Source organism: Aricia agestis, chromosome 6 (assembly GCF_905147365.1).
Source record: "Aricia agestis chromosome 6, ilAriAges1.1, whole genome shotgun sequence".
Taxonomy (NCBI): Eukaryota; Metazoa; Arthropoda; class Insecta; order Lepidoptera; family Lycaenidae; genus Aricia; species Aricia agestis.
The window spans coordinates 13487565-13547353 of record NC_056411.1 but is presented as its reverse complement, the minus strand read 5'-3'; the positions used below and the strand labels follow the sequence as shown (position 1 = coordinate 13547353).

The 59789-nt window shown below is 36.1% G+C and overlaps 2 protein-coding genes across 2 annotated transcripts; both read right to left on the bottom strand.

The window, feature by feature from the left end:
* Positions 1-1932: 1932 nt before the first annotated feature.
* LOC121728208 (elongation of very long chain fatty acids protein AAEL008004-like) lies at positions 1933-11852 on the bottom strand. Its single transcript, XM_042116345.1, has 6 exons — positions 11792-11852; positions 11443-11633; positions 10391-10531; positions 9452-9557; positions 5759-5892; positions 1933-2097 (listed from the first exon to the last, which is right to left on the bottom strand). Exons 1-6 carry the CDS (start codon positions 11850-11852, stop codon positions 1933-1935), a joined length of 798 nt encoding a protein of 265 aa, XP_041972279.1.
* Positions 11853-32618: 20766 nt separating this feature from the next.
* LOC121727918 (elongation of very long chain fatty acids protein AAEL008004-like) lies at positions 32619-59343 on the bottom strand. Its single transcript, XM_042115976.1, has 7 exons — positions 59279-59343; positions 50653-50727; positions 48710-48900; positions 44473-44613; positions 39993-40098; positions 37783-37916; positions 32619-32796 (listed from the first exon to the last, which is right to left on the bottom strand). The coding sequence occupies exons 2-7, from the start codon at positions 50711-50713 to the stop codon at positions 32629-32631; spliced, it is 801 nt and encodes a 266-aa protein (XP_041971910.1). The 5' UTR covers positions 50714-50727; positions 59279-59343; the 3' UTR covers positions 32619-32628.
* Between the last annotated feature and the right edge of the window lie 446 nt (positions 59344-59789).

Sequence of the window (59789 nt, the reverse complement as noted above, 5' to 3'; positions counted from 1 at the left end):
GTTGCCGGCCGGAAACACCAAGTGTGAACCAATCAGTGAGGCCCATTCACTGCAGGACTGCTGTGAATGGGCCCTTTTAGATTGATTTGAAAGGGATGACACTACGATGTTGCCACTTTTTAATTTCTTCACTTTCTTGACATTCTTGTAACATACATATTTTATATAAAAGGACTTAAAAACTAACACTGTCACAATATGCCGGCGACGTGACTCGTTTCGTTCCGGAGTCTCCCCCGGAACCTCCGATAGATTACATCCATCGGCCAGCCGGCCGATGGATGTAGTCTATATATATATATATAGCCGGAAGATGCGCAAACGAGAAAATCTCGAGATATCTCACTCTCGTGTGTAGTTATATTGTCCCTAGATTTTGACGACAGATCTACACGAGAAAAATATATGTCATGTTAGGGTCAATAGATATGAAGAGAAAAGCCATCAAACATCGCGAAAACGTGTAGACAAAATTTTCTCGTTGGCCTATGCTACAGGGGCATAACTTCGGCGCCTCGAAAGTCGACAGAACGTCGACATAAAAGAGACAGTTCTATTTTTAAACGTCGAATCGTATCGCTGTCTCTTTCTTCGCCTGAGCTATGACGAAAATTCGATTTTTTCCAGATTGTTCGAAAAAATAATTGAAAATGTAAATAATCGAGGTATTTATTGCAATCATGACATGTGGTAAGAGATTCCATGTGTTTTGTTTACTTTCGAGTCATAATTGGTACATTTTCGAAACACGCACGACGTCATTTTCAATTTATTTAGGTAAGACAAGACGCGGCACGTTCGTGACTGCGCTCGATGCAGACTAAATAACAGACGGCCCAATTGGGCCGTATTTGAATCTTCACAACACGCGCGGTAGTAACATATCTGCTTTGAGTTTTTCATCATTGGATAAAAATAGTGTTACAACTTTTTTTATCCATTAGCGCCCTCTACTTCTTGTATTTTAAGTCCGATGACATCACTCCAATGACAAAAAATGTAGTTCGCAATGCCTTCTACATTTTTTATTTAAAAACTTTTTCCTGAAACCAATAGTTTCCGAGAAAAAAGCATTTTAATTTTTTTATGCATTTTTTAAATTTCTCAAAAACAGCAATTAGCGCGACCTTTTTAATTTTTATGTGACCTATTGACATGACCCCCTAACGATTCATCACGTCAAATAACGGTAGGTTCGGAGGGCACTCAATTTTTCATTACACATTGACTGTAATATCAATAATCAGTTTGTAATAATTAGCGTTTGTTATTGAGATAAGAATAAAGTAAATTCACTTATATCTTGTGAAAAAGTCAGTTATGTTAGTTTCCAAAGTTCACATTTGTGAAACGAATATTAAATCAGACTAAATACTATAATTATGATGGCTTCATAGATTGAAAATTTAACATAGCTGTTAAATGTTTTTCACATAAACATAAAAATACATTAGTAAAATACCTTAGTTAGTTTGTTTGTTTGAACGCGCTAATCTCAGGAACTACTGGTCCGATTTGAAAAATTCTTCAGTGTTAGATTGCCATGCCCATTGCCCATTTATCCAGGAAGGCTATAGGCTATATTTTATCACGCTAAGACTAACAAGAGCGAAGAAATAAAGGAAAATATGGAAAAACGGAGGGAAATTATTTGAAATTGCTTAGTATCCTACGAACTACTGGAGCAATTTTTATGTTATTTGGCAAACATGAAGAATATACCACGTAAAGGGACAAAGGCTATTTTTTGCGGAAAAATGTACGGTGGCGTGAAAATCCTAAATTACGCAAGCGGAACATCTATATATAATAAAATCGTAGGAAAGTCAATTCTGTACATTGAATATTTTTGTAAGTAGGTACAATAAATAATACTTAAGTACTTGAGATGTGACCAACATAAATAAAACAAGTGGGTAAGAAATCTATGTTTTATTGTTTCTTTTTCTTAATGTACTCTTTTATATAAAAGTCTACGAAAAGTGCGGTCATAAATAAATTTTGTGGTAACAAAAGCACTACCACCCATTTGGGGTACTCGCACGATGGCTGGAACAAAACATGGCTGAAGTGCAGTAGTATCGCCACAAATTGGGCCTGAAAATATTAAATTAATCATATTAAATTAATTACACGCCAGTAGCCATATACTTAGGCATTTGTTCGACTTTACATTTCTTAAAGGCACGCAGAATATATACAGTAGTCTCTGCAGAATTTTTAGGGTTCCGTACCCAAAGGGTAAAAACGGGAACAACGGAACCCTATTACTGAGACTTCGGGTCTGTCCGTCTGTCTGTCTGTCTGCCGTATCTCAAAAACCGCTATATTTAGAGTTCTGAAATTTTCACAGATTTTGTATTTCTATTGCCGAGCTATAACAACAAATTACTTAGTAAAAATAAAATAAAATTTATATTTGGGGCACCCATACAACAAACGTGATTTTTTAGGCCTTTTTTGCCCGTATTCAGTAATAGCAATAGGCTGCTCACAAGGTCCTTAATTATAATATTTGCACTTTAATAATTAATAATAAAGAAATTAAAATAAAAAAAATATTTAAGGGGGGCTCCCATACAAAAAAACATAATTTAATACCAATTTTCATTCTATAACGGTACGGAACCCTTAATTCGCGAGTCCGACTCGCACTTGGCTGATTTTTAAATGCATGACAGCTACTAACAAGTTGGACCACGCTAGGCGTGTTCTGTGTTATTTTCCCCTTTTAAAGTTATCTCCAATCACGCATTTGTGCGTACAGCATACTGAGTGTGTCAGATTCAGGCGCTCTAGTATGAAATAAGTAGATACCTATTATAGGTAGGTAGTCCATGTTCATTATGTACAGTGTGTAACAAAAATAAGTGATAATACTTTATGATGTGTACGTGTTCCTTGTAGAGAGTTTACTGTGAAAGTAGCAGCGCTGAACGACCAAAATTTTTTCAGTTTTGTATGGGGAAACTCGTGTCGCTCGGGCCCTTGCCCATACAAAAGTGAAAAAAAAAATCGTCTTTCAGAGCTACTTTCACAGTGAACTCTCTACAAGGAACACGTACACACCCTAAATTATTATCACTTATTTTTGTTACACATAGTATATTGTATTTATAAACTGTGTTTGTGGCTGTGTCATAGTAAGTAGGATAACTCCGGCCCAATCCGCGATATAATTACCTAGTCTTAGGGTTGTCAATTTTAGGCGGCGCTCAGTGGTCCGAAATCGCTAAATAGTGGACATTCGCAAAAAAGTTCGATTTTGGTGTGGAAAAAAATACCATCCGATAGATTTTAAGAGGAGTAACAATAAATCCTTATTAAGTTTTTTATAAAAATGTATATTTAAGGTGAAAAAAAATAATTACGAAAATGTTGTATGGGAAAGAATCTATAAATAGAGTTTTTGCAAAAACTACTAAGTCATTCTGGTTCATTTTTGAAACAAGTAAAGTTCTAGTGGTATATAAGGTTTAGAAAAAAAAATACGAAAATTTACGTGCAGCCTTTTGCAGTAGAGGGGTTCAAAATTTTGAAATAATTTTACTAACTTTTTAGGTGTGGAAAAAATACTATTCGAAAGATGTCCTAAAGAGTAACAATAAATCCTTTATAAGTTTTGTACAAAAATGATGTTTTAAGCCAAAAAAAAAATTACGAAAATTGTATGGGTATAATAGATATAAAACGAGTCCTTAAAAAGCAACAATACTTATATGTATTTACAAACATGGATAGCAAAAACAAAATGAAACTAAAATGAACTACTGACTAAACTATTGTAATTATAATAACATAAAAATTATTCGATGCAAATTAACTCGAATGGTTACACATTCGAGTTAATTTGCATCGAGCGGGCAGATGGGACTTCATCCTACTAATATTATAAAGGCGAAAGTTTGTTTGGATGTATGGCTGTATAGATGTATGGATGTGTGGATGTGTGGATGTGTGGATGTGTGGATGTGTGGATGTATGGATGTTTGTTACTCTTTCACGCAAAAACTACTGAACGGATTTTAATGAAACTTTACAATATCATAGCTTATACATCAGAATAACACATAGGCTACAATTTTAACCGACTTTCAAAATGGGGGAGGTGTTATGTTTGTTTTCTAATGTTCAACGATTACTCCGCCGTTTGTTAACCGATTTTCAAAATTTTTCTTTTGGTATATAGGGTAATATCCCAATTTGGTATTATATTCACAAAAGTGGTGATCTGATGAAGGATCCATAAGTAATCGAGGGAACTCCTCAAAATTTATAGGGAAACATGTGGTGACTTCGGTTTCGTGAGAAGTATTCCAAGCATATGCTACCACTAAGTAAGATTTTGCACCGACTAGGTATACCTGGTATACCGTGGTTCGGAAGGTGCTGAGAGAACTCCTGATTCTTTATAGATACAAGTTTGGAAGTTTCGGCGTTGTTTTAAGAACGAAAAGCATTTGCTACTATGCAAATTACATTCATCATCAACATCATTATCATCATCACTACCATATTATACCATGTTATTGGTAATTTTCATAGTCTTCTAGATCGAGACTCGAGTTTGTCAAGCGATTAAAAAAAATCTATAAGTACCTACCTAATATTATAAACCTGAAGAGTAAGTATGTTTGCTTGAACGCGTTAATCTCAGGAACTACAGGTCCGATTTAAAAACTTATTTCAGTGTTAGATAGCTCATTTATCGAGTAAGGCTATATTATATTATCACGCTAAGACTAATACGACCGAAGAAACTCAGAAAAATGTGGGAAAAACGGGGAAATATTAGAAATTATTGTTTTTTCCACACTTTCCTCTATTTCTTCGCTCCTATTAGTATTAGCGTAATAAAATATAGCCTATAGCCTTCCTCGATAAATGGGCCATCTAACACTGAAAGAATTTTTCAAATCGGACCAGTAGTTCCTGAGATTAGCGCGTTCAAACAAACAAACAAACTCTTCCCAATTATAATATTATAGTATAGATATAATAATATATAATATAATATACAGATAAAGGTACCTACATCACTACAGAAAACAGTTTCTTGTCAAAATGGCAATTAGTTGAGTAATTAGGTAGGGCCCCTAAGCAGTACTTATTAGCCCAGGGCCCACAAATTCAAGATCCGCCCCTGAGGTTAGTCCGATTTGAAAAATTGTTTCAGTGTTAGATAGCCCATTTATTGAGGAATATATTAGTCTTAGGGCCTGTTTCACCACTTCCTGATAAGGCTATCCACCAATTAACTTGACAGATCAAGTATGGAGAATCTGTCAAAAAAGTTGTGAATAGCCTATTAGGCAGTAGGCACTTTATCAGAAAGTGGTGAAACAGGCCCTTAGCGTGATAAATATTTTATCACGCTAAAGCCGGCGCCAGACATGGGCTTCAAAGTTTGAGCAAACTTTGCACAAATAGAAAAATGCCAGCAATAACTTTGCAAAAATAGGCAAATGTCAGTGCCACACTTGGCGAATTTGCGTATTTGATCACATGTCTGGCGCCTGCATAAGACTAATAGGAGAATGTGGAAAAAACGGGGGAAATTATTTGAAAGGGCTTATCTCGCGAACTACTGTAGCAATTTTGATGTTATTTGGCACAGATAAGAAATAGACCACGTGAAGGATCAGGCTATCTATTTTAATATTTTTTTCAGTGGCTATATATTTTATACCCGTGAAACGCCGGGGCGGGTCGCTAGTAGGTAAATTATAAAAAAACTAAGGTACCTAAGGTAACTTACAATCTGCAGCTGCGTGATGTACTTCTTCCACCAGACCCGCACCCAGTCGGGCCGCACGAGGGCAACGAGGTAGTAGCTGTACATCACCGTATGGACCATGGAGTTTATTATACCTAACATTGCTCCATGACCACCTGTAAATAGGAAATTAAATATTTTATTAACATTATTATTTATTTTATTAGTGATGACCCATGGTATAATTATGGTCGTGATGATGATGATTAATCAAATTTATATATTGGCTTATGCCTTCAGTGGTTTAAACATCGCCAAACCTCCCAAATATGTATCTATAAGGAATCAGGAGTTCTGTTCAGCATCTTCGTAACCATGGTATAATATGGTACAAAGTCATAATTTTTGGTGGCATATGATCAAAATACATCATATAAAACTAAAATAACCATATGTTCCCATTTGAATTTCAAAGAGTCCCCTCGATTCCTCATGGTTCCCATCATCAGACCACCACTTTTATGAATATGGTACCAATTCGAAATAATACCCTATACAACAAAAGAAAAATTTTGAAAATCGGTTCATAAACGGCGGTGTATTCGTTGAACATACATAAAAAAATATCCACAGCCGAACTTACAACCTTCTCCTTTTTGGAAGTCGGTTAAAATTTTTATGCATCTTTGGATTTTTCTATGGAGAAAATTTTGAGATATCGTATTTTCGCCAGTACGGAACCACGGAAATATTATAAATAAGGTTGTATCTGTGTTTAAGAATGTAATTATTCAGGGCTTTATTCGCAAGACAAAAAGAGATCTAAAGGCTCCCCGCTCCCGAGTTTTTGAATTTAAGCTATTCATGATCCCCCCGGTCATGAATAGCTTTAATTCAAAAACTCGACCAAATCCGACTGGTCACTGGTGCGTTAGCCGCCATATTGTTTTGAAGGTCAAATCTTTTTAGGGTTCCGTAGTCAACAAGGAACCCTTATAGTTTCGGTCTTTTCGTCCGTCCAACCAACAAAGCTGTAATTTGGCATGAGTGCATATATTAATGATACCGACATAATGGTACTTACATAAAATCTAAAAAAATATTTTTTTTATGGTACCTCCCCTACAAATCAAGCGGGGATGAATTTTTTTCGCGTCCACCCCATCGTGTGGGATGTCGTTGGATAGGTTTTTTTAAAATATTATGAGTGTTCAAAGATCATTTTCCGATTTAGGGATCCATTTATGAAATATTAAGTAATAAAGTGGAAAACAATCGTTAGAGTCCAGTGTCCCCCTCCCCCCCTTCTACCAGCTAAACGGTCGTTTCTGGAAATGTGAAAAAATTCACGGGAGAAGGAAATAATATTTCCTACTCCCGTGAATTTTTTCATTCAGCATAATATGCTGAATTCAAAAGGAAAACTGTCACGGCTAAGAAGACTTCATAAGTTATTGAGGAATAGTCGATCAACTAAAAAATATATTCGGCGAGGTATAAAGGAACTTTTCGTCCAAATTCCTTTGAACGTTACTAAGATTATGTTGTTAGTAGTGTAAAACAGTACATTCATTGACCATACAAAAATTATCAAAAACTAGCGGTACTACGGAACCCTATAAATTGCGCGTGGCCCGACAGGCACTTGGTCGGTTTTTTATTAGTACATACTCTATCTATTCATTCTAGTTCAAAGAATTAGAACTTTCGGATACACCTGTGACCTGCCTGCCTAGCATGTAACGCCAACGAGATATCTCACTCTCCAGATAATTAAAAACTACTCGTCTCATAATGTCAAAATCTCGACATTATCTCGACAAAACTTTATAAAAATGTGTTATTTCGATGATAGATCTACGCGACAAAAAAATCTTTGTCATGCTAGGGTTAATAGAGATGAAGAGACAAACCATCAAACATCGAGAAAACATATAGAGTGATATATCTCGTTGGCGTATGCTAGGCAGGCTGCTCATGTTCCTAATTAAATAATTATTCAAGTATTTGCCAAAAATTGTACGTACGCCCATATCTATTTCTGGCTCTATACAGGGTGTAACAAAAACAAGTGATAATACTTTAGGGTGTGTACGTGTTCCCTGTAGAGATTTCACTGTGAAAGTAGCAGCGCTGAAAGACCAAATTTTTTTTTCACTTTTGTATGGGCAAGGGCCCAAGCGTCCCCATACAAAAGTGAAAAAAAATTTTGGTCTTTCAGCGCTGCTACTTTCACAGTGAAATCTCTACAGGGAACACGTACACACCCTAAAGTATTATCACTTGTTTTTGTTGCACCCTGTATATAGGCTGGCATCGTCGAGTAGTGGAATGCTAGGTCATGCAAGTTCAACAGTGATTTAATGTGAATTATTTTAAACACAAAATCCGGGTTCACGGTAGTGCCCCCGCCAACTTAACGCGAGCCAAGCGAAGCGCATTATAGGGCACTACCTACCTTTTCTCGAAACGTTTCGTCGTATTTTTGAACCCTCGTAACTTTGGTTTATAACACGGTCAAATTAACTAGACGCACGGTTTGATGACGTCATTACGGAGCTCGCATGTTAATTGCATTCCAGCGATGCGTCAAGTTAATATGACCGTGTTGTACTTTAGATACTATCACTCATATGTCACTGACTCATCGATCATCAAAATTGTTAGGGTACTTCCTGAAGACTTAGAAAGCTGTGGTATGTAACATAATTTTAACTTACTAGTTAACTTTCTGTACTCAGAAAGAACAAAAAAAAAATCAAACCCAACCTAACCTATCCCTGATATACAGAGGGTGGATGTTAGTATGAGATACCCCCGTTTCTTGTGCTAGATACAAAATTAAAAATAATATAAAATACTTCTTGTGACAAATTAAAAAATACGTGTTAGCCATGAGAGACCACAGACTCACATAAAACCGGCGTGAAACAGCGCTTGCGCTGTGTTTCGTCTAGTGAGTGAGTTTAGCAGAGGCCCAACTGCACCCTACTCTCTTCTGCTTATTCCCTTAGCCCATTCTTTCATAAAAAACCGGCCAAGTGCGTGTCGGGCCACGCGCAATATAGGGTCCCGTAGCACCGGCGCTAGTTTTTTAAAAATTGTGTATGGTCAATGAATGTAAATTTATAACGTGTTTTACACTACTAACAATATCATCTCAGTTACTTCCTTTATACTTCGCCGAATACATTTTTTTTATTTGATCGACTGTTACTCAATAAACTTTTAAATTCAGCATATTTTCTACTCCCGTGAATTTTTTCACATTTCCAGAAGCAACCGATTAGCTGGTAGAAATAATACTGGACTCTAACAACGATATTTTCCACTTTAAAACTTAATATTTCACAAACGGATACCTAAATCGGAAAATGATCTATGAATACTCATAATATAAAAAAAAAACTATCCAACGACACCCCACACGATGGGTTGGACGCGAAAAAAAATTCATTTTTTTATTGAATCTTAAATACTGTCAGACAATTATTACAGCCAGTCTGTCATCATTTGACTTTATTAATTAAAATTATTCTTTTAGCGCTGCTACGTTCACAGTCAAATCTAGGTAATAGCAGAGACCAGAATATTTATTACTCTATGGTAATAGACGTATACAATCATGGGACTAATACACACCCTAAAGTATTATCACTTCGTTCGGTTACATTCTGTATATAGCTACATTACTAGCAATTAGCAATTAGATAATATTAAATTATTTATATCCACCTGGTACGTATTTAAGGCCCATGTAGCCTAAGACCACCATGGCCATGTGATGGTAAACGTGCAAGAACGACGCATGGCTGAATTTCTTCCTCAGTATGAAGAATATCTAAAACATAAACACGCATATTATTATACACACCCTAAAGTTTTATTATATATTATATATTATTATATGAATTTGTAGAATATTGTGACATTTTAATTATTAGTTATATTTGACATCTGATATTGTGATTTAAATTAATTTGCTTCTAGATTTTTTGTTATAATAATTGACATGCAGAAAACTTTTAATAATAATTATTTTTTTATGTAAACTCAATACTGTATGGAATTCAATAAAGCTTTATTTATTTATTTATTTAAAGTTTTATTAGTTAGTTAGTAGTTACATCCTGTAAACAGGTAACGTAAGTAAAATAGTAAGAGCCTGTTTCACCACTTCCTGATAAAGTGCCGGATAGGCTATCCACAACTTTTTTGACAGATTCTCCATACTCTGTCTGTCAAGTTAAATGGTGGATAGCCTATCCGGCACTTACCTGGAAGTGGTGGAACAGGCCCTTAATCTTATATGTCTTGCCACGGATATTTTACTTCGCCAAACTCTACACGATGTCGGCGAATGCCCTTGATCGATTTGCCTGCTACATAGTCGACAGCTTCGCAATAATTATATTATATTATTTTTATTTATTTATTTAACTCAGGCATCTTGGCCCATATTATAAATACCTTATAGACTAACATACATACGATTATACTAAAAACTATCACTAACACTAAAACACTAAACACGTATTGTCTGCGACGTGGGGCGCGACGTGTTCGGAAGTCGTTCTCGGAACCTCCTGTAAACGACTCCAATCGGCCAGAACTCCTCCTTCTCGAAGGTCGGTTATTATAATATACTTATATTATGCAATAATGGCTAAATACCGTGTCAACCAAATCCAACACTTTGACCGTGGCGTAAAGCCACGTATAGTATAAAACTGGATCGTCTCCCTCGTTGTCCTCGTAGTTGACTCCCTGGCACCATAGATTGTAGTGGCCGTTTAGATATGTCGTGCTTAAACCCTGAAATAAAAGGAAATTGCTGGAAGGAGGTCAATTTAGGATTGCACGCAGGAGAGTCACTCTAGATTTTTGGTACGAATAGTAGTAAGTAGAAACAGCACCAATGTCGAAATAAAAGACTAACGAGATCCTGCCACATGAACGCCCGCAATCCGAGTGCCGACAGTGGCGGCCGCCCTAGGGGGTGGCGAAGAAGGCAATCGCTTCTGGCCTCGCAAGGTGTTTTTTTAGAATACAAAGGGCCTAAGCATTGGGTAAGGCCGCCACTGCCTTGCGATGGTTGGTAGCTTTAATGGTCTCCCTCCCGAACAAAAAAATCATCATCATCATCATCATCAGCCTATTGCCGTCCACTGCTGAACGTAGGCCTCCCCCAATGAGCGCCAACCATCCCGATCTTGGGCAGCCCTCATCCATCCGCTGCCAGCCACTTTCTTCAAATCGTCGGTCCACCGTGCTGCGGGACGTCCTACACTACGTTTGCCTAAGCGTGGTCTCCACTCTAACACTTGTCTGTTTCATCTACCGTCTTCCCGTCTGCAGACATGACCAGCCCACTTCCACTTCAGCGTGCTAATTCTATGAGCGATGTTGTTGTTGATTAAAAACCCTGGACTTAAGGGATAGTGGGATCGACGATTCAAAGATATTTCGGAGCTTCCCAAATGCAGCCCAGCCTAAGCGTAAGAATACGCTTAGGCTGGGCTGCATTTGCTATATATTCTGCTATTCGCCTCCTTCTCAAAGTTGTGCTGTCCTAGTTGAATTGTATGGCCAAGATATACGTATTCTTGCACAACTTCGAGACTAGCGCCATTAACGACGACAGGTCTCGGGAGAACATGTTTATTAAACATGACTGTTAATTAAACATAAAACAAAAAAATATTATGTTGTTAATAAATACTCACTCCGACCATCGTGACTGCTGAAATAATAATTTGTGCTATGTTGTACACGATCATTGGTTTCTTGACGTCGAAGGGCGGCCTATCGGCCATGTACTCTGGGCCCCATAATGTGACAAACTTGTAATATACAAAGAGACCGACTATAACGCAGAACGGGGAGTAGACTAGAAGGTAATTTCTTGTGACTGGATCTTAAAAATAATTTTTAATTTGGATTTAGGACGTCATCATATCCAAATGTGAAAATAAAATATGCCTTGCTAATTGCAGTACTGATTTTACACATTTGAAAATTCAAAATGTTCAATATTAAACGTACCTACACATTAGTCTAAACTCTAAAACTTACGTGCTAAATCTTCGTTGACATATTTATAGGTTTCCATAATATTTCTTATAAGTGACCCCATTTCCAATCTATAGGTAAGTAAGGTAGACCGTACTAGGTTGTTAGTCTACAATCAATAAGATTGTATTGTGTATTGTGGCCTACAGTTTTGTAGTTATTTAAAAAAATCATCCATTTACGAAGTAAATGCATTTATAAACATTACATAAATTAAAGACTCGTTCACAAGCGGCTTTATTACGCGAAGCATTTAAAGAAAAGCAAAAGTATAGGTAGACAAAAAACTATAATTAAAGAATTAATAATAATAATAATAATAATAAAGCCTCTTTATTATCCTTAACTATAACACGGAATTATATTTAAGTTACTTTAGTTCATTAATTATTAACCGACTTCCAAAAAGGAAGAGGTTATATGTTCGTCTGTTTATATGTTTATATACAGGTTCTTCGGGTGAACACCGTTATCCTTAAAACCATCAAATAAGCCCGTCAAAATGAACAACTTTTTCTATGAGAACAATGCTGGGAACTCAAAAAAATCCGTCGTCATATCCATACAAATTGCCGATCCGGTAGATATTATGTAGACTGCATTTTTTTTGAGTTCCCAGCATTGTTCTCAAAAGTTGTTCATTTTGACGGGTTCATTTGATGGTTTTAAGGATAACGGTGTTCACCCTAACAACCTGTATTTTTTTGTATGTTCAACGATCACTTCGCCGTTTGTGGACCGATTTTCAAGATTTTTTCGCTATTATATATCCTTTATCCGGGTTTTATCCAAATTAATTGGTACCATGTTCTTAAGAGCGCACCTGACCCTAACTTCACTACATACTTAAACCTAGATCTCAAAATCTGTAAGGTCTAGAAAACTGATTTTTTGACACAAGTAACTTCAGTTCATGAAGATTTAATGCTCAAGACGAAAACACGATTACTGAAAAAATGCTCGATAGTTTCTTTTTTACAAAAAAACCTTGTTTTAGACACATTTTTGCTTGGATCTTCGAAGTTTGCTGTCTTTTTAACCCCCGACAAAAAAGAGGGGTGTTATAAGTTTGACGTGTATGTCTGTCGGTCTGTCTGTGGCATCGTAGCATCCAAACGGGTGGACCGATTTTGATCTAGTTTTTTTTGTTTGAAAGCTGACTTACTTGAGAGTGTTCTTAGCTATAGTTCATCATCATCAGCCTGCTCCGTGCTGAAAAATCGCGGTTCATCTGGTTCGTGAAGGGCCTATTAGCAACTTGCAGTCGTTTGGTGGGCTTTATTGCATTCTAGGTCGTGACATTTATGAATATTTACACATTAATGGAAAGTTGACCTGGTGCTGCAGCATCACCTGGTAATCAATAGGATACCCAACTCCTCACCAACTTAGAGCAATGGTTTCGTGTTTGGGCTCATTTTAATTGCGACAACTAGTAAGACGTAGATGACCAATAAATTTTTGCATGCTGCTGCTGCTGCAGCATCACCTGGATTCTATAGGAGCCGAGCTCCATATGAACCCAAAGTGGAGGTTTCATGTTTGGACTCATATTGACGCGTGACGGCCTCATCCAAAAGGACATTCCTAGATGGTATTATTCATTGGGATATAATATGATCCTGTTGATAGGAATTATTCTGCACTATAACCAACACAAGTTTAAAAAGCATGAAATAAAATTAAATTAAGTAATTTAATTAAAAAAACCCCCGCCAAACAACTTTAAAAAGTAATGAAATAATATATTTTACTGACTTTAAGTTTAAATAATTCCTAAGTGTAAAGTGATATTTTAGTCCATAATTGTTGTCACAGTGTGTCGGGGGACCGCCAACAGTGTCTTTTGCATTTTGTATCGCCATGTCACTGATTGTCTTGATACTATAATGTTTTGTGAAATCAAACATCTACATTAGCGGTCCCCCGACACACCTTGACAACAATTATGGACTAAAATATCACTTTACACTTAGGAATTATTTAAACTTAAAGTCAGTAAAATATATTATTTTATTACTTTTTAAAGTTGTTTGGCGGGGATATTCTTTAATTGCTTAATTTATCTTTAATATTTTTTTATATCTAAAAAGGCATTGATAAAACCTAAATTTGCTCAAAACACTTTTTTCATAATCATATAGTTCGTCTTTTATTCAAGTAAAACTAACTTGGCGATGATTCCGCGCCGTCCTTTTTCACGAGAGAAGGATGATGTTTGATTTTTTGAGTCAGGAGCGCTCTTAAAAAGGTGACTTGACGATGGGATCCATAAGTAATTCTGGGAATTCCTCGCTATTTATACCAAAAACACATTTATCTGAATGATATTGTGATTTAGATTCATAATCTGAAGTAAGTATATCAAATGGAAGCTTATAGTGATTTTGGATAAATAATGAAGTATTTCAAGTAAATCTTACAAAAAAATGAGATTTTGCACCAACATATACCCTGGTTCGAAGGTGGTGAACTCCGGCCTCCTTATATATACATGTTTGGGGGTTTCAACTTTCAACGTTGTTTTAAGAATTGAAGGTATATTATACTAATGGTACATTAGATTAATCATCATCATCGTCTCTACCCTTGCAACATCACATAATATTACACGAACCATTTGGAGCCACTTTTGACCACCACATAATTTAAAAACTATATTTTAACATAAACGTGTAAAATTTGGCTCATATAATGAGACTTGCAAGACAAATACCTATATGCTCTAAATTTCATAAACACATCTCAAACGGTTATTTAGATAATCACGTCCGAAAATCTTCGATCACTAATATACTATTAGTGATCGAAGTGATCGAAGTATATTAGTGATCGAAGCCGAAAATCGACATTATTATCACTGACTGACCTAACCACTATACTTTCGTAGTGGTTATCTACGCACTACGCAGCCTTGTAGTCGTGTAGATAACTAAAAAGAGTAAAATTATTATTTTTTTACAAAAATTTGAACGTGACTTCCAAGGTTTTACAATATTCTATAATGATCTAAAAAGTACAAAATAATTCTTATTCTTTATTAGTGCCTTTTTCAAAATTCGACTAAACCTCAACTTATTCTGTGCTCAATTTTCATTATTTTGAAGTCGGTACCGGCTAAGTTCTATATCTCAGTTCTAGGCTGGTACCGACTTCAAACGAATGAAAATTGAGTACAGAATAAGTTGAGGACCTTGGAAGTCGGGTTCAATTTTTAAATATTTAAATTATTTCAAACAGAGAATTAACTTACGTAATTCTCCGTTTGAAATAATTCATGTATAATAAAAAGAATAATAAAAAACCGGGCAAGTGCGTGTCGGGGCACACGCAATATTATAGGCTTCCGTAGTACCGCTAGTTTTTAATATTTTTACCTAATGGTCAATGATAGTACATTTATAACTTGTTTTACACTACTAAAAACATCATAATATTAGTTACGTTCAAAGGAATTTGAACGAAAAGTTCCTTTATAGTTTGCCGAATACATTTTTTTTAATTTATGGACTACTAGCTGTTGCCCGCGACTTCGTCCGCGTGGACTTCAGTTTATAGCGCGCGATGTCAACAAAATTGGTGTCAAAAGCTTTTATAAAAAAACCCTGGTACCCCTTAAATCAATACAGCTGTGCAGTGTGCACACAATAAGTATTTCATTTTTTTATATTAAACTTTATATTTTATGCCAAATTTTAAAGCTTATTTAGCCCTCCAATTACACAACTTTACCCATAAACTATTTATCATTGATAGATTTAAGGTTACGTCACTGCACAGATAAAGTACTGAGTTATTTAATACCGTAGAATAGATATAACAATCGAAAAAAATCGAAACTTAAAAAGATGATACCACGTCTTATAGAAAGACTTTTGAGCAAGCGTCAGCGCGATGTAGAAGACGCACGGCGCCATCTATTATGAATTGTTGGAACTAACTTAATTTGAACAAATTTACGCATTTTCACCCCCTTACAACCCTTTTTTCTAGTAAAAAAGTAGCCTATGTCCTTTCTCAGGCTTTAGACTATCTGTATACAAAATTTCATTACAATCGGTTCGGAAGTTTTGGCGTTTGGCGTGAAAGCGAGACTGACAGACAGACAGACAGACAGACAGACAGACAGACAGAGATACTTTTGGCGTTTGGCGTGAAAGCGAGACTGACAGACAGACAGACAGACAGAGATACTTTCGCATTTATAATATTAGTATAGATTATGTGCACACTGCATAGCTGTTTTTGGGTATTTTGATTAATTAAGGGCCGCGCTACACCGGAAGCACTTACCAGGGTTTTAAAAAGTTTTTAAATTTGACACGAATTTTGTTGACACCGCTCGCTATAAACTAAAGTCCACGCGGACGAAGTCGCGGGCAACAGCTAGTATTATACATAAAATATGTTTAAGATTTTTGAAATTTTATTTTAATACACATCCAAGACCCAGGAACATTGAAAACTTTTTGTTCCGCCTGCGGGACTCGAACCCAGGACCCCCGGGATGAGCGCTGGCCACGCGCAATGTGAATTCATTTTCATCGATATTTTCATGGAAATAAGATATTTTCCCACATCAAAATGTAGCCTATGTCCTTTCTCAGACTCTAGAATAACTGTATACAAAATTTCATTGCAATCGGTTCAGTAGTTTTGGCGTGAAAGCAAGACAGACAGACAGACAGACAGAGATACTTTCGCATTTATAATATTAGTATGGATAGTATGGATTAGAAATGCAGTAGGAGTTCTACATAAGATAAGATAGATTGATTATTATTATACCAAGTGATAATATTATTAAACATAATATTCTAACGTATTAAAAACTATAAACAAAAACATACTAACTAATAAGTATGATTAGTTCTATGTTACAATAAAGTAAAAAATAAAACGCCATCTGTTGAATCGTATTAGAACTAAAATGTTCATTCCATCGATATATTTCTGGATTTTTTATAATATTATACATAAAATATGTTTAAGATTTTTGAAATTTTATTTTAATACACATCCAAGACCCAGGAACATTGAAAACTTTTTGTTCCGCCTGCGGGACTCGAACCCAGGACCCCCGGGATGAGCGCTGGCCACGCGCAATGCGAATTCATTTTCATCGATATTTTCATGGAAATAAGATATTTTCCCACATCAAAATGTAGCCTATGTCCTTTCTCAGACTCTAGAATAACTGTGTACAAAATTTCATTGCAATCGGTTCAGTAGTTTTGGCGTGAAAGCGAGACAGACAGACAGAGATACTTTCGCATTTATAATATTAGTATGGATAGTATGGATTAGAAATGCAGTAGGAGTTCTACATAAGATAAGATAGATTGATTATTATTATACCAAGTGATAATATTATTAAACATAATATTCTAACGTATTAAAAACTATAAACAAAAACATACTAACTAATAAGTATGATTAGTTCTATGTTACAATAAAGTAAAAAATAAAACGCCATCTGTTGAATCGTATTAGAACTAAAATGTTCATTCCATCGATATATTTCTGGATTTTTTATAATATTATACATAAAATATGTTTAAGATTTTTGAAATTTTATATTTTATATTTAGCCTATGTCCTTTCTCAGACTCTAGAATAACTGTATACAAAATTTCATTGCAATCGGTTCAGTAGTTTTGGCGTGAAAGCAAGACAGACAGACAGACAGACAGACAGAGATACTTTCGCATTTATAATATTAGTATGGATTAGGTATACTCAATAATTTATGAAGCCTTCTTAGCCATGATAATTTTCCTTTTAAATTCAGCATATTTCCTACTTCCGTGAATTTTTTTCACATTTCCAGAAGCACCCGTTTAGCTGGTAGAAGGGGGGGATACTGGACTCTCGAATCCTTATGGTTTCAGTCTGTCCGTCCGTTTGTCTGTCTGTCTGTCTGTCCGTCTGTCTGTCCGCGGTTTTGCTCAGAGACTGTAAGACCTACAAAGCTGTAATTTGGCATGAATGTACATTATTAATGGTGCCGACAAAACATTAAATCTTTAAAAAAATTTTTTTATGGTACCTCCCCTACACATCAAGCAGGGTGATTTTTTTTAGCGTCCACCCCATCGTGTGGGGTGTAGTTGGATGACATAATATGCTCAACTTTACTAAGTTTTTAATACATAGCGTCAAAAATCCGAAGCTTCTGTTCAAAGCATAAAGTTAATATACCTATATAAACTTTATGGTTCAAAGGAGGCCAAGTTCCAGCAGGCCGCACGCATCCGTGCACTACTTATCTGGGGGCACGGCCGTGCCCCAGCCAAGCTTTTTAGCAAAGGCACGGCCGTACCATACTTTTCACGAAGCGGTTCGCAGCTATTTCACACTCCCTTTATCTTCGATGTTAATAAAGCTAGGGATTTAGAATTTCGGCTACTAAGAGCAAGTATTAAAAACTAGCTTAACCTCAAAATTACATGAAATTTAGATAAGTAGTTTAATAGTTACGGATGGTCAAAGTTACTACAGTATGTCTCTCACTGACTGACAGATCATCAAAATTCTAAGGTACTTCTAGCAGACTTAGAACCTTGAAATTTGGTATCTGGATGGTCTATATTCACAATGAAAGGAAAAATTATGAAACCGGCCAAGTGCGAGTCGGACTGGCGTACAGAGGGTTCCGTACCGTAAATTTGTATGGGGACTCCCTTAAATAATAAGTTTATTTAATTTTTATTATTAATTATTAAAGTTATTTTACAAATAAGTTTTTTCTGAAGTTTTCAAACACCTTACTATTACCATTATGGATATAGTCTATAGAGCAAAAAATTGAAAAAAATCGTGTTTGTTGTACGAGGCCCCCCATTATTAATTTATTTTATTTTAATTGGACTATTAGCTTTTATAACGACACCAGAAATACATAATTTGTGAAAATTGCAACTATCTAGCTATTGCGGTTCTCGAGATCCAGCCTGGTGACATACGGATGTACGACGGACAGACAGCGAAGACTTATTAATAATAGGGTCCCGTTTTCATCCTTTGGGCAGGGAAACCTAAACTCTGAAAAATAATATAATAATATTAATTTAAAGAAAATATTATAGAAAAGAACATAAATAAAAGAAAATATTTTTATGTTTGTAACTTTGCAAGAACAGTGTGAGTTTCGACTGCATAATATTTGTTTTACATATTAAAATTTGATTTAAATATAAATGTAATCAGTACTGCAATATACACTCCTTACTCGCTCGATATATGGGAGTTTTAACTTTAAAGTTATCACATCAAATAAGGTGCGCTCCTTTCCTGCGAGGACGTCGAGATGTTTACATCAGTGCTGCTATGTATTCAACGGTAATGCTGAAAATGACCACCTTCAAGTATAGGTCAATTATATTAAGAGTCAATTATATTAAATGAATATAATAATCGACTTAGAACTCAGAAGTATAAAATTTACGTTACGTTGTCCACCTATAGAACTAACTTTATATAGAACTAACTAACTAACTAACTATAGAACTAACTAACTAAAATTGGTGTGTGCGGGACGCCTGAAATGGCGACACGGGTTTTGTTTTACTCCTGATAATAATTTCATTTTTCGTAGATATTTTGATTAAGTCGGTGTAAATTCTATCTATAGTGCACAATTAACTGTAAACCTAATTAGTGTTTGTGATATTATGTACTAACAGTGTTTAAAAGTGACTAAATAAGTAAAAACAATTCACGAAACAATTTAAAAACTGTAATTATGAGTGCAAAAATGAAATCGTTGGACTGAACGCGTAAGTCCTATCATTTGCATGGCGCTTCCGACCTTTTCGCCGAGCGATTGCATGGTGTGAGCCCGACCGCGGGTGTCCTTGGCCAAACTTTAAATAAATCTATCGCTTCAAGCGCTTCATAAATTACATATGAAAGTAGACGAATACTAATAAATCTGATTGCGCTTACCGGGTTGCTGCGAGGAATTTATTCGCATGTTTACATTGAGATATTATAAGTACACAATTTTAACACGTATGCCGCATAGCAACACACTAAGACTTTAGAAGACTTTTATAAGACTTTTAATATAATAGTATATATAACTTTCTCTTATTAAAAATTAGTTACAAGGGCAAGATGGTTCTAAGTAAGTGCTCAATTTGTAACATCACACAAAAATCACCTGGCCTGGAATGTGGCAGATGTCATAAGTATGTGCATGCAACTAAACACACCGGCAAAATTAGAGGAACATAACAAAATTTTCAATTTTTTTTTAATTGTTCACTGATTTTTATATATTTATTTATTTATTTACTAATTGATTATTAAAAAATAAATTTATTATAAATTTAGGGCATAAAAACGTGAAAAATAGAAAAAAATCAGCAAAAATAAAAAAAATTAAGAAAATCTTATAAATTTCAGTAGTAAGTTTTTAAGATAAATTCTTCATTTTTATTAAAGAAATGCCATGTTAAAAGCGTGTAATGCTGGTGTAATGCCTTCTATGGATCTCAAGAGGGCCTGGATACGCCATTCCATGCTTGTATTTTAATTGTCAATCATTTCCTGTGGGATATTCTCCTACTCCTCCAGTAGCGCCAACTCGAGCTCCTGGACTCATTTTGGAGCTGGAGTTTTAACTCGTACCGTTCACCCATTGATGTGCCACACGTCTTCAATCGGATCCACATCCGTAGACCACGCTGGCCTCTCCACCTGGGCTACGCCAGCATCGTTTAGGTAATAATGCCCGATTTTATTACTCTATGGACGCACATAAAATTAAAATTACTACCTAAAACTGTGTAAAAGGCACACCATGCAGTTCCAGGATGTCGGTGCTATAGCTCTGTACTGTCAAAGTACCATCATCTATAATCATCAGCTCCATGCGGGCTCCAAATCATATGCAACTCCAAACCATTACGAAGCCTGCATCATAGGCCACTGTTTCCGGTAAGTTTGATGGCCTGTAGCTTTCCTTATGATTTATCCACATTCTTTATCGCCTGTCAATACAATGTACACAGAATTTGCTCCCATCACTGTACAGCACAAGATTTCACTCACTTGTCTAATTTTGATGTTCACGCGCAAATCTTAGCCTGGCTCTTCGGTGTCCTGTCTCAAGTTTTGGTGCCCTTGCTGGCACTTTTGAGTTTAATTTAATTTATTTGAGTCTTCTTCTTACTGTACAATCACTTACACGTTCATCTTGGACCTGTTCCGACAGGTTTCGTGTCTGCATAGCAGTTTGAGGTCGATTTCTTAAGTTTTGTTTCCTTACAAAATGGTCATTCTGAACCATTGTCACCCGATATCTGCCTTGTTCTCGTCTCCAAACGTAAGATCCAGTCTCTCTGAAGCGTTGAAAGTTACGATGAACCACGGAAGCCGACATACCTGGCCTGACTGACCGAACGGTAGGTGTGACCTTTCTCTATCGTGGTTACAGCTCTAGCTGTCGCAGATGCTGAGAAATCACTAATTTTGTATCTAAGCAATGTGTTCTTCCAAAAACCAAACAATCAAATGAGCTGAGCATACCTTGCACCCCGCTAAAACGCCATTCTTATCAGGAACACTTACAACGTCAATAATCGAAAAACACTTATTAGGGTATAATTGCTATAAAAACCTGTCAACTTGCCAGTTTTGTTCAATATTTTATTTCTTGAATGAGCTTAGAAGCTATAAAAAAGGCTTTCAGACAGCCCGGCCCAGTTGAGTTCAAGTTTTGGCCCTTTTTACCAATGTTCCGCTAATTTTGCCAGTGTGTGTACTACTTGCACAAAACTCAGCAACAAACAGCTAGCCGCTCTGCGTACTTCCGATGGCCTTGAGTGGAGCTGTGAAGGATGCATTAAGAATGCCTCGAAACGGTCGTCCTTCTATCTACCACAGGACTCTGAAGATGAGGAAGAAAAGGAAGAAGAGCGTATGGTTACCGTAGAATCGAAACAACTAGTTAAGGATGTAGTCAAGGATGTTACTCGTGAAATGCGAAAAATATTAAAAGACGAGCTAGAGGGCCTTACCTCTTCAGTAGAATTTATGAATAGCCAAATAGCTGAACTGGAAAATACTGTTAAAGAACAAGCCAATACAATAAAACTGTTACTGAATAAAAACACCGAACTACACACTAAAAATAAGAACCTGGAGCTTCGTATAAGCACTATGGAACAACAAGTTCGAGAATTCGACCAGATATTACTAGGGTCTACACTAGAAATAGCAGGTATACCAGAAACTCCCAACGAGAATGTCAAAAATATTACCAAAGAAGTAGCTAAAAAATTAAACGTTGAATGCCAGCAGATGATAAGCGCCCGTAGAATACCACGCCGACGTGAAGATCAGCCTGGACTTATAGTCGTTGAATTACAGTGTAAAGGCAACCGAGAAGAATGGGTAGCGATTGCTAGAAACACGGAAATCCTGGTCCAGGATATAATACTAGAACCTTCCGGTAAAGCCAGGAACCGCATTTATGTGAGACCTGCTCTGACTCCACACACGAAGGCACTACTTTATAAAGCAAAACAAAGCCTATCTGGTTCCCATAAGTACATCTGGTGTAAAGAAGGGAAAATATACGTAAAAAAGAACGAAGAATCTAAGAACTCGGTAATAATCCGATCAGAAATAGATATAGAAGCAATTCTCAAACTTGATAATTCTACTAGTAAAGATAACCTGAAGTAAATATTTATTATAATTATATTTTTATTATTCTTAATATTTTAATATTTATTATTCAAAATGACAGTGAATAATAATAATCATTTTGAAATATTTAACTGTAATTCTGTCAATTCTTTTGTTAAGCGAATAAATGAAGAAAATGTAAACATATTCTGCATGCATGTTAACATACGGTCCATGATAAAAAATTTCACAAAACTACTCTGTTTAATAGATGCTACAACACTAATATTTGATGTATAGAATTATATTAACTGAAGCAGGAATAACGAACGATGTATGTAATCTTTTCCAAATACCGGGCTATACAATGCACATGCAGTTACGACAAAATAGGAAAGGAGGAGGCATAATTGTGTATATTAAAAATGCTATTAAATTTTCCTACCTATCACATAAAACAAGTTCGTTCGAAAATGTCACAGGTATAATAAAAACAAATGATAGCAAATCTGTTACTTTGTGTGCAGTGTATAGAACGCCTTCAAATAATAAAAATGTATTTGTGACCGAACTGTCACGCCTTATAAGCAAATATGATTCCACTGACATGATAATAATTGGTGATATGAATATTGACTTAAAGTTACACTCTACTCATTCAGAATTATGTCTGAAAACGGTTTTGAGTCAGTTATACTCGACTCAAAACCGTTTTCAGACACAGATGATGTCTGAAAACGGTTTTGAGTCGGGTATAACTGACTTCACCAGAATCGAAATGAAGAATAATCAAGTAACTAAATCTTGTATTGATCACATTTTTTCTCGTTTTCACACACCAACCGTGTATACTGGCACAATAGATACAGTTCTAGCAGATCATCGTGTTACACTTATAGCATGCTGTAGTCCAGACAATGATAAACTATTCTCTAAGAAAACAAAGACATATTGTCATGACACTGAAATTCTACTAAAAGAACTAAATAATACAGATTGGTCTCTCACCAATAGCATGACCTGCCCAAATGATATTTATGATTTTATAAAAACAAATTTTCGTAACGCGATGGACGTATCATGTGAAATAAAGTATAAAAATAAAAATATTAAACTTAAACTTCCGTGGATAAATAACAATATTATAAAAGTTTGTAAAGAAAGAGATAAATTATTCAGGCAATGGAAAAATGATTCAACAAATCTATACTTAAGATTACAATATAATAAAATACGAAATAAAGTACATAAAATACTAGAATACCATAAAGATAAATATTATAATAACTACATAAAAAGTAACTACAATAATCCTAGAAAATTATGGCAACTTGTAAATACAATACGTGGTAGAACTACACAATCCATCGATCAAACCATAAACAAAGCTTTTACTAATCACAACCTGTCTTCAAAAAACATAGCAAATAAGTTCGCAAATGAATTCCAAAATTGTGTAAATAAAATAATAAATCGCTGTAACACTCCACTACTAAACGAAAATAAATATTTCAATAAAGCTGATAAAAGTATATACATTAAAAAGGCAACCTCTGATGTAGTTAAACAAATCATTAAAAATCTCAAAATACATAAAGCTCCCGGTCATGATAAAATCAAGGTGTTGGATATAAAAAGGATAGGTAATAATATATCAGCCCCAATTGCTAACCTTATTAACACTTGCCTTAAAACCGGTAAATACCCCAATGAGCTCAAAAAAGGCTCCGTACGTCCTGTATATAAAAAAGGAAAACACGATGAATTCTCAAATTATCGACCAATAACCCTTCTTTCTTCCATAAATAAAATTGTTGAGAAGTTTCTCTGCGACCAAATTCATTCATACTACAAAAAACATGGCATTATAACAAAACAACAATTCGGCTTCCATCCTAATAAAAATACAACTTCCCTTCTATCCCAATTCACCGATCATATTATTAATTTAGCTTTAAATTCTAAAAAACACGTTTTTGCACTTTTTATAGACTTCTCCCGGGCATTCGACACCCTTAACCACAGTAAACTAGTCAAAAAATTAAAAAATACGGGCATACGAGGCCCACTACTAGATTGGTGTAAGGACTACTTGCAAGGAAGAACTTATCATGTAAACATTAACGACGTTATCAGTGACGAAGTGACAGCTGAAGAAGGCACAGCTCAAGGCTCAGTTATGGGACCACTTCATTTTATTGCCTATGTCAATGACATGCTTAATGTTCTAAAATACTGTCTAGCTTTCCAATTTGCAGACGACACCTGTCTTATGATTTCGGACTCTGACCCTACCTCCGCAAAAGCCAAATTACAAGAAGATCTCAACAACATTAGCAAATGGTGTCATGATAACGGACTTGTTATAAACCCCGACAAAACAAAATTGGTACAAATTTGTTCACCCTACAACACTAAAAAATATCCTGCCGAAAAAAAGTTAGTCAGCCATGATCATCAATGCCTCCATAAAAACAACAGCACCTGTAACTGACCTGAAATAGAAATAGTTAATAAACATACTTACCTGGGCCTCATCATAGATAATAAATTCTCTTGGCTGCCTCAAACAATACGAATATGCGACCGGCTTAAAGCGTTTCTATCTAATATTTACATAATTAAAAACAAAATACCATTTAAAATCAGACTGATGTTGTACAATGCTCTCGCTGACTCCATTATTAGTTACGGTTTATCCAGCTACGGTAGAACCTACAAAACTTACCTTAATAAAATTCAAAATCTCCAAACTCGAATTCTGAAAAATATTGTGCCAACTGATATCAAAGAAAAATATAACAAAAATGAAAAAGAATTGTATAAATTTTGTAAAGTTCTTCCGATCACAACCAAAGTCAAATATTCTATCTTAAAAGAACACTTCTTTGATGACGACCTCCAGAAACATAACATTACACACAATTTCCAGACAAGACAAAAAACTAAAAACCAACTGAACATATCAAGGGCAAATAATGTTTATGGAGAGAGAACAACCGAATATATAGTACCGCGCCTAATTAACAATCTGGACCCAATAATTGTAAGCAAAATCACAGAAAAAAATATTAAATACAAGCTAAAAACATTATATTTAAACAAATTCCTAAATGAATAGGACTGACATCAAGATTTATTTTCTTGTTAATAAGTAAGTAATTGCAATTCCACCAATTTTTTGTTGAATATTTAAGTAAGTATAATTAATAAGTTTATTATGTTGTTTTGTTAGGTTTGATAAAAAATATTAATTTCTTTAATGAGTATAAAATAATTGTAATGACAATGTACTTAATTCTTATTATTATTGTAATACACTCCGGACAAACCTTCGTGGTTTATGGAGAGTATATCTCAAACGTCGGCCGTGTTCGTCGGCGTAATTTTTAGCGCATTCGCTGCAAAACCTAGTTATTGCGAATGTCCAAATCATGTCATGCCATGGCAGCGACAACTGTTTACGACTTGACATTTAACCCAATTGCAATTTGTTGGTGGCGTTGCAATGAACAAACCAGTGGGAGAGCCATGCTTCGGCACGAATGGGTCGGCTCGACCGGAGAAATACCACGCTCTCACAGAAAACCGGCGTGAAACAGCGCTTGCGCTGTGTTTCACCGAGTGAGTGAGTTTATCGGAGGCCCAATCCCCTACCCTATTCCCTTCCCTACCTTCCCCTATTCCCTTCCCTTCCCTACCTTCCCCTTTTCCCTTCCCTTCCCATCCCTACCCTCCCCTGTTACCCTATTCCCTTTTAAAAGGCCGGCATCGCACCTGCATCTCTTCTGATGCTACGAGTGTCCATGGGTGATGGAAGTTGCTTTCCATCATGTGACCCGTTTGCTCGTTTGCCCTCTTATTTCATAAAAAAAAAACAATTAAATTTTTAAATTTTTCCAAGTGATCCATATCCATATTTTCCAAAATAAAATAAATTATTTGTGCGGCTGTTAGACAATTTAGGCTTATGTATTTATGTTTAGCTTTTATTATTTTAATCATGTATAAACAATTAAGACGTTGTTTACGACTTGACCAGCAACTTGTTATGGCGTTGCCGTGACATCTTTTGGACATGCGCAATAAAAGGTTTGTCCAAAAATACGCCGACGAACACGGCCGTCTTGTATGATTTATGAAAATAAAGGAATAAATATTAAAAAAAAAAACTAAGCCTCAAAGAAAAAATATAAAGGAAATAGAGAATGGTGCTAAGCTAAGCACAGAAAAGTTATGACGTGACCAAAGAAAAGAAAAAAAACCTTCAAAAAAGAAATGAAATCCGATCAAAAACATGAAATATAAAAGGAGCCAAGCAAAATACTGCAAAGCTATTCAATACTTTTGTCGTAAAAAGTTTTCAGATCACATTCAAGCCAAGCCTTTAACTTATTTTGTAATTTAAATCAACATTCAGTAAATGTATCAATAGATTTATTTATTTTATAATTATTATAGTAGCTTGGCAATGAGCACCAAAGAATTAATCAGCGACTATTTGGATTTATTGGGTATCATCGGCCACATGCGTCGTTACATACTAAAATACTTTACGCTTGCCGTCTGTGTAAGTATGAACTCCTCCAAATATGCAGTTTTATATTTGTTTCTCTTGTGCTCATTGCCAAGCCACTATAATAATTATAAAATAAAGAAAATCTATTGATACATTTACTGAATGTTGATTTAAATTACAAAATAAGTTGAAGGCTTGGCTTGAATGTGATCTGAAAACTTTTTACGACAAAAGTATTGAATAGCTTTGCAGTATTTTGCTTGGCTCCTTTTACATTTTTTTTATTTACCATTTAAAACAATACACATTACAATTTTTTAAAAATAATATATCATCGATAAACCACGAAGGTTTATTTAGATGATACTTATTACAAGTTAGCACCAAATAATTTATAAGTAATTTAAGTAACAGTAATTAAGAAGTAATGTACAATATAACAATTGTACTTGTATAAGAAATTGGCAGTTACTTATAGTTTGTTAACAGAGTATAGATACTATTTGTAGTTAATTATCTAGTTTAGGTACCGTAGGAGCTAAGATATTATATTATCATTATCAATATGTTTATTAACAAAGTGCTTTCTTAATTGAGCCTTGATGTTGCTTGGTTTTAAAGAATCTCGCAGCGCAGGAGGTAAGTTATTGATAAGTCGAGGCACTATAGGTACTGCGTGGTTCGCTTGCCGTAGACATTATTCGCACCGATCGTAAACAACCGATTCTGGGAAATAGCTCGGGTATGTACGGTGATCTATTTTTCTCTTTAGAGATTCATTAAAAAAGTTGTCTTTAAGAAGCAAATATTGCACTTGTTTGTATACTGGGATTATTTGACAGTAGTTAAACAGTTTATATTCGTTGTTACTAAATTTTTGCTTAATACTAGACGGGACGATAGTTTTTAAAATTTTTAATTGTAATTTGTAAATATTATCTAAGTAAGTCTTGTATGTCCGCCCGTAATTGGTGAGGCCATATTGAATATACGATTCAGCCAATGCAAAATAAAGCATTCTCTTAATTTTAAAAGGGATTTTATTTTTGAGAATTGTTAAATTTGCAAGGAATTGTCGGAGTTTATTGCAAACACGATCAATTTGTCGGTTCCAGTTAAATCTTGTATCTATTACTAGACCAAGATATGTTTGTTCTTGAACTATCTCAACAGGGGGACATTTACACACTGTACTAGTTGAGTGTAGGCAGTCATGATCATGAAATATTAGATTTCCGGTATCATGGGAATACTTGTTATATGGGGATTTAATCAAAAGTAGTTTTGTTTTGGTCCCCCATTGATGACTAAGCCGGCATCGTGGCACCATCTGAGAAGAGCGTTAAAATCCTGTTGCAGAAGTTTTTTTGCTGTTTGGGGGTTGTCTAATGCAATAACGAGGCAGGTATCGTCTGCGAATTGGTAGCAGGTGCAGTGTTTGATACAACTGCCCATATTATTAACGTAGGTCAGGAAATACAATGGCCCCAAAACAGAACCCTGCGCTGTGCCATCCGTCACTTTTATTGGGTCGCTATAGGTGTTATCAATTTTTACAGAGTAGGTGCGGTTTTGTAGGTAGTTTTTGCACCATTGTACGACAAGCTTTTTGTGTGACAGTGTGTCAAAGGCACGTGTAAAATCAATAAAAAGCACAAAAACTTGTCTTTTATTATTCAGGTGACCGTTTACTTCATCAGTAAATTTAGGCAAAAGTTCGGAGGTACTCTTACCGGCTTGAAAACCAAATTGATTTTCATTTATTACCTCATGATTTTTATAAAATGAATGTATTTGGTCACATATGTGTTTCTCTACAATTGTATCAATAGTAGATAACAGTGTGATGGGGCGATAGTTGGTATAAGCGTTACGTTTACCCTTCTTATGAGTGGGTCTCACGCTGCCTACTTTCAGATCATCAGGGTATAGGCCGGTTTTAACGCTACAATTGATTAGGTCTGCGATACTAGATGATACACTTTGACCCGCAACCCTTATGTCGGAAATTTTGATGTTATCTGGACCTGGCGCTTTATTTATATTTAATTTAGTTATGATTTTATGAACACTTTGGGAGGTAGCTTTTTTGTAGAAGAAGAATACTCGAGTTAACGGGTTGAGGCTCGTGGCTTGAGCTATACAATTGTGTCGTACAGTTCGGAATTATATCTTTAACGGACTTTTCAAAGCAGTTTGCAAAATTATTAGCTAAATCTTTAGTTGTAAGCCCTTGAGCGTCGAATGCGTTGTGTATAGCAGAATCAATAGATAGCTTCACTCGTCCTAGCATTTGGTTAATGATATGGTAAATCTTTTTAGAATTTTTAAAGTTTTGATTAATGTACCTAATGTAGTATTTATTCTTTTTAAACTCTAATACTTTATTTACTTTATTTCTACTTATGTTATAGTCCAGTCTAAGTTTGGCATTACCAGTATCGTTTTTCCATTTTGAAAATACAATTTCATGTTTTTGGTGGGATATAATTAACACGAACCGTTTCGACGCACTTTTGACCCCCCTGTAGCTCAGTGTGTATTGCGAGTGCAAACATAAAATCGACGGTCCCTACGTACGTACGACGGCTTATTCCACTTTTCCCCGTTGAGAATCCCCGTCAACGGGGATTAGTGAACTTTTTGTTCACTAATCCCCGTTAACGAAAATTTTTCTTGTAATGGGGATTTATGAACTAAAAAAGTTCATTAATCCCCATTACTTTAAAATAAAATACTATTATAAGAATCAGGTACCTTTTATTTATTATTGGATAAGAACTTACTTATTGGTTATTTTTATAATCAAATTAAATTAAATTTAAGCCCGATTACAATACTTAAAAAAATACTTAATTTACAAAATACAGAAATCAGAGTCACAAACGTTGCTATCAACTTTTATATTACTTTGACTATTTTTAAAACATTCAGAGCTCCTCTGAGCCTGAGCAACCGGTTCATCACCAGATAGATGATACTGTATATCTTCTCACAGCGCTTGACTGCAAAATAAAATTTAAGGTATTTGTTATATAATATGGGCATCTGATGCCCGAAATGAAAATGATTTGATTTGATTTCAAAAGAAGCTGTGAAAGCTGTGAAGAAGAAAGTGGAATGAGTCCGTACGACGTACGACGGTCATGCGCAAAATAGCAATTTTTTTTTATTGCATCATGCACTTCCATATAATGAGACGCATATTCCTACATTTTTTTTCTATCACAATTAAGTAATTCCAAAGATAAAAAGACGTAAATAATGACAATTAGGAACTTGTATTAGATTTTATGTCATGTCGTACATGTCCGTCTCTACCTCTAAGGTAGAGAATTATTTATAGACTTATGTTATAATTTACGTTCAGTTATTATGAGATTTTTGTTCGTTTTTAGTGGGACTAGTGCCACACATTCAATCAAATTTAAAACAATATGAATATATTTTAAGTATCATAAATAATCAGCGACAAGAAATAATAGCTGGAACCACTGACCTCCATTATTATACAAGTACTTGTATAATGGAGGTCAGTGGCTGGAACGGAGGCTGAGGCTTCTTTTCATGATGAACAACCATCAGGTCCTTACCGGTATGGATATAGAGCAAAAAATCGCGTTTTTTGTTCGAGGACCCACACAGTAATCATTAATTTTATTTTGATTTTAATATACTTCTTGAAGCGGCAACAAAAAAACGTAATTTGTAAAAAATTCTACTATTGCGGTTCTTAAGATGAGCCTCGGTGATAGACGGACGGACCACATATAGAAAGCGAAGTCTGATAGGTTCCTGTTTTCAATTATTAAGCACGGAAACCTAAAAGCTTTAAATTAAAATATTATATTACTTTATTTAAAAAAAATCTGTTTGGAGCTTTGCAAGAACATTGAGTATGAGTTTCGACTGCATATTTGTTTTGCGAACAAAAGGCGTTAAGTAAATTGTTTATGTATTTAATGAAATGTTATTTATTTTATATAAAACAGTTAATAAATAATGTAACATTAATTAAAAACTATAAAAAACACTCCTTGTTCACTCGATAGACGGACTAACGACGGTAAAATAAGCCCTTTCAAATTATAGTCTTCCCCGTTTTTTTCATTTTCCTCTGCTTCCTTGCTAGTATTTATATTAGCGTGATAATTTATAGCCTATAACCTTTCTCGATAAATGAGCTATCTAACACTGAAAAAAATTTCTAAATCGGACCAGTAGTTCCTGCGATTAGGGCGTTCAAACAAACAAACTCTGCAGCTCAATAATAGAATAGATAAGGTGTTCAGTGTTCTGTATTTAACTTGGTAGTCGCAAATTGGAATGAAACACTATTTTGTTCCTGTGAGGAACGTGTAAGATGATTATATCGATGCAGCTCATGTATTCAACGGTAATGCTCAAAATTACGACCTTCGTAAATTCTCAAGAGTCAGTAAAAGCTGAATATAATAATCGACTCAGAATGATATTTTACCTTCCAGACTTGTCCACTGTAGAAGTTATAACGAAGCCTCAAAGAATTTATTCATGTAAGATGCAATAAAAGTCTAAGGTCGTCAATGGTCACCAATGGTCGTCAATGGTCAATTGGTCATGGAAGGGAAATTGGAAAAGAAATTGACCTTGCTCAAGACGTATCCGAAAAGACCAAGAAGAAGAAAAAGGCAACTTCAACATAATGATGTTTTTGTTTTACCCTTTAGTGAAAACAGAATTAATGAATACATTGATACTGAAATGTGTAGACTTTTGAAAACTATTAATCACATTATATTAGAATTTTTCATTATGGACATAGGTCCATAATAAAAGGACATGTCATCAATAACTATATAGAGTTATTGATGACATGTCCTTTTATTCGTTCATTATAAAATAGAAAAAACTTCTTTAATTAGCAGCGCATAAAAAGATATGTCTGTTTTTTTAGTTTTTTCTTACTGAAGAGCCAGAATTTCTATTACTCATACATTATAAACTTATAAATTATGACAATAAGAATCATTTTATAATATATAAAGTGCTGAATGAATTTAGGAAAATCGGTCCACAAACAGCGAAATAATCATCAAAAACATCTGCTTCGATGCAAAATATCACGAAAAGTACAAATAATTGGGTCATAATGTGATGACCCATGGAATAATTATGGTTATGATGATGATGATCAATCAAATTCAAAAGTTCTGTTCGGTACCTTCGGATCTAGGGTATAACCTGGTGCAAAGTCTTACTTTTTTGTAGCATTTACCTTGAATTCTTCAGAAAAAATCGAAATCACTATATGTTTCCATACAAATTTCAAGGAATGCCCTCGATTCCTCATGGATCCCATCATTACTACTTTTGAGAACATGGTACCAAACTCGGATTCAACCTTGAACAACAACAAAAGAATCATGAAAATCGGTCCACAAACGGCGAAGTTATGGTTGAACATACAAAAAAATATATTAACAGACGAACATAATATTATAACCTCCACCTTTTTGGAAGTCGTTTAAAAATATAGGTAGAGTCCTAATGTCGTTGAAACTAAGGTCGAATTTCGACCATTGGGCGATCTCTAGTTTTATATAAAAATTTAAAAAATACTTAAAATAAAAGAAACGACTGTACAAAAAATATTTATTACAAGAGTTAATACATAAATATTTAAATTATCTTAAGCTACATGTCACTTCTTCTTCTTCTTGAGGATGTACTCCTTGACGTAGAAGTCGGAGAAGAGGAAGAGGATGAAGATGTTGTGGGGCAGGAAGACCAGCGACACCCACTTGGGGTACTCGCACGACGGCTCGAAGATCACGTGCCCGAAGTGCAGGATCAGCAGCACGAACTGCAGCTGAAACGGTAACACGGTTATACAGGGTTACCTCGTAAGTCGACCTAGATCCTTTAAGGGGCTATAGTTAAGATAATTTCTGACTGATTTGACTATGAAACACCCTATCCTAAATCCAATGGTTTTCGAGATAATCTAATTTTAAGTATTTTTCATAAACAGTCTATTTTTTGCCTTTTGTTGTATCTCCTTTTTTTATTCTGAGGCTCTGGTATGTTTGTTTATACGTTTTATTTTAGAAAATGAATTGCTCTATCCATAACAATAAAAAAAATACAATTTCAGAATAAAATGAGTCGTAAAAGATGGTGAAAAGTGAAAAATCAAACAAAAATAAAACCTAAGATGTGTCTTTCTTTAAGCGATACTTAAAAAAAATCTATGGAAGTCTGTTTGCAGATAAGCTTAAAAACATCTCCATTTTGTCAGCTATCCAAAAAGGTATAACATTATAGGGTAACATCAAAACCTCATAAAAAAAACTTTGTTAAAAGGCCCACAGGTAGCAAAAATTCCGGTCTTTTGTTAAGTATCCTTGTTTGAAATAGGATACGTGCGAGCGAGATGAGATACGTTTTGTGTATGTGGGAGTGAGAAAAAAGATAGTTTGAGTTACTTTGGAGTTTGGATGACTAAACAAAAGATTTAGCTTAGTCTGCTCATGCGATTCGTCCGTGGTAGATGCGATTCTTGCTCTGTGCTCTCTCTGTTTTTTGACTCGGCTTGTATTTCTGGACTGATCCCGTTTTATCTTCGTGACTACCTGTGCTTGCTTTGTGGACTTTGTTTTGTGCTTCTGATTTGGAACTGTTGAAAATGGCGGCCTATACGAACGAGGAATATGCTGACATGTTATTGTGTTACGGATATTGCGATGGTGTATCATCAAGAGCTCGTGCCGAATACACACGACGGTTTCCTAACCGCCGCGCCCCAGATGTCAGTGTGTTTGATGGAGTTTACCGACGAATTAGAGAGACTGGTTCAGTTTCAAGACGACGGTCTGACCTGGGTCGTCCACGTGTTAATGATGACGACGAACAAGATAACGATATAGTACAACGATTTAGATCAGATCCAACTACAACAACGAGTGTTGTTGCCCGAGATCTTGGATGCTCGCAGTGGAAAGTGTGGTCCACCGTCCATACAGCTGGCTTATACCCATACCATTACACGCCCGTACAAGTCATCGAAGAAGGCGATCCTGTGAGGAGATTGGATTTCTGCAGATTTATGCTGCATGCCGATTTAGAAGACCCAAATTTTTTTAAACGCATTTTGTGGACTGATGAGTCCAAATTTGACAAAGATGGTATAACAAATTACCACAATGCTCACTATTGGGCCTCAAAGGCAGACGGAAATCCAAAAAAGAAAAGAGCAAAGGGATCCCAGAGGCGATTTAGTTTGAATGTGTGGATGGGTATAGTTTGTAACCATTTAATTGGCCCATATTTTCTACCCGAAAATTTAAATGGAGAAACATATGAAAACTTTTTGACTGAAGAATTACCACAACTATTGCAGGACTTACCGGCGGAAATCACCCAAAATATGTGGTTTCAACACGACGGTTGTCCTGCACATTACCGAAGATCAGTCCGACAATTGCTAGATACGACGTATCCCAATAAGTGGATTGGGAGAGGTGGACCTACACCATGGCCAGCCAGAAGTCCCGACTTAACCCCCATGGACTATTACGTATGGGGACACATGAAGACTTTGGTGTATGACGACCCCAATCCCATAACGAGTGTAGAAGTTTTACGCCAAAAGATTATTGATGCAGCCGATAAAATGCGAACTACACTAACAACTGGAGTAGTTAAAAGTGCTTTAAGAAAAAGAATGCGAATTTGTGTCCGAAACAGAGGCGGACACGTAGAAAATGAACTGTAAAAACAAAATTTAATAAATATTTACTGTTTACATTTTTTTGTTTAATTTTTAGAACTAACTAATATTTTTATTTCAATGCCCGGGGAGGCTATCATCTGAGTTTTTTGTAATAAAAACTGCTATTACCCTATAATGTTATACCTTTTTGGATAGCTGACAAAACGGAGATGTTTTTAAGCTCATCTGCAAACAGACTTCCATAGATTTTTTTTAAGTATCGCTTAAAGAAAGACACATCTTAGGTTTTTTTCTTGTTTGATTTTTCACTTTTCTCCATCTTTTACGACTCATTTTATTCTGCAATTGTATTTTTTTTTTATTGTAATGGATAAAGCAATTTATCTTCTAAAATAAAACGTATAAACAAACATACCAGAGCCTCAGATTACAAAAAGGAGATACAACAAAAGGCAAAAAATGGACTTTTTATGAAAAATACTTAAAATTAGTTTATCTCGAAAACCATTGGATTTAGGATAGGGTGTTTCATAGTCAAATCAGTCAGAAATGATCTAAATTATAGCCCCTTAAAGGATCTAGGTCGACTTACGAGGTAACCCTGTATAATGTGTCCTGAGTCCTGACGCCGGTATCCGATCCTTTAAGGTTTGAACAAACCTACGCGACCACGCGACTGCGGGAGCGTCACTACAAAACACACATTTGACTGTTTTGGCCTAAGCCTTAATGTATATAAATGGCATAATATTTTATCGACAAATTGGCTCTCAATTTTTTTTCTCTGACTTTAAAAAGAAAATACTCTGGCATACATGCTAATCTGACCACTGACCTCTATTATAATACGCGTATTATAAGATAGAGGTCAGTAAATTTGACATAATATTGCATAAGTGCACATTAGAACGGAGGAATACGCGATAGATAATAATTAATATCATAATATACCTTTTATGGAATATGGTACCCACCCTGATAACGTTTCATTGTAACTATGTGGTAATCTTTAACTATGGTATATATATTTGTTATTTTCGGCTGAATTCTTTACATTATGATATAATATGAGTAAGCCTAAGACTAAAATAAAGTAGTTACCAAAACCAAGAAAATAATAAAAGGCCCAATAATTGCAGGAATAAATTTGTGTTGGAGTAAAAGATATCAACGCATTTAAGGCTCTACTTGTTGAAATATTGATACAATATTATACTTATTGTATTTTTTTTTCTTTGGATAATTAATGTACGTTACTAAGCTCAGTATTTTCTTCTAATTAAGTATGTATAGGTATATCTGTCGACCTGCAAGCTGTGCTGTTCTAACAGAGCCTTATATAAAATACTGGCGTAGCAAGCTAAGTAGAAAAAGTTTGGAGGCAAAAATGTTTTTTTCTTGTGCTCGTTTGGCACTTATAGACATTGAAAAATATACCTACGCCCTAAAGCCTGCAACTTAAGTGTTAAGAGGGAACGCGGGTGCAGTAGAATTTAAACGAAGAAACTATTGCCATCACGCTTCACCCTGCGCCTGCACGTGTATTGTGATAAAGACAGATACAGTAAATCGAGGTAACGTAGTTCTCTGATTCCTCCTTCAAAATAGAGCCTATCTAATTATTATTTTTATAAATATCTTCAGGAAGAGTGAGTCTATGTATCTATGTTTTTATTTTATCTTAAAGATCTTTCAAATTTGTTTTATGGTCGGTGGATTGGCGGGGTACAGGCATTCATTTTTTGCGATTTTTGTAGGGATTTTTTATTTATTAGTAAACTAGCGACCCGCCCCGGCTTCGCATCGGGTATAAAATATATTATAGCAACTGAAAAAATGATTGAAATCAATTCAGCAGTTTTTTTACTTGTATTTATTATTACTACCCGTGGCCCTCATAGGTCGGTACCGCCGCAAAAGCTACTTCCCGCAATTTTAAATCTGTAATATCTTCGAAAATATTCATTTAAATGAACAATGTATTTAAGTTATTTAATTGGATAAGGATTAATGCTGTATTTATTAAAATTGCTTCGAAAATTAGCCATTATTTGTCGTAAAAAGAAAATGACAAAAAAATGTTATTGTGGGATATCCATAAGAGATAGACATATTATACCATCGCGGAGTTTTATGTAGACCTTTTCAATGTGTACAATACTTGGTACATTATTTTGATAAATCTCGTAGGGTTCAGCCTGCGTTTGCATTGTAAGCAGAAAAAAACTTACCTAATTATTTACGACATAACATTAGAAACCCCAACAATAACAGTATTTCTCCATCATTTAATGAATGTTATTATACCTATAACCTTCCTCTTGAATCACCCTATCTAAGTATTAAAGTAAACCGCATAAAAATCCGTGGCCTAGTTTTAAAAATTAAAGGGAACAAAGGGACATGAGGGAAAAAAAGTGACTTTGTTTTATAATATGTATAGGTTTAGAAAAAATCGAACGTAGAGGCATAGCTTTAACAGATCCCAATATTGTATAAAAATATATTTGTCTAGACGCATTGTCCAGGGAGAAATTTGGGGAATACGTTTGTATGGAAAAACAGTATTAATAGCGTTTCCTCTTAACACAGGAAAGTAGTGTACCTAACACTTCCTCTCTCACTCTCACTCTCACCCTCACTCCTGTGGTTTCTGAGGTTCTTCGACAGTAGTTTTTAAGATTTTTTGACGTTAAACACTAACTACTTATAACGCCTCCGTGGTCTAGTGGTATAGAGCGCGGCTCTTGACTCGGAGGTCGTGGGTTCGATTCCCGCGTTGGAAACATGTTATTTCCAAGTTTGGTTAGGTCAATGCAGGCTGATCACCTGATTGTCTGACGGTCTTCCGTCCCACTGGGTTATGAGAGCAAAGGAACAGAGAGTGCTCTTGTGTACTGCGCACACACCTGGGCACTATAAAATTACTCCTGCGTAGCTGGCCTGGTTTCAATGAAACCGGCCACCGTCACCGAAACCGGTGTGGGAGCTATTATTATTATTATTATTACTACTTATAACCGACCAAAAGTTGAATGACCGCTGTTGAATGAACTGTCGAAAAACCCTAGACATTTTCCGATATTTTAAAGGACATTTTGGGAGTTTTTTTTATGAACTTACAATCTGCAGCTGCGTGATGTACTTCTTCCACCAGACCCGCACCCAGTCGGGCCGCACGATGGACACCAGGTAGTAGCTGTACATCACCGCGTGCACTATCGAGTTGATGCAGCCCAGCATCGTGCCGTGGCCCCCTGCAAACACACATTTTGCTCCTCTAAGGGTGCGTCCACATTTGTATCATTTGCACGATCAGATCTCCGTCGCGATCATCGCGCGGCGCGCCGTATCAAGTATGCGTATTATAGTCTATCCTATCATTCTGCCGATCATGTGTGTATTTCATACGACACGTACAGATAAGCGTTTAATAGCGATCGGGACGTATCAAAATACGCGTATCGATGATACGCGACGGAGATCTGATCGGAGATCTGATCGCGCAAATGATACAAATGTGGACGCACCGTAAGGCTTTGTCCACATCTATATCATGATCGCGTAGCAGATCTCCATCGCGTAGCAGATCTCCAGCGTATCATGATCGCTAGTGTGGACGCAAAATGATCGCGATCATCGCGTACAATTCTAGCGATCATAATACGCTTCGATACTACGCGACGGAGATCTGATACGCGATCATGACACAGATGTCGACAAAGCCTTAAGCGTTTTATTCACCGTCCATCCTGACGTACGTCCCGCCAAGGTCATGCACGATGCATGGCATAAAACCACGGTGAATAGGCTTGACGTACGTCAATAATAATTTTTATTATAGGTCTACGGTCTACCAGGATCTGATGGCAAATTTGGATGTCAGATTTTCAAAAAAATATATCCTTGATCATTGGATAAATTTTTACATTTGCATGTTTCACACTCAGAATCAGCCGCTATAAGGAAAAAAAAAGGATCAAAATATTTTATTCCAACTACCCCAGTATTGCTAGAGATTTATTTTCTCACTTTTTGCCATCGATCCTGGTAGACCTATTAACGCCGCTATCATAATAAACGCCGTTTTTGACTTCATTTAAATAGGTATGTCCTTCCCCAATATGGCATGGGGGATGCACGGAATGGAGACTATTGTTTTTCAGCCCCTACAAAAAAGCGGAGTGTTAAAATGTTGACGTGTCTGACTGTGTCCGTGTGTGTCAATGTCGTGACATCGTAGCATCCAAACGGCTGACATGATCGAGTGTGTTCTGAGCAATAGTCCATCATCATCAGCTCGCTTACTGCTGGAAAATTTGGATTTAAATTAAATATTTTGCATTATGATGCCTGACAAAGTAATTGAGTTTAGAATCGAGGATTTAGCTCCGTATTTGGTGACTACAAATTAATAAAACACACCAATTTGAATGTGGAAAATTGTATGTAATTAGAGTTCCGTACCCAAAGCGTAAAACTGATCAGTCTGTCTGTTCGTCTATCTGTCTCTAGGCTGTATCTCAAGAACCGCTATAATTGCAGGACTTCTGATTTTTTTACAGATTGTGTATCTGTTGCCGCTTTGATAACAAATACTAAAACAAAAATCCATACATTTTTGTTTTAGTATTTGTTATCAAAGTACGTTTCACGTTTGTCGTATAATTGGCTCCCCAATTATACGACAAACGTGATTTATTTTGCTCGATATCAATAATGACAACAGGTATAGGCACTTGAAATGTTCATAAATGCTCAGTTGTAGTCATACTTTAATAATAATAATTAATTAATAATGAAATTTAAAAAAAGTTAATAATTAGTACTTAATTATTTTTGCTCTATAGAGCTCAACTAGCACTTGACCGATTTTTTATATCGACGATGAGCAATACACAAAAAGAGGTGCTATTAAGTTGTTCCGTTTGTTCCGAGAGTGGGCGAGTCATCGTTTAGGGAAAATGGGCAAATGCATGTAATTTGACAATAATTGCATGTACAGTTGTCGCTGCCCGCCAGACAAACCGACAAAAATTGTGGGCCGTCCTCACGAGACAAGAAAAATTGGTGTTAAGTTGACAAATTCAAGTAGGTTACGCTTTTTAATGCAACTCGGCGAAATTTATGACAAGATTTTCCTGCCGATAGACGATGGATTCTACTTTGAACTGGGCTATTATAGGGTACTGAGTTGAGTACTGACTACTGAGGCATTTTGAACTGGACGTAGACATCAGAAAACCATGGTATTATTTTGGCATTTGCATACCGTCGTCCATTGGGCTCTGAATCTGGACAAAATATATTGAGTGTCGCTGGGTGCGTGGTACCTGGTACGTATTTGGTGCCGATGTACCCGAGTATGCACATGCCGATGTGGTGGTACACGTGCAGGAACGACACGTGCGTGAACTTCTTCCGCAGCACGAAGAATATCTGCAAATCATTAATTACAACATTTTATTTACCTGTCCGGTTGCGTGTAATGGAATTTGGCATGGAGAATTTGATCCACTCCCCGATTACGTATTTAAAAAAAACATAATATTATAGTGAGTGTGGCAAAAGACGGCGTACTTGCCGGGAAGGCGCACTTTACCACACTCACCATGGGCGTACCCAGCTTGGGGGGAGCGGCAGCATACCTGTTTCGAGAAGATAGTCGGTCTGGTATATTGAAACAAAAAAACGTGAAAATTTAGAGTTTGAGAGTAGGTAACACATTTTTAATTCCCACTTGCTAGGAAAATTGACGTTTATTTTATCTTCCACCCCCCCTGCTCCTACCTGGGTACGCCTATGACACTCACTATAGTATTTTTGTATACCTACCGTATAAAAATGCTAATTTTAAGTAGCGATTTTTTATATTTATAGCCGTAACTATGAATATTTTAAAACATTAATAACATTAATATTATAAGATATATATTTTTATATATATTTTTAATTAACTTTTTCTTATGTAGTAAAACAATATAACTTCTGAATCTTTAAATGAACGAGGCCAGTCATAAAATAAATTTATTCCTTTCATTATTTTTATGTAGTAAAAAAGCAAGGAATTATTTAAATAGTTTAGTGCTTTATGAGGTGTTACATACCTACTGTGCTTACGTAGTTCTTTTTTTTGTAACAACTGACATAACGTCAAACGTGCCTTTGTGTCGATTTTTTAGGGTTCGGTAGTCAACAATGAACCCTTATATCTAGTTTCGGTCTGTCCGTCCGTCTGTCCGTCTGTCTGTCCGTCTCTTCATTCATCATTCATTCTATTTCTATGTTCATTCATTCTTAGTGAAACATTAATACCATCCAAATTAAACTATGCCGACACTGTTATCGCTGGTCGTATTCTCTCGGAAAGCAAAAGTCTTCTTCAACGTATTCAAAATGCATGCGCTCGCTTCTGTTTCCCAGTTCCTCGCCGAGCCCACATCACCCCCTTCATCAACAAAGCGAATATTCTCAAAATGGAAAACCGACGAACACTTCATTTTGCCTCTTTATTATATGGCGTAATTAAATCTCATCGACCTGATTACTTACCTAGATACGGGAAATTAAATTTTTCCAAGCGAGATGTCCGAAATTCGGATCTGACCCGTCATTTAGTAAATCTGCTTTCCGCGATAGCTTTAAATATATGGCTACGAAATCCTCCCCTTATCAGAAACTGCTTAACAATTATCTCGTTTAAACGTAATCTGCGCAATTACCTTCTGAAGGAACAAAAAAGCGCCGTTTAACAAAATGCAAATCCAACATAGTTAATAGCTCTTGAAATGTAAAATATTGTCGCTAACATACTGTAAACCCAACACAGATAATAGCTCATATTATAATGTATTGTTATAAGCTATAATATTTCAAGGCGCTTACTGAAAATCAGCGTTGTGACTAATAGTTTTGATATATTCTTATTTCTTTGTAATATTTTATGTATTGTTTTACCAAATAAAGTTTACTTTCTTTCTTCTATATTCTAATTTCATTCTTCATCAGGAAGACTTCAAAAGTTATTCAGTAATAGTCGATCAACTAACAAAATGTATTCGGCGAAGTATAAAGGAACTTTTTGTTCAAACTCCTTTGAATGGAACCGATAATTGTTGTTAGTAGTGTAAAACACGTAATAAATGTACATTCATGATGACCATACAAAAATTATCAAAAACTAGCGGTAATACGGAACCCTATATTGCGCGTGGCCCGACACGCACTTGGTCGGTTTTTTGTTTACTCCAATATTGTTTATAACTTTTGTTTTTAGGGTTCCGTACCCAAAGTGTAAAAACGGGACCCTATTACTGAGACTTCGATGTCTGTCCGTCTGTCCGTCTGTCCCTCTGTCTCCAGGCTGTACTTAAGAGCGCATATGACCCTAACTTGACTACATACTTTAACCTAGATCTCAAAATCTGTAAGGTCTAGAAAACTGATTTTTTGACACAAGTAACTTCAGTTCATAAAGATTAAATGCTCAAGACAAAAACACGATTACTCAAAAAATGCTCGATAGTTTCTCTTTTACAAAAAACCTTGTTTTTGACACATTTTTGCTTGGATCTTCGAAGTTTGCTGTCTTTTCTTTAATATTTTTTAATATCTAAAAAGGTATTGATAAAACCTAAATTTGCTCAAAACACTTTTTTCATAATCATTATAGTTCGTCTTTTATTCAAGTAAAACTAACTCGGCGATGATTCCGCGCCGTCCTTTTTCACCTGGCATATGAAAGACGGGCGTGAGTGTGAAGAGAGAAGGACGATGTTTGATTTTTAGAGTCAGGTGAGCTCTTAACTCAAGAACGGTAATAGCTAGAGAGTTGAAATTTTCACAGAATATGTATTTCTGTTGCCGCTATAACAACAAATACTAAAAATAAATTAAATATTTAAGGGCGGCTCCCATACAACAAACGTGATTTTTCAAACATTTTTTGTCGGTATCAGTGATGACAATAGGTAGGCACTTTAAATGTAAATCAGCTGTTTTTATACTTTAATAATTTGATAATAAAATTTAAATAAAATAAATAATTAAAGGGGGCTCTCATACAAAAAACACATTTTTTTTTATTTTTGCTCCATAATGAACCCTGGAACCCTTCGTGCGTGAGTGCAACACGCACTTGGCCGATTTTTTTTCAGCCCCTCTTGGAATTTTGGTAGAATTTTCTAGGTGGTATTCCGAATTTTCGGTCGAGATCTGTAGGGCTACTACAAAACCGTTTTGAGACTCAAACAATCGGACGAGAATGCCGCGTCCTGCTCTAACAACGTAATGGGCATTGTCCAAAAAAAATCAGATGTACTTTTTTTTTCGTTAAAATAGGGTATTTTAAGAATATAAATTAAATAATTTTGAAATTCATTGGCTAGTTTTTTCTCAATAAATTTTTAAAGTTTCGCTCTGACGTCATCATTGGCGGTCAATAATTGACCTCTGCAGTATGTTTTTTCCTTTCAATCTTATTTATAACGGCTGGTTCGTCAAATGCAAGTTCTCATTATGTGAAAGCTGATACGAGAAGCTTACCAAAAGTTCGAAACGTAATGTTGGTCGAATTTATTGCTAATTTAACGCCCTTGAAGGTCAAACAAAGGTTAAACATATTTGTTCAAAAATATAAGTAACTAATGGGTATTTTTTTCGTTTATATACAGAAAAACGATCACTGACCTTATTCCTCGAAATGTTTTTGTAATGAGCAAAATTAAAAAAAAAATGGACAATCCCCATTCCCCGTTTGTTAGAGTAGGACGCGGCATTCTCGTCAGATTGTTTGAGTCTCAAAACAGTTTCATAGTAGGCCTACTGGTTTGAGACTCAAACAATCGGACGAGAATGCCGCATCCTGCTCTAACAACGTCATTTCACGTTTGTTAGAGTAGGACGCGGCATTCTCGTCAGATTGTTTGAGTCTCAAAACAGTTTCATAGTAGGCCTACTGGTTTGAGACTCAAACAATCGGACGAGAATGCCGCGTCCTGCTCTAACAACGTCATTTCACGTTTGTTAGAGTAGGACGCGGCATTCTCGTCACATTGTTTGAGTCTCAAAACAGTTTCATAGTAGGCCTACTGGTTTGAGACTCAAACAATCGGACGAGAATGCCGCGTCCTGCTCTAACAACGTCATTTCACGTTTGTTAGAGTAGGACGCGGCATTCTCGTCAGATTGTTTGAGTCTCAAAACAGTTTCATAGTAGGCCTACTGGTTTGAGACTCAAACAATCGGACGAGAATGCCGCGTCCTGCTCTAACAACGTCATTTCACGTTTGTTAGAGTAGGACGCAGCATTTTCGTCCGATTATTTGAGTCTCAAAACAGTTTTATGGTACAAGGCCAGCTGGGTTTGAGGAAAATGGCACTTGTGAACCAGAGTAAAACGGTCGCGGAGAGTCGAGGCTTGAGCGATCACAAGATCGCAGGCGGTTTGATAAGGCTCTTGTTATTGAATAACATCGCCTCGTCACCTTGCAATGTGAACTGACCCTTATGTTTAGAGAAACGGGCATCAAACAGCTGAATTTTGTCCTTGCGGTGTTGCAATCGCGGGCTTTGATCGCGGCGACCGAATCAAGAAATTCCGTAACGAAAATGATCCTAACACCACCCACTCCGATCGGTACAGTGATGCTGCGTTGAAAGCCGTGTATCGTCTTACATCGTTTTAGTTAGCCAGACACGGCGTTTGTGTGCGTGCGACTAGACATATTATGCGTGTACCGCGGCAGTCCACGAGTGCCACACGTTTTTTTTCTATATGCATTGTTTAGGAGATAGGTAGTCAAGTGAACTTACCGTGTCTATTAAGTCGATGATTTTGACGATGTAGTAGAGCCACACGTAGTTGATGACGAGCCGCTCCGTGTCGTTGTCCTCGTAGTTCATCTTCTGACACCAAATACTGTAGTGGCCGGGGAGGTAAAGCTTCGATAAACACTGAAATTACATTACAATACTTGTTCATATTTAAGACTCCATGAGACATCCACACGCCCGCTACTCCATTGCGCCAAACTCGTTAACTGCGCGTGAACCGTACATATTTCCAGGATGAAAAGTATCATATGTCCTTTCCCGGGACTCAAAATATTTCAATGCCTTTAAGCAAAATTGGACATTGGTTCAGTGGTTTTTCGCGTGAAGAGATAACAGACAGAATATAGACAGACAGAAAGACAGACAGACACACTTTCCCAATTTTAATATTATGATGGATATGTAACATAATAATAATAGACACACCGGTTTCGGTGACGGTGGCCGGTTTCATTGAAACCAAGCCAGGTACGCAGGAGTAATTTTATAGTACCCAAGTGTATGCGCAGTACACAAGAGCACTCTCTATTCCTTTACTCTCATAACCCAGTGGGACGGAAGACAGACATGACTGGCGAGAGATCAGGCGCAGGACCGACTTTTTACATGCCCATCCACGCATGGATCATCTTACTTGTCAGACAATCAGGTGATCAGCCTGCATTGTCTTAACCAAACTTGAAAATAACATGTTTCCAACGCGGGAATCGAACCCACGACCTCCGAGTCAAGAGCCACGCTCTTAACCACTGGACCATGGAGGCGTCATAATATTATGTAACATAACACTTAATATTTCATTAGACGAAAATATCCAAAAACATCGTCCAACTTTCCTTTTTAACCCCCGACAAAAAAGAGGGGTGTTATAAGTTTGACGTGTCCGTCTGTCGGTCTGTCTGTCTGTCTGACATTTATGAATATTTACAAATTAATGGAAACTGGAAAGTTGACGTGGTGCTGCAGCATCACCTGGTAATCAATAGGATACCCAACTCCTCACCAACTTAGAGCAAATGGTTTCGTGTTTGGGCTCATTTTAATTGCTACAATTAGTAAGACATAGATAACCAATAAATTTTTGCATGCTGCTGCTGCAGCATCACCTGGATTCTAAGGAGCCGAGCTCCATATGAACCCAAAGTGGAGGTTTCATGTTTGGACTCATATTGACGGCCTCATCCAAAAGGACATTCCTAGATGGTATTCATTGGGATATAATATGATCCTGTTGATAGGAATTATTCTGCACTATAACCAACACAAGTTTAAAAAGAATGAAATAAAATTAAATTAAGAAATTAAAAAAAAAACCTTTTCTTAATTTAATTTAATTTTTTTCACTCAGGAGATCGTGCAGGGTTCGATTCCAGCCACAGCTGGATTCAAGAGTCAAGCTCTACCGGGAAATTGGATTCTGATTATGTTTTCATTGTGCCTTTATCGACGCAGCGAGAGCATAAAATTTCAAAAGAGGAAAATGATATCGAAAATATTGCGATAAAAATCCCACGTTTATTATAATACTAGATGACGCCCGCAACTCCGTTGCGCCAAAACTCGTTTATCGCGCGGAAACCGTACATTTTTCCGGGACAAAAAGTATCCTATATCCTTTCCCGGTACTCAAAGTATCTCCATGCCAAAATTCAGAAAAATCGGTTCAGCGGTTTGGGCGTGAAGAGGTAACAGACAGACAGACGGACAGACAGACAGACAGACAGACAGACAGACAGACAGACACACTTTCGCATTTATAATATTAGTATATTAGTATGGATACCTTAAACTGCACGTATCATCAACAGAGTATGAATGACATACCAATAATAATTGTTTTTCTCAGGTATGTAGCAATGTTACTCATACAACAATTATAATGGGATTTAAACAATGTAATTAATATGTAACAGTACAGTGCTAAATATCTGTGAACTCTACACACATACGAGGGCTTTATTAACCATCATAAAAGTAGAGAATACAAAGCCCAAGAAAATGTAAAGATTCGTACAGTCCAAATAGCAATGAGTTGTCACTGCAATGCATGACAGTCTACGTACAACGAGACCGAACTTCATTCTGTATTTACCTACAGACTTCACTTATTGGTAAGTATCTCTTTATACTACGAAGATTTTCGAGTTCTTTAAACTCATTGAAACTGTAAAATTATTGACTTTGAACAGCTGAACGGCACTACTAATATTATTACTATTATATAGTTGTCTACTGACTAAAGTTATCTTTCATACGAAACTAATATATTATATAATATCTACTAGCTGTCCCGGCAAACGTTGTTTTGCCATATAAAGTATTTCGCCCATATTATTTTATTGAAGTGACTAAATAAGTATGTTACCATGGCAACGTCCATCGCGTCGCTATCCCGTCGCACAAACAATGGTCGCCGTCAGTCTCGAGTTGTAATAGTTTATTATTATAATTTATTCAACAATTAATACAATTATCAATATAAAAGTACCCAGTAGCCGATTCTCAGACCTACTGAATAGGTATGCATATAAAATTTGGTAAAACTGATTTTAAAACTGTTTCGGAAGAATAGGGTAACTAACATTGTGACACGAGCATTTTATATATAAGACTAGATATCTCTAGATAGATCCCGCGCGGCTTCGCCCGCTTAAATTAGGAATTTTACAGAAACCGTACATTTTCCCATAAAAAATATTTCCCCCGTTTTTCCCACATTTTCCTGAGTTTCTTCGGTCGTATTAGTCTTAGCGTGATAATATAATATAGCCTATAGTCTTCGTCGATAAATGATCTATCTAACACTGAGATAAGTTTTTAAATCGGATCTGTAGTTCTTGAGATTGACGCGTTCAAGCAAACATACTCTTCAGGTTTATAATATTAGGTAGGTATAGATTTTTTTTAATTATCGCTTGACAAACTCGAGTCTTGATCTAAAAGACTATGAAATGGTATAATATGGTAGTGATGATGATGATGATGATGATGAATGTAATTTGCATAGTAGCATATGCTTTCTGTTCTTAAAACAACGCCGAAACACCCAAACTTGTATCTATAAAGAATCAGGAGTTCTCTCAGCACCTTCCGAACCACGGTATACCAGGTATACCTCGGTGCAAAATCTTACTTGTTGGTAGCATATGCTTAGAATACTTCTCACGAAACCGAAACCGAAACTAACATCCATACATCCACACATCCACACATCCATACATCCATATATCCAAACAAACTTTCGCCTTTATAATATTAGTAGGATAAGATGTAATAATATATTAGTTTAAGAAGATGAAGAACATATTCTGTTCTTCATGAACAGTACCAACACTTTTCTGGGACAAAAATTGTCCCATGTCCGGGGACTCGAAGTACCCTTTTTAGGATTCCGTAGTCAACCCTTATAGTTTCGGTCTGTCCGTCCGTCTATCTGTCCGCGGTTTTGCTCAGAGACTATAGGACCTACAACGCTGCAATTCGGCATGAATGCACATAATATTAATGATCCCGACAAAATGGTACATAAAATCTTTAAAAAATATTTTTTTTATGGTACCTCCCCTACACATCAAACGGGGATGATTTTTTTTTGCGTCCAGCCCAGCCCGTGTGGGGTGTCGTTGGATAAGTTTTTTTTTAAATATTATGAGTATTCAAAGATCATTTTCAAATATGAAGTTTTAAAGTGGAAAAAATCATTAGAGTCCAGTGTCCCCCCCTTCTACCAGCTAAACAGTTGCTTCTGGAAATGTGAAAAAATTCACGGGAGTAGCAAATATGCTGAATTTAAAAGGAAAATAATCACGGCTAAGAAGACTTCAAAAGTTATTAAGTAATAGTCGATCAACTAAAAAAACTTATCAAAAACTAGCGGTACTACGGAACCCTATATTGCGCGTGGCACGACAGGCGCTTGGCCGGTTTTACGTAATTTTTTTCAAATGATCAAGCGGTTTAAGCGTGAAGAGGTAGAGACAGAGGCTGACAGACGGACAGTACCTACACTTTCGCATTTATAATAATAAGTATCTAAGGCCCAATTTCATCAATCACTGTTAAAGTTAATGCTCGAATTAGTGTCACGTTACCTCTTTCGTTTTTCATATGAATGAAAGAGAAGACATTTTTAATTTGCTGTTAACACTAACAGATGTTGGTGAAATTGTGCCTAACTCTTAAGTATAGCTAGGCACCTAGCATTATATTCACCCACCTGATAAGTTAATAATAGAGCTAGGAACACTTGTATGATGTTGTATACTATGATGATTTTCTTCAGGTTGAACGCTGGTCGGTTCTCCATGAACGCGGGGCCCCATGACTTCACAAACCGGTGGTACAGGAAAATTATCACTAGAATTGGCAGCGGTGATGTGCAGAATAGGAACTTTTTCGTTCTTGGGTCTGTAAAAAAGTATTTATATAGGCATGAGTAATAAGTATATTTATTTTAATCATTAAACATACTAGAACCTCTAGTGATTTGTTATCTCCTATCTATGAAATTACCATTGCAACGCGGAATCGAACCCACGACTCCGAGTCAAGAGCCAGGGAGATTATCTGCAAAGACGGGCCAAGCGAAGCGCAAGGTTGGGCACTACCTACTTTGTCTTTCGTTTTTTCGAATCCTCATAGAGTTGGTTTCCGATGTGTCAGATAGTTCATATTCTAAGGATATGATGTCAATAATAGTCTCATTAAACATATAAAGTCTCAATTGAATAGCTCTCATACTTTAGATTTTATTGATGTCTAAAATATTAAACCGATTTTGTCACTGACACACTCACTGATACACCGATGATTATCAAAGTGTTTGTCTACTTCCTGAAGTGCTAGAAAGCTGGGTATGTAATCTAAGTGTACTGAACACAAACAACAACTTATAACTTTCGCGGTTATGTAGAATTTGTTGAAGTTAGGGTCGGTAGAGTTAGGCCGTATAAATTCAAAAACTTGGCTCTACATTAAACCTAATATTATCTTTTTCACAGGGAAAACCGTATGATGTGGTCGTCTTGTCAATATTTTACATGAAATGTTTTTGGAGGGATAATATAATATACTTCACAAGGCAGTACTTAATTCACAAGGCCTTGTGAAGTAAGTGCTGATTGTATAAACTTCTGTCTATGTATACCTTAAACCTCGAAACTCTATTTAATATATTTTATTCCAATGTATGCAACTATTTCGGGAACAATTGAGGGCGCGGAAATAATTATTATTAAAACCGAATTTTATTTGAATTAACAACAAAACATGTTACATTTTTACATAATTCATGTCGCTTCATCTATTGCGGACTGCGGCTCACCACATTCTCTGATAGTAGCCGTACGCACAGTAATAGAGAGATCGTGACTATTCGTGACTCATTATTATCAATCTATTTATTTTTTATTCTAAAAATTACCATCTACGACAGGTCGAGTAGTTATTACTAGGCTCACTGGATTTCTCGCTGGACTAGCACTAGATAAACATCAAGCTTATACTGATGTTAATTTATGATTTTTCTTTAAATTACTTTATTGTAACTTTTTTTAAATTACTATTAGTATTACGCCTCCGTGGTCTGGTGGTACAGAGCGCGGCTCTTGACTCGGAGGTCGTGGGTTCGATTCCCGCGTTGGAAACATGTTATTTCCAAGTTTGGTTAAGACAATGCAGGCTGATCACCTGATTGTCTGACAAGTAAGATGATCCATGCGTGGATGGGCGTGTAAAAAGTCGGTCCTGCGCCTGATCTCTCGCCGGTCGTGTCGGTCTTCCGTCCCACTGGGTTATGAGAGTAAAGGAATAGAGAGTGCTCTTGTGTACTGCGCACACACTTGGGCACTATAAAATTACTCCTGCGTTTCAATGAAACCGGCCACCGTCACCGAAACCGGTGTGGTAGCTATTATTATTATTATAATATACTATTAGTATATTTAATAAGAACCGAGGTGTTGGTAACATTATTCCACAGATTATACCAATTAATTAGATTTGCATTTTATTTGTTTACAATAATTAGGATGCATTCGTAAATTTCGTTTGAAGTCTCAGAATACAATGAACCGTTTTCCACCCTCTGACCCCACTTAAAATGCCAAATGTATTGAATTCCTACACATTAAACTGTAAGCGATTGTGTAGTTTGTGTACCTGCTAAGTCATCGTTCACGTAGTTGTAGTAGTCGATCACTCCTCTCACCAGCGACCCCATCTCGTCTGATGCACCTGAAAATATTAAAGAGTGTTCAGTCAAAATGCATACGCCAGTTTCGTTAACTAAGTCAATGTCTGTACATCTCTCCGCTATCGAAACTGCACGGGAATGAATTGCGACTAGGGTCATATCCTAAGAGATTGTTCACGTCACGTAGACCACGTGACGTTAACAATCTGTACATAAACAACACCACTGTTAACACTAACAGACGTTGGTGAAATTGGCTGAGGTTTAAAACGTGACGTCGGGTAAATACAAATACGCTGTGCTAATTGCTAAGATTTTTCTAATAAATTCGTTCGGTGATTAAGATTATTTATTATAGTGTAGCATAGTAATATCATATTAATATAGCATTGCATTCGAATATGACAATATTAGAAAATTGTTGCATAAAGTACATAGGTATAAGGCCGGCCATAGACGGACCGCATCTTGCAGTCTGTCGCCGCACGGCAGTTTTCATACTAAATTCACATCAGCTTATTCCGCAATACACGGACAGCTCGAGCAGTTCATTCTCTAGAGCAGTCCGTCTCGAGTCCCGACTGCAACTTGCGGTCCGCCTATAGCCGGACTAAGTTATAAGTTATAACTATAACTATTAACTTGACACCTAATAATCTCGGGTTTCGCCCGACTAAGGTGGACCACCTAGTAGCTATAGACTTCTAAGCATTGTAATAAAAACTTGTTAAATTGTTAATCATTAAATAAGTATTAAACGAAAAGGGACGTTTTTCTTTTACTTTCAAAAACAACATTTCACGCTAACTCCAAAATGCTCGAGTGACACAATGCGGAACAGAGTTTTCGCAAGGTGCATTTAAATCAATAAAATGCAATATAAAAATATTAATAAGTAGGTAACTTTATACTTGAAGGTATTCATGTCAATGTGAGGGTCATTAGTTAAATCCACGAAACTCAATTAAAATTTTGTCAACAGGGTAGAGTAAAATGCACTTAAATAATTCATAATGTAGTGAATAATATAATGCAGTTAAATCATAAATAACTTAAAATCACTTGTTTTTCCTAACACTTTATTTTATCGACCCAAAAGATTCATTCACTGGAAATTGGAATGGTAAAGATCTCCTTGCAGTACTTTACCATTACCCTTTTTTTAACATACGTGGGAGAGCCATGCTTCGGCACGAATGGGCCGGCTCGACCGAAGAAATACCACGTTCTCACAGAAAACCGGCGTGAAACAGCGCTAGCGCTGTGTTTCGCCGAGTGAGTGAGTTTACCGGAGGCCCAATCCCCTACCCTATTCCCTTCCCTACCCTCCCCAATTCCCTTTCCTTCCCTACCCTCCCCTATTACCCTATTCCCTATTAAAAGGCCGGCAACGCACTTGCAGCTCTTCTGATGCTGCGAGTGTCCATGGGCGACGGAAGTTGCTTTCCATCAGGTGACCCGTTTGCTCGTTTGCCCCCTTATTTCATTAAAAAAAAACATGGGGAAATGCTTTACGCATCCCCGGCAAATTGGGGATATCGGTCGGGGTATGTGGGACTCCTGCGTAGTCTGCCCGCTAAAACCCCATGGTGCTCCACTCATCGCTTAAGGCAGAGTTGCGGGTACGATAGAACCTACCACAACTCTTCCAGCGATCATCCACATTGCAGTACTCCCAGGCACATCTATATTATTATATAGATGTGCCTATATAATAATATCACATACGGTCTGCATACACATCTACCTAACTACTATACTGTACTCGGCGAAACATGGCGGTAGCTGACATTAACTCCCTGTCAAAAACTTGTCATTTTCTATAATATAAACCGCGATTGACAGTGGAGTGTCAGATGTTGCCAATCGCGACTTTGTATAAAAAATGATAAATTTTTGACAGGGAGTCAATGACCGCTATCGCCATCAAAGATGAAGGATCATATCGCCATGTTTCGTGGAGTACAGTAAAGTAGGTATTATAGCAGCTAGGGCATCGAGACCGAGTTTTCCCGAAACTCGAAAACCCGAGAAAACCCGGGTTTAACCCGGGTTTTTGGGCCCACGAAAAAACCCGCTCTTCAAAAATGGAAACCGGGTTTTTCGAGCTTTTCGGGTTTTTTTTTCTTTATATTTATAACATTAGTATAGATTTAATTATTTCTATTATTCATAATTAAACAAAATATAATATTTTAAAGTAAAAGTTTCATTTTTAGAGCATCACAGAGTAATTGTCACAAAAATATTTACTTTTATTTTGAACATTCTACTAAAACTATTCAATGTAGAAAAGCAAAGTCTCTTCAAGCAACCTATCCATCGCAAAAAGTTTTCAAATCTCATAGAAGTATAATACTTTTCAATCAACATTCAGTGACTGACCACAGTTTTCTTCATTTTGTGATTAAAGGCTTACGAAATAAAGAGAACAATGTCAAAAGAAAACAGCTTCCAAGAGTTCTAAGTCTGCTGAAAGTACCACTGAGGAAATTGATTCCTAGGCAGTTGACAGACCAACGTCATTTGGTCGGATCATGTCAATTCAATGTTGATTGTGATCTGTCGGATAGGTTTGACGTAACGCGACCAAACTATTATATAGGTCCTCCATCGGCCTAGGAATCAACTTCTCTGATCCTTAGACTTTTGATAATGGGCAAGTCAGTCGCTAGTTGGTAACAAAACGTTGTAACTTGGATCGACCGTTGCTGATAAAATACACCCATAAAGTATCTATGAAAGAATATCTAAAACCTATCAGGAATTTTGAAGTGAGTTCTATTATATCCTACATGAGCATTTTGTGGTACACTTTACCGAAACCCGAAACATACGGAAAAAGTACCACGCCTATTAATTTGTGTTTTAATATAGTAAAGTTTGTTTATATTATGTAGATGTGTTATTATCGGTTACTCAAGGTTTGGTTACTATTAAAATATAAAAAAAAACTGTTTTTACTACCTCGGCAAAAAACGAAGCGAGCCTCAAAGCTCGGCTTTTAGCTAGTACTAATTGATTTTTACCTAAAATACATTTTTGTGCCTAGATATGGTATGGGGCCCAGTCTTCTTTGCAATTTAAAGTCTATTTTATACGAGTAGTCGTTACTCGTCTAACTTACTAAAAACCCTCTTAAAGCTTTTTGTCGTTATTTGTTATATATTCGCAATAGTCATGAATCATAATCGTATCAGATAACTGTGGACTAGCCCTAATTTGAAATAATCTAATTAAATTAACCCAATATTAAGACAATGCAACCAGTAAAATGGCTCCAGGAAAGCAGCCCCTAGAAACCGACAACCAGCCAGAGGAGTTTCCATCAAGTTGGTTCTTATGATGTGAAACCATTTTGTATTCCAACATTACAGTCTGGTAAATGCGGCAGATTGCTTTTCATGAGCTTCGGAGACTGATGATAGTAACACATAATAGGAAGGCAAAGGGTGGAGCAGCATAAAATCTAAGGAAATCGTAAAATGTCGGATCTACTGGCCGCCACACCGACTGGGACCTCACCGTTCAAAACATTAATCTTATTATTATGTAATTTATAAAACAATAAATATATATTTATTTATTATATGTATGTATTATAGTCTATAAATAATAAAATAACAAAAAAAGAATATGGACGAACAGTCCATAGAATGCCCCAAATTTTAATAATTAAAAAAAACACATAGGATGAATGATCTTTCTATATCCGGCCGTGGATGGCATACTCACTAGTCACTGCGGAATTATTAATACAGTGTTTTAGTGAACCCAGATGAAATACGAGCCGGGGTTGTTATCAGCACCACCACCAGATACAATGTCTTGTGTGTTGCACCATGACACCATGGTTTAGCTTCCAAACTAATAAAAAGCATTTGCCGAGTGGTCTAGTCTGGTCAAATAAATGGTTATCTGACATGAATTCTGTCACAATAGACTAGAACAAACAACGACAAATTTTTTTGAGGGATTTTCCAGTAAGTTAGAAAATTAACTTAAATTGCAAAGAACAATCGGCTTGGCAAAAAAGCAATTTAAGGTAAAAACTATGGCAGAAAAATTGAGTATTAAAAAGTAAATAATTATTAATAATTTGACAATCAGCAGTAAAAATGTAAAGATTAAATAAAGATAGATTAAATAAATATAGAGCTGGCATACGTTTTATACTAAAGTTTATTCTTCAATTTACTGTCTTCAAAAATTCGAGATAGATTTTATATATTTCACAAAATGCAAATTACATTTTAATAATACATGTATTTGGGGGTAAAGCTTGTTCTAACATGTAATTTTAGCCCGAAAATCTATATTTTTAAGCTTTGATAAGATCAGTAATATAGAAGAGGTTAAAATAGTCGCCTCAATAAAAGTATGATACGGCCGTGCCCGTTTGGCGTTTACCCGAGACTTGGTTGGGCAGTGATGTGACCCGAAACAATGGTATTTAAATAGTATTTAACTGGGTAGGTGCTGGCAATCGCAGAAAATCATATGTAACGTATTTTCGCATTGTTAATATTTGAATTTAAAAAAAAAAACCCGAAAAGACCCGAAAAACCCGGGTTCCCGGTTTTTCATTTAACAAAAACCCGAAAACCCGGGTTTTGAAATATGGGCCGGGTTTCGATGCCCTAATAGCAGCTATAGGTCTACCAGAATCTGATGGCAAAAAGTGAGAAATTAAATTGACTCTAGCAATACCGGGGTAATTGGAATAAAACATTTTGATCCTTTTTTTATGAATTAAGGGGGCAAACGAGCAAACGGGTCACCTGATGGAAAGCAACTTCCGTCGCCCATGGACACTCGCAGCATCAGAAGAGCTGCAAGTGCGTTGCCGACCTTTTAAGAGGGAATAGGGTAATAGGGGGGGGTAGGGAAGGAAAGGGAATAGGGGAGGGTAGGGAAGGGAATAGTGTAGGGGATTGGGCCTCCGGTAAACTCACTCACTCGGCGAAACACAGCGCAAGCGCTGTTTCTTGAAGAAGAACGTGGTATTTCTCCGGTCGAGCCGGCCTATTCGTGCCGAAGCATATTGGCTCTCCCACGTATAAATATTTATCCAATAATCAAGGATATTTTTTGAAAATCTGCCATCAAAATTTGCCATCAGATTCTGGTAGACCGTAGACCTATTATAGGTACTGAGTGATGTTCGACCTCAACTATGTAGACGCAAGAGAACATAATTACGGGATGTTCTCTTGCGTCTACGATAACGATAATATAGGTACATATTTTGCGAACAGTGGTTTGTTTCCTCTATATTAATCGGTTCAGCTCATTTAGACAGTTTAATAATAATTATTAGAAATATGTACCTCTGTAAAAAAAGGGATATAATAAAAGACCTCTGTAAAAATGGATTCTAATTTTGCCAACAGAGGAGAGTGATTCAAGCTTCCAAAATTTATACATAGATTGGTTCAAGCATACACTTTAATTTGCCCATAGCTTATATGAAATATATTTATGGTTTTTAAATTACGCGACAAAAACCATTTTGTCGCTTACGCCCTTTCCATTTCTTGCCGTTTTATTTCTTGTTTTCTATAAGAGGCCGGTCTCTCATAGAAAACAAGCAATCTAAGACATATCCAACGCGGTATTTTACTTTAACGCGGCGTCACCTTAACGAAAATAACACGAAATCTTTCGAAATCAAGAAAGTCAAGATCACAACATCTCAACACAGATTATTTTATTGTTTCGCCAAACAAACCGCAGGAGAATTACGTAACAAAAAATTATACCAATTATATAGTCACGAAAATTATTAATTTAATTATTTATTCGCTTATAGTCACTTGCAATTTTGTTTATCTACCAATTAATAAAATACATTGTGATATTGTAAAAATGAAACTTTATGAATCTTCCAAAATATAATAATATGTACTTATGTACTTATAAATTATAATATTTTGATAATAATATGATTACTTATAGTATGCACCACTGCTGCACCAGATAACGCATAGGTAACAACTAACAAATTAATAAGCTGTCAATAGCACTAGTAAAATTTATAATAATTCGTAAATTTAGCTCAGCTGAACAAAGCCATTGCCCATTGGCCATTTCTACCATAATTTTTGTTTCATTAAGAGTTTTGAATGCTATTTTGTAAGATTATTCCTCGCTTTCGGGTACATTTGTTAAATATAAAAATATTATACTGCCAAAAAATATTAAAAGCCAAAGAGCAATGGAGCCGCAGTATGTTAGGAGTAAGGAAGATCGCAGACGACAGACTTTTTGTGCGATCGAGTCTGCGGCGCCCATACAGTCGGCATGGTCGCGCCATGCCGACTGTATGGGCGCCGCAGATTCGATCGCACAATTATTATTTTTAACAAAAAATTGAAACCGACTTCCAAGGTAAAAACAATAATAATATGAACTAAAAAGTATTAAATAACTATTACTCTATAATAGTGCCTTTTTCAGAATTCGTCTAAATCTCATCTATTTCTGTACATTTTAAAATTAAACACATTTTAAAATTAAATGAAGTGTTGCTGTAATTACTTACTAGTAAAGAAATTATTTTTGTAAATATAATTTTAACAACAAATTAAGTATGTATTATTAAAATGAGATTTCCTGTACTTACATGAAATATTTAATGAAAACCATCAACTGTATCATAGCTAAACAAAATAAGGTAACGTACGCGAAGTAAACATAGGTACTTAACACGATTCGACACGTTTGCAGGTGGCGTGTGCAACAGCAGTAAAAAGCGTTACGGAAACTTTCGAAACCATGATCGGCTTGGCCGACTAGTCGGCCGATTAGTCGGCTTCTTTGCAGCCGACTAATTGACTAGTCGGCTAGTCGGCTAGTCGGCCAAAGTCATGATCGGTGCATCTCTAGTTTTTAGTTTTTACGAATAATCCTATATACTTCCCCGTCTCTCAAAGTCCATACCATAAATAGACTCAGTCGCTTGAGCGTAAAGAAGTAACAGACAGACAACACATTTTTGCATTTATAATAATAAGGATTTTATAATACATGCATCGATTCAAGAGCAGGGCCGGGCGATTTAAAAATAAAGCAGGCTGTTAACCTTTTTTAGGATCAAATCCACTAGCCACGGCCTCCGGTCCTACGTGGTCCTACCGCTTTATGTCTCTTGACCCTTCTGCCGATTTCCGTCAGGTTTCCTATTTGCTTCGCTATTATTATTATTACCTCGATCGTGGGAAAACCAGACACAATTCTATTCAATTATTATCGCGGTCGCCGGTGACCGCTTGGGGCTTGACGGCTACGTCTATTTGGACGCTGTTAAGCATTCGTGTATCATGTATGGGCTAATTTACTTATTGTAAACATTTCAATAAACAATTATGCTGTCCACAGGAAAAGAAACCAGCCCTAGTGGTAGACCTTTAGACGCGCACATCGCACTGCACTCGAGAGGATATTTTGTGACGAGAAGGTACAGTGTTCAGTAATCGTTTTTAGGTCTTGAGTAGTAAGTTAATTAAAGCCTTTTAAGTTTGAAGTTATAATACAACTGACGTTTTAATTTTTAACCAAAGGCACCCCAACGCGTGTCACCTAGCGGGTCATAAAGAGACAAGTATCTTATAAAAATGTAACCAGCGTTTGTTTCTCGCCTTAATCATAAGGCCATAGAGACTCAGAGAATATCTAAGCATTGATGAAAAATAATAATGGCCGCTAGACGCTATATTTAGTAAGCGGTTGGAAAAAATGGTCTTAGGTCCCCTCGACTAGATTGACTATGTTGTTGCTTACGAGACTAACATGTTATTGCCTCACAATTCGCACCACCAGTATCAATATTCAATAGCCGAAAAAACAACACAAGTCGTGTCACGCCGAATTCTACCCATAAAGATGATTCACCGATGAAGACTAGAAAAACCCTTCAGTTTGTTATTCCCACTCTATTTGACGAAGTCCAATAGGTACTAGGCTAGGTTCGTTGCCCTCGAAACGTATCATCAAAGGCCAAAATGTCAGTTCTATCAGTATTACATAAATTCAAATGTATTCATTTACAACGAGCCCTAAACGTGTCGCTCTTTATCTATCTATAATATATCCACATCGACTTTAGATAATTGTTTTTCTATTCTCGATAATGTACATAGAAAAATATTTGTATTCTAGATAAAAGATTTTTCTTCTAGATTGATTTGAGTTCAATAAGTAACAGTAGACAAATCACAAAACACTACATAAACCTGCAGTCTGCACTAGTTTATCTACGATTAGGTATACCTTAAAACTATTTCGCGCTTAATAAAAAAGTGCCGACTACTGTAAACATTTTAATATTTATGCATGCAAAAAAATTCCTTACGTTTTACACATACGTAAATGTAATATTTAGGTGCCTGGATATTTCAATTATCGCTGTGTTTTTTATATTTACTTATTCATTTTTGAGAAAAGTCATTGGCATTGGCTATTGATAGAGGTAAATAATTTAAAAATTACGATTAATCAAAAATATCTAAATTAACTTCACGGCTAACGAAATTGTAGAAATTAAAGGTAAATTCAACACTGTGTCGCTTGATTACTTAAGTGCTCACTAACCTTTTGAAAATTTGACGTGGTTTTCCGAGCGGCGTGCGCGCGTCCGCCCCGGCTAGCTGCAATCTTGAGATTGCAGGTAAAAGCATAACCTTTAAATCACGAACTCGGGTAAATTTTCAGAGGGTTTGCCTCATAATGACTGCGAGTTTAATTGGTATTTTTGTTAATTCATTGTAAAACAATAGGTATCGTGCCTTTTCCGCTTGCTGCCCCATATAAATTATTCAAATACTTAAAATTATTTAGGTACCTACTAACGAACTCTACTGTATCGCTCGACCGGCGCGCTCTCTACCACACAATTTGCAACAGTTGTCTCACACTTGCCAGTTTTTAATACCTATCTACATATTTCATGTACTGTATGTCATACTCATTAGTATGTACGCGTCAATATTCTAAGAACTCACCGATTGTCTCTAAGGCGTTGCAGTTTCCAACATTTATATAGTTTTTATTATTCGTAGATATTAGGCAATAAAAATGTATGATAATGAGTAATGACCATTGA

Bases quoted from the DNA above. Each gene is read 5' to 3' on its own strand.
- LOC121728208 (XM_042116345.1), bottom strand. From the start codon at position 11,852: ATGGGGTCACTTATAAGAAATATTATGGAAACCTATAAATATGTCAAC. The intron at 10,532-11,442 runs GTGAGTATTTAT...CTTTTATTTCAG, and splicing joins CAGCAGTCACGATGGTCGGA to GGTTTAAGCACGACATATCT. The intron at 2,098-5,758 runs GTAAGTTACCTT...TAATATTTTCAG, and splicing joins ACATCACGCAGCTGCAGATT to GCCCAATTTGTGGCGATACT.
- LOC121727918 (XM_042115976.1), bottom strand. From the start codon at position 50,713: ATGGGGTCGCTGGTGAGAGGAGTGATCGACTACTACAACTACGTGAAC. The intron at 48,901-50,652 runs GTACACAAACTA...ACTTTTTTACAG, and splicing joins CGTGAACGATGACTTAGCAG to ACCCAAGAACGAAAAAGTTC. The intron at 37,917-39,992 runs GTACCACGCACC...GTGTGTTTGCAG, and splicing joins CGGCACCAAATACGTACCAG to GGGGCCACGGCACGATGCTG.